Raw genomic sequence first — 71509 nt, 5'->3', positions numbered from 1 at the left:
CTCTCCTTCCCTCCTCTCTCCCTCCTCTCTCCTTCCCTCCTCTCTCCCTCCTCTCTCCTTCCCGTCTCGCTCCCTCCTCTCTCCCTCCTCTCTCCTTCCTGTCTCACTCCCTCCTCTCTCCTTCCCGTCTCGCTCCCTCCTCTCTCCCTCCTCTCTCCTTCCCGTCTCGCTCCCTCCTCTCTCCCTCCTCTCTCCTTCCTGTCTCGCTCCCTCCTCTCTCCCTCCTCTCTCCTTCCCGTCTCGCTCCCTCCTCTCTCCCTCCTCTCTCCTTCCTGTCTCGCTCTCTCTGCTCTCCCCGGTTGGCAGCTACATAGACCCCAGAGGCTTCACGTGACAGTGATGACCGTCGCTGCTCTCTTTCTGTGAAAACTTTGGAGAGGACCAAACAAACTAACGGACGACGAGAGAGCAAACGTCCGTCTCTCCTGAAGCACAAACCAAACTTCCCTGGGCGCAGCGTTCCGACGCGCCGAGAGACGAAGGAGAGAAGGACAAAAGATCACTTTATTACTTTTATAAAATATATCACCATGAGTTACGTTTTATTTTTTTGAGAACGCGATGGTGCCATCCTTAAGATATTTAATTATTGTCCAGAAGTTATATAGAGTATACCATAAATATTTATCCATTTAGAATATATCCAGATAGATTTTATTTAACTCTGCGGCGGGTTGGTCCAGACGTCGTGTTGCTGTTTTATTTTTTGTTTGTATGTATAAACTGTCTCCTTTCATTTTGGATTAGTTTGATGCACATCTCACTGAGGGGACTGAAGTCATGGTGGACGGGACGGGCGCAGCGCAGTGAGGCTGTGCAGCTGATTCTTTCATCTGCAGCTTTTAAAGGACATATTTATTGCAACTGTTACTCTTCTTTCTTTTCCTGTTTTCCACAGAGAGCCTTGGTTTTCTTCGAAATTAGCTGCACAGCTTCAAGCCGCTGAGGCCTGCGAGCCACGAGGAGAAAAAAAAAAAAAAAAAAAAGGCATGTTTACACAACGTGATGTTTCTTGAATGATCGAGCTGTTTAAACGATGAGTAGTTACTCTAAAGGGAAAGCTGTGTTCTTAAATCGAGGTGATTTTTAATTTTGCATTTCTTCCCTGACCGGATTTCAACATGCATGCCTTGTAAAGAGTGAAGAGTGACCCGAAAGAAAACGGAAAAAGATGACGGAGGGTGTTGCACCTTGATTAATGCGGACAAGCGGGAGAGTGGCGGACTGAAGGGACTCGTGTTGGGATCACACATCTGACAAATGCATCATTTAAAACAGGGGCATGTCGCGCTGCAGGCCAGTGAAACCAGACATTTCAGTGGATACGTCTGTCTTGAATTATTCAGCACACACACACACACACACACACACACACACACTGGACCTGCGTGGTGTTGTCCTGTTCCTCTGTGAGGACTCTGCAGACTGTGAAAAACAGACATAAGCACAAACTCGGCTCAAGCTCGACTGTTGTCTGTTCGTTGCAGCTGCTGGCGATCACTCGCCTGTTCTACAGTCGCACTGACGATGCTGAAATCGCACCGCCCTGCGTTTATTTTTGGTGGTTCCGATTATTTTTTTTTGTTTTTATTTTTTGCAGTGGACAGAGTCCGAAATCAGGGAGAGAGAGAGAGAGATAGTCGGGAACAACATGCAGAGAAATGGGAACATATCGGGCTTGAACCTTGAACCACCTCTGTACACGGGTTACGCATCATCCACTAGGCCACCGGTCGCCCCTCAAGTTGAAAAAAATAAAAAAGTCAACTTTTCAGAAAGGCTTCTCGAGCGCTCTTTTCCGAATTTACGTTAATCGGCTTCGCTCTGTGCCTGCCGGTAAAAAGTGAGCAGTGTTGGTCATACAGCGGCCGTTGTCATAGAAACTTGAGATGGACACAGAGCCTAAAGCACTAAAGCTACCCTCTCTCTCTCTTAGCGTGTGTACGACACACACGTGTGTCCCACCTTGCAGCCTCAGAGCACGTTTTAACTTCAACGCAGCGTTAACCGTCTGAAATCAAAACTTTTCATTTATTTTCCGATTTTCTTAAACTTGCCTTATATTAGCTTAGCTTTGTGATTTCCTTCATTTCCCACAATGCCTTTGGAAAACTCCTCAGTCCTAATAGTAAGGGTGCGTTGAAAGGAAACGTACAGAAGGAATCCTGTAAGTCAACAAGACGACTGGACTTGAAAATGCACCGCCAGCGTTTTGAGGAAATCACTTTGGCTCTGCGTTCGATTAAAAATGTTCCCCTCCTATTTATTTCACAGTTTTTAAAGAGGTGAAATATGTAGCTGCTTTGGCAATATCTAGACATGACGTGGCGTTATATAATAGTTTGTGTGGAGGATAAAGACGCTCTGCAGAGACAGATCCATCAAACTCTCGCTCACTCCTTTGACTGCAGCCTCCATAATCTCTGTGATTCTTACAGGTGATTATCCCCAGATTTAGACTCCTCTGCGGCTCAGAGGTATCCGGCACTCCATTGTGTGCGCTGAGAAGTGCGCGCCAGAACGCCGTACACCACGGCTTCCCTCGTTCGCTGAGACCCTGTGCTTCTGGAGAGGCTTAAACGTCCACCTTGAGCTTTAAGGCCGAGCCGATGTCCTGTGCTGTGCGCGGTCGCTGTGCAGAGCAGATCTAATCTCCACAGGGCTCACAGGTCAGCGCTGGGGTGACGTCTATATTTAGTGAATGCTGCACATATATCCATTCGAGGAAAAACAGGCAAATCTTAATGAGGGAACAGCATCGTAAATTAGGTTTTCTTCCTGTTGGATTCTGTTGTTATGTCTGGTTTCATTCAGGTCAGAAACACACACACACACACACACACACACACACACACACACACACACACACACACACACACAGTGCGAGGATGTAGAAGGCCATAAAAGTGTCTTCTTTGGTTTACATTCATCCAGCGTTCATTAGTGACGCACGGCTCCTGAACTTTTACAGTGCAAAGGAGAAGCAGGCCCCCAGCTCTTCTGACAGTCCACCACTCGCCCCCCCCCCCCCAACTCCTTTTTTTTTTCTATTTGTCAATGTGAAATGAATTATGCAACTTCTTCTTTTTTTTCTTTCTCATTTGCTTATCTTTTTCGACTTGTGGATTCATTTTGTTTTTGTCTGTTGCTCTTTTTGTGCAGTGACATATCAAAAAAAAAAAGTTTTTTTTTTCTATGTAAAGGAACAATTTTTTTGTAACGTGTAAAAATCAAGGGTAGAATGTCAAAATATAAGACTAGCAGAAAAAACCCACTATATTTCTTCCCTTGCCAAAGTGATATGCAAAACTTTAATTTTCAGAGACTGTTTTTTTTTTTTTTCTAATGCATGTGTAATGGCTACGACAGCATGTTTCTATGTTTTTCTTCTACAGAATCTTTTTTTTTTGTTCAATTACTGTGGAGCGAAGCTATATCGTCTTGATGCCAAGTGTGTATATTGATCACCCAGTTCTTCAGAGGATACAGATTCAGGCAGAAAACACCAACTCAGAGATGTTAACACTTCCACTTACAGGTTATCGCTGAGTGTGTTCACAGGGACTCGAGTATCCCGGTTAGGATCGGGAGTTTGTGTTTGAGCACACCTCATATCCATCAGGTCCAGATCCTGACTTTGGGATCCAACGGTATAGACGACAACTTACTGTCATTTTCGCTGGTCACCAAATAAAAAATAAACATCGCAAACGCCATGTTGTGTAAACGCCAAATCCTGAATATGATCTAAACCGGGGTTAAAACCCAGGACACTCAAGTCCGTGTAAACACACTCAGTCTCACTTCCTGTCCTCCGAAAATTTTCTGTAAACCAATCTTCTCATTTTATAAGAAATTTGCACATTAATATCGACCTTTCTAAGTTTTGGAGAAGAAGATTTCTAATTTATTAGCCGATCAGTCTGCTGTAAAACACAGGGTACGTGTAGTTAGCTTACAGGTGAAAGACTGACATGAGATGTCAGACATCCGCCACATTCCAGGGTTATTCCCCCGCACAATGTGTCCCGAACCTGCAATGACGAGCCTCAAAGATGTCAGCGTGAATCAAACCTCAGTGACGCTCCGCATGTGGGCGACTGTGACGGGGTCCGGGACTCGGACTCGGACTCAGGAGCGACGACAACGCGGACCTTTTACAACAACCTTTTCTAGCGAGAAAAAAAAAGAAGAAGCTGTTTCTACGTTAACAGGCAACAAACTTTTATAGACAGACGATCACAACGCGTCACCGTCGTAGGTTTTATATGAGAAGTGGACGGCGCCATCATGATGTCAGCATCTGGTTAGCAAACCGCCTTTCTGAAGCATCGATACTAAATATGCAACACGTGAATATCTCTTGAGGCTTAACTAAATCGAAAAGTTATTTAAAATAAACACGCCATGAACGTCACGTCTACGATTAAAAACATCTTGCAGTTTTGCAGCCAGCCCCCGGTGGACACTTGAGGAACTGCAGGTTGTTTTGTGGCTGCCCGGTCTTCATGCACGTTGACAGGCGTGCTCTGTAAGTAAACTGTCAATCAAAGGCGGCCATCGAGACGTTAAGCCGCTTAGAAAGGTTGTGATGGAGTGTCCCCCTGCTGGCCATTTGGAAGAATGCATGTTTGAGACATTTTCAAAAGTTTGAAACCAGAGGCTGAATCCACTTCTTATATAAAGGTCTACGAGCTACGATACTTTCATCTTACCTAATACTGTAGAGCCCAACCTTTGAAACCTTTGACTTTCAGCCATGTAGCAACACAGGTTTTTCTTACAAAATAAAACATGTAAAACGATGACTGTTACTGACAAAGAGGCTCAGGTGTGAACGCCTGCAGCAGGTATGGCATCTTGGGGTTTTTTATGGATCTTTCCCCCAACAAAGCAGAACCGTAGCAAACCATCTGATTCCTCAGGAATGCGGCGCGTTATCGAGCTGTTCCATTCGCTGAACATTGAACGTCACTCTTCACACCGCTGCCAAAAGAACCTTAGATTAGCCAATCCTGAAGGGCCCCTTGAGAACTTTTTAATGTGTCGCTCGTTTACATTGAAGGGCTTCTTCCTCGATACAAATTGAAAGCCATAGTTTTAAATACAGAGCTACATTTAAAAACATGACTTGGCGCTTTACTTTGATAGAGGACAATGCGCACTCACGGGCCAAGTTTAATCACGTTCACTTTTAGGTAACTAGGGAATCATTTTGAATTTAAAATGAACAATCAGACACATCTTGTATCTGATGAAAAAGGCTTTTTACGGCCGTTAATGAAAGAGAAAAGTTTTAAAGCTCCTTTTAATCCAGATGTTTAAAGTCATTTTCATTTAATTCTAAAAATAGTCCCTCGCTCCCCCCTCCCCTGCAGCCCCGTCGGATACTGGTGCTGCTTTCCTGTGGTCTGGATTATCGCCATTTGTGGGTTCAGAAAAAGGACCTCGTAACCTCCCACTAATCTGCAATAATATCAGTTGTGACTCCTTCATCTAATTACACTGAGTGGCAGACACAGGCAGGGTCCAGTTAAGCCAAATAGCCCTTGAGCATCCCTCTCTCTCTCGCTCACCAGCTCTGTGACTGCTTACTTACCGAGGGGTTTTTGGATTTGAGATTCTGACCTGAGAAAACCTCACGGTGTGTTCCCAAAAATGCCGAACTGTGCAGATGTTTGGGTTTAAAAAAAAAAAAAAAAAAGCACACAAACGTGGTGCAGAGGAAGAGCATCCCTCAGACCCACCTCTGGAGCTATGACCTGGCCTCCTGTACGCCATGATGCTTGTCTGTAAACTGTGCGAGAGGGGACATGTGACAGAAAGAGGGATGAGTAAGGGGGGGGGAGCAACGTCAAGTTTAGCCAATATTTGGCATCATACGCTGGCGATCATATATAAGAGAAAATAGTCAAATATTCCTGCTCTTCAAACATCTTCTGCATATCTTCTGCTGCGTCTGTACGGATGTAAAAGCATGGACTCAAAACAGAAACAAAGAAACACACGCTCAAACACGCTCACGCTTTGTAATCCTCATTTTTAAAAAATCTGTGGAATGCAGGTTTTACAGTGTAGCTGACGGACCTTTGTTGAAGGTTCACTGTATATTTCTGACTGGTGTACTGTATGTAAAGACTGAATAAAACCTTGAATGTTACATCAAGCCTGAACTGGCCTCGTGCCTGCTGATTTATGACCTGAAAGCAAGCGTGTGTGTGTGTGTGTGTGTGTGTCGTTTACTGTACAGAGGACTGTGTGTATAGAAAACGTGAGTGGGTGGATTTTTAGAGGATGTGTGAGTGATGGGATTTAGGACGCAAAAAAAAAAAAAAAAGAAGCTTGCTGCGGTGTTGAAGGAGAGCGAACAAAGGTGGCAACAATTCCTATTGATACTGTGCTAAAAATAGCTGCCTGAAAACAGTTTCTGCAGAGCGGTGCGTGCAGCCCAGCTGGTCGGCGTGATGACATTTCTGAACTCGATAGGTGACACTGAAACCTTTCAGCAGGATTAAAACCTTTCGACCATGCAGTGAGGAAACGTGCATGTGTGTGAGAGAGCACAATCATATTCCCCCTTAAATCCCTCGCTCAGTGGAAGTGAACGCAGCCATGTGTGTGCATGCACGCATCACGTTTCCAAACCTCTGTGTGTGTTTCATTTTGGTGTGTGTACTTGTGTGTCCAACCCCCACCCACCTTCTTCAGCAGAGGTCACATGGTGGCTACGCTGGACTGGGATTGAAGGCTTGTTGCCACGGCGATAAGCCAGCCGGTAATATCTCTAAGCACAGCCAGGATTAATCTGTCGACAGATGGCTGCATGCTCAGCGTCACTTCCTGAAACACACATTATTACAAACACACACACGCACACACACATATTCACCATCATCATCCTCGTCATTATAGTCCGACCACTACTTCGACTTTCAGTTGCGTGCAACCACACAGACACACACCCGTGCATGCACACACAACCCATCATCCTTCTCCCCGCGCCAACGCCATCATCAGAGCCATCCACCGAAACTGCGTCCGCTAAAGCGTTCTCATCGTGACAGCAGCAGCCTTCATCATCACGTGACGACGAGGACTCTTTCAACCTGCACAGTACCCAATCAGATCAGGCAGATACCATCATGCACTGTTGCATAAACATGCATTTTTACACACCCAGAGTTTATTCATTGACCTCGCTGTACTCCGATAGAGACAGAATCAGAAACAGGACCTCATGAAATCCACCAGCCAAGCGGCGCCGGTGGCCTCGAGGTTCGTTTGTGCGCCCCATGTTCACAGGCTCTCGTCCTTCAAGTGGACGTATCGAGTTCAATTCCGGCCTGCGACACTTTTTCCTGCATGTTATTCCCTATTCTCCGACACTGTCGTCACAATAAGCTGGAAAAAAAGAAAAGAAAAAGGAATTTAGCTGCCAGCTCCAGCTCCTCTATTCCTGATCAAACAAACACACGGGCGAGTTTAATGAAGAAATGCCAAAAACCTCACCGACAGTGTCATGGTTTTGTTTTATTTCTGAGTTTTGAGTTCGGTTTCCTCTCGTGTGTTTTCTTTGTTCTCTGTTTTATTTTGTAGTTCTGGTCCTCGGTGTTGTCTGGTTTCCTGCCCCTCTGTGTCTTCCTGAGTCTTGATGAGCCTGATTGTCCTCACCTGTCTCATTAGTCTCACCTGTGTGTCCTTGCCTAATCACAGGGTGAAGGAAAGGTGTTTGGAGAATTTGTAAAGGACTTAGTGAAAGGCGTTGTTTTAACAGTTCGACCTCGATGATGTCATAATAAGGTGACGGCGGCGGAGGTTAGTGACGTGTGTCTGCGGTGGTGGAACGACAGTTTAAAAAAACAAAGCTGATGTAAAGATGTTTGAGCCTCCTCACCGGTGAAATAATCCTACAAACCAGGAGGTGTGAATACAAACAAAAGGTCGGCTTTATTAGACACCAGGAAACTTCACTGTGATGATTTATAACATCGACATCACGTTCAGAGATACCTCTGGATTTAAGATGGATTAACTTCTATGATCGGCCTCCCTTTTCTTTTTTTTATTCATAACTTTTATTTTAAGAAATAAATCATGAAGAAAAAATACAAAACTTGTTAAATTATCCTCAAATTGAGTAATAATGATAAATTCAGTGGGTTATACAAATTAGCATCCGCTATAATCGCTGTGATTGGATAGCTGTTCAGTCCCGACCTTTGAACCCTATTTTATTTACATCCTCTTTTGAGGGTCAAACGGTTCATCACTGTGTGAACAGCCAGAAATGAAAACAAACTGTTATAATTAGAAATGTCAGAAGTCCGAAGTCGTCACTGTTAAGAAACGATTTTTAAGAGTTTTAGCCGAGGACGTCACACAGAAGCCTGAACCCGGCCGTGTGTGTTTTATTTTAAGTGCGGGAAACAAAGAGCTAAAAGCGACGTCTGAAAGTGGCTGGTTTCAAAACGGCGGAAAATAGCTGCATCATAAAGACTAAAATATCTGAAATCACAGACGCAAACTTCAAGAAGTGCTTTGTGTCTTTGCCTTTTGTTTAAATTAGCTTACTTTTATTCAGCCGCTGGCCCTTCCTACATGACGTGACAGGCTGTGGGCATCGAAGGCAGGAGAGTCATTACAATAATCACGAACCCATATGGGACACTGACACGATTCACGGAGTCTGAGACAATCGAGCTGAGCAAGAAGAGGAATTACTGGAGAGTTGTTTAGAGCACAGAAAGAGGAAACTGAGGAGCAATATTGTTCATGGTGAAAACAAAAACCCAGGGAGGAAAGATAGAAGCTTGGTGAAGAAGAAAATAAGAAAGGCCTCGAGCAATGTTTGGACGGGGAAGTGGGAGAGAGGAGACATGCAAAGACCGAGGACGAGGGGGGGGGCAAGAGGAGGAGACGCAATGTGAGGAAGGAAGGAGAGAGGAACTGAAGGAAAATTAGGAAATTTGGATGGCAAGAATAATTGAAAGAGCAAAAACAAAAAAGGATGCAGAGAGAGGTAGCATGTGCATGGAGAAGATGAAACACAGGAGAGAGGAGAGGGGCTGATGGAGAGAGAAAGTGAGAGGGAGGCAGCCGCAGAGCTGGAGCAAGAGAACATGGGAACATGCTGGCTGTTCTGCCTGGCTGCATCTGCTCTGTCTTCAGGGAGAGCAGCTGAGGAGGACGAGAGGAAGAGGAAGAGGGGCAGAAATGGCTGCTGTAGGTTTGAATACAGAGCAAATATGAGAAGAGAGAGAGAGGGGGCGGGCGGACGGAGAGAAGAACGAGGAAACGAGAGGAGGGGAAGTGCTTCATTGACGATGATGAAGTGGCTGTCAAGTTGTTAGAACCAAAAGTGGCCTTCTGAGAGTTAAGAGGGCAAAGACGGGGGGCTGTGAAAATGGACGTACAGTGGAGAGAGAGAGAGATCGAAAGACAAGTGGGAACGGAGGATGACGAGGGAAACGAGAGGAGGGTTGCAGGGGACAGTAAGTCACGAGAGGAGACGAAGAGAGAGAGAGTGCAGAAAAAAAATAAGGACAGGAGAGAGAATCGTGTCAGAGTGATTGTGAGACGGCGAGGCAGTAGCTCTGGGCAGGGTGAGAGGAAGTGATGCGTGCGCTAACAGGAAGGAGCAGATCTCGGCAGCACGCGCCAATCAAACACCAGTCCTCCCAGGCGCCCTCCTTGACCGCCAGCACCAACACACATAGATAATTAACACGTGCACACACACACGCGCGCACACACACACACGCACAGAGACGTTGAAATAATGAGGGGGATCCTGCTCCAGCTTTGCAGACGATGAATACACTCGCACAACAACACAGGACGAACTGGAGCACTGTGGAAGTTCACATGAACTGATCACACACACACACACACACACACACACACACACACACACACACTCACACACACACTCACACACACACACGGGACACAAAGAGGTCAGCTGGCAGGCCCTCAGTGGCTTGACACGGTGTCCCAGCGATGTCTGGATCGCATCTCAGGACCAACTCAGCCACAGTGTCTGTCGCTTCATCGTCACACACGCAGCCCGTACGACATGTAGCCGTACAGTGAGACCTAAATGTCCCCTCACAGGAGTGATACAGCAGCGTCACACGAGGGCCCCATCTACACATGTGTTTACGCTGCCGTCTTGCAAACCGACAGAACTGCAGCAGCATCTCAGCTGTGTGCCATGATTGATGACCAGCTAACGCTTAAGGTTCCAGTGGCCTCGATCGCCATCGACTATTACAACTCTCTACATGCAGGCCTTCCTACATGCACTCTCAAACCTCTCTGCAGGTGATTCGGTACGCAGCAGCGTCACTCCTCTGGCTCCCACTTACCTTACCTCTCTCATCCAGATACGCTCTGCCACTGAGAGGCATCTGATCCTACCTTCACAACAGGACTCGCTCCTCTGTCGCCCCCTGCTGGTGGAACGAACTACCAAACTCCACTCGATCTGCACCTTTTAGAAAAAGCTAAAGACCCAGCTCTTTATGGACATCGGCGACCTTCATGATGATAACGACGATTTTAAAGATGGTTTCCTCTGGTCACTTCCTGTCAGCATTAAGTCCAATCAGACTTAACAGACAGTAAGTGTCTGTCCTGAGGACATATTGGACATGTGGCTGCAGGAACTTGGGGATCAAACTACTGACCTTCCCGCTGAGAGACAACCGAGTCTCCCAACAGATCTGCAGGCGCCCCGGTCCATGGATCAGGCTCACATGCAGTCCAACTGGACCACGTCTGGATATTCTTTTAAGAGTTCAGTAAGGACTGCTTTCGCTTCAGTATTCCTTACAGAAGACGGCCCCTCCAGCACATTGTGGGCTCAGCCTGTGCTTGTTTGGGACGAAGGTGTCAAAATTCTGACGCTGCTTTTTCCCCCCACAGTTGTATGTATGTATTGAAGCTCTGTTTTCTACACGTTCACATCTTTAGGAAAGGCCCAGCTGTCGGCTTCACAGAAAACCAGCATGCAGCTTTCCAGAGATTTTACAGCAAACATCCTCAGATGTTTGTTTGATTAGTATTTCAGCCCTCGGCTGAATCAGGTCAGCTGCCTCTCTCTCTCTCTCTCCAATTCAGCTCCTTCACTAAACGGCGTTATGTATATCGCACTGTGGCGTCACGTATGAGGTTCATTCTATCTTTTCTTTTCTATTACAGAAAACCTGCTGCAGAGGCAGAGGCACGACCTCAGACTGGGGCGACAGTTCACCTTTCAGCACGACGACGACCTGAAGCAAAGAGGTCAGCTTCTCCTTGAATGGTCCAACCAAGGCAAAGCATTTCAACCAGTACGTGAAGGGACCTGCAGGCGGCTCTTCTTCCCAACCAAACTGGAACAACTCGAGAGAATTAGAAAGAAGGAGTTGGATAAAACAAACAAAGCTTGACAGGCTCGACTTGTCCAAGAAGATTCACAGCTGCGATTGCTGATACGAGCTTCTACCTTCAGAATCGAAAAGCATTTTTACTCGTCTTCTCTCGATCTCAGACTGGACAGTTTTTTGAATTTCAAATGAAGACTGGTCAAGACCACGTCATTATTGAGATCCGAAATAACTTCAATTAATTTGTAGTTTGTGATACCTATGCTAATAAAGCGGATTCTGATTCTGATCCCCCGGGTACAGACACAACCTTCCCGGCGTTATGGTCTAAGGGAGGGACTTGGTCTCATCTCAGTCTCGCCCTGCCTTGGTCTTGACTCAGTCTTGATCCTTAAATGTCTCGGTCTCGCAGGTCTCTGGTTTGTCTCGATCTTGTTGGTTAGTGAGGTCATGTGGAAGTCTTGAGTAATAATCTCGTTCATTGGATTAAGATTTTAATGGATTAAAAAAGTGTTTTTTTTAAACACAAACATCAGACATGAAAATATTCCTTTCGCACGCTGACCTTATTGAATCCTCTTATGTGACCTTTGTGGTGTTATATAGGCTTCTAACAGCGGGTAGTAATGTGCTGCGTAAATAGCAAACATTCATCCTGACGTGCCCTTTAAAGCATCCTGACTCTGAGTGTCTCCAGCCGGCACTTACACTACAAACTGTTCACGTCATGAATATGAAATATTTCCTGTGATTTATCAGCGTTTAGAGTTTTTACACTTTAAAAGGAAATCTAAAGCTTTGAGATTCGCTTTAACTCGTCCCATCCTGTTCATGCCCTAAAAGCTCCCGATCTTCAAAACATTCTTGATGAATTATTAACCGTCGCCGAGCGACTTTGTCCGTTGTTGTTGCCGTGGTGATGGTGCAATTTAGGCTTCACACCTCTCCTCTGCAGTGGGCCACACACAAAGGACCTCGTTCATAACATGTGTCAATGCATGCGTTCAGCGATCTACTGTAAAGCTCAGAGAGGATTTTAATTAAAGCCACAATTTTCCAAATCAAGAGGAGGCTTCACTGTTCTCTCTGGTTTCTCTCCCAGAGGAGGATTTCCAAGGAGCGCACATCCTGGAATATTGTTTTGGTATTTTTAGGATTAATCCAGTGTTCTTCCAAATAAAGTGATCTGTTAAAAATGAGGAACAAAGTCCAGCTTTGCCTTGGGAACAAGGCTGCAAGATCTGACATTTTTGTCTTATTTTGGTTGTCGTCCCGGTTTTGGAAATGATTGCTTGCTTGATGAAATACGGAGTAAAGTCAGAGATCATGTATTATAGATGAGGCCCTGGTGTGGCCTTACATAATTCCCTGGAAAACAGAGGGACAGTGGACATTAGACCGGAGCTCTCACAGAGAGGCAGCAGCCAGGTGATTTACACTGACGTATACACAGACACACAGCTCAGTACACAGATACACGTGCATACAGTACACACTTCTCTGCCCCCTGTGTCATTGCACTGCGTCTCCAGCCCTCGCCTCTTTGTTTAGGGCAGGATGAGCGATGTGGCACACACAAAACAAATCTTGGAAGCCAACGCTGTCGACCATGCCAGGAAGGAACAAAAAAGCTGAGAGGTAATTCCTCACAACTGGAGCTTTTAGCTAACGCTCCCCTTCAGACCAATTATGGTGAGGATCTTTGGGACCGTTTGTTCTCCCACATGTTGTTCAGAGATGTCTGCAAACGAGGAGAGATAAAATAAAGGGCAGTGATTGAAGACGTTCACCTCTGCTCCACTTCACTAGAAAACGCTGCCACGAAGCTCCATCTGAAGCCAGAGTCATGCATTCAAACCAAGCTGCAGCCTCGAGTGTGGAAAAATGAAGTTCAGCTCCAAAAGCAGAGGAATCCTCATCGATAGACCCAGTAAAAGCTTACAAAGACGTGCACGACACGAACAACCACTGCCCCGCCTCCCATACATATCAATTAACCCAAAACAAAGATTTAAAGGGGACATATTATGAAAAGTCCACCATCCAGTCCTTTGTTTGAGGTCTGCATAAAGAAAAATGATGCATTTCGAATGTGCTCTCCTTGTGATGTCACAGTGGGATTCCAGTTTTTTAAAAATCCCCTCCCCTCCCCTGGTATCACCACTCACAGACTCCACCTCCAGCCCAGAGCTAAACTTTTGTGCAGGTCCGTCATTTTTATTCTCACGAGTGAAGGAGGGATGTCAACTGGGAAAACTCAGGGGGGCGGGGCTCGTTGTATTTAAAGAGACACACACACCTAAACGGAGCGTTACATCCACCTCATGACATCAAACATTGACCTTCGTAATCGTCCTCTTCGGTTGTCTTTATTTATTTTCCTTCCGTAACAAGTCTTTGTCCTTCGATGTCCCGTCTTCAAACTAGAGCTCAGGAACGTTTATCGTGATCCGAACTTCCCTCCTATTGGACGCTCTTAAGAAAGTACAAAAATAAAATGAAAGGGTAGCAAAAAAAGGAACAACAAACACATTATTAATCTCAATTAACTTCTGAAGTTCAGCAGTTTATCTTGACAAAACATTTACTATGTTTGACATCTAGTGATAAAATAGATACAACTTGTAATACAGCAACAATGCATTCGTTCATTTAGCAAAATCTTTATTAATGTGGTCAGTCTTTTAGGACCTGTCGGTAGGTATTTTGTGTCTCCCGGGATTTTTCAAACTTCCTTCCACTTTGCCTCTCTGTATTCTCTCAGTTTGTCTGTCAGCATCAGCTGTTAGTCTTCAGACTTTGATGTAGCTACGAGCCAAAGCTCCATCAATAATTCTCGCCCTTGAGGGAGATGGCAGCGAGACCAACAGATGGACAGATGAGTCAGCTGCCTTTTCAATAGGAAAAAAAAGCTGAATATCAGGAGGAAGTGGGAGAACCATTCATGACATTTGTGCGTGGTTGACCTCAGATACGAAGGTGAAATAAGTCCATATGGATTACTCACGCACGCTCAATCGCTGCAGCGAAGGCACACTGTGAACATCTGTGAGCACAAATGGAGTCATTCCTGAATAAGACCTGAGTGCCGTTATATTTAAGATTTACATTCATCATAAATATGATTGCATGTAAAATCTGATGTGACACACAGCAGGGACAAAAAGTTGATTTTGTGAGTGCAGGCTGGTGAAGCATATGCTGGCCTTGCAGCCTCTTCTGAATCACTCCACAGGCCTACAGCAAGGACAATGCAGACCGTAGTTTGTCTGACTCTGATGTCAGTCACAGGGTACCTGCGTCTGCACATCCAGATGGTGTGTGTGTGTGTGTTAAAGTGCTGTAGATGTGGGGTTACATGCATGGATGCATTCACGAACATGTGCCGTCATCTGTCCGTCTGCGTGCTTCTATCGCCTCAGGATTAAAATATTATTTTCATCGTGTATATTTTACATGTTTCCCACCCTGTTTGTACGATTCAGCTGGCTTTTATTTTGAAGTCGCTGTATATTAAAAGCTCTCAGCAAAAGATACACAAACACGTGACAGAGTAAATCTTGTGTGGGGTCGCAGACAGCACAAAGGCTTGGATTCCTCGAACTGTTTAAACTGCATGAAAGTTGAGCAAACAAGCACAAGGGGGGAATGAATGACGCATCAGTCGGTGCTGTACATGCAATGTCCGAACGAAAGCGGGCGTTAGTGATTTACTTACTATGAGTGGACATTTAATGAAACCATGTGTATTTTATAAAATGGAGGATGTTATATGCTGCAGTAAATAAATGCTTTAATGGCCCACCCAAAAGGTCTCGACACGCCGCTGCACCTCCAACATGTGGCTGCAGGAGATGGGGATCGAACCCCTAACCGTCCGGTTCAGAGAACTCATATGCACGCTCTTCTTCTGGTCTTTCAAGCTGCAACACTTGAATTTCCCCCTTTTTTTTCTGAAAGGATGGATCTTGGATCTGGGCAATGAACAGGACTGTGTTGCTGGAATTATTATTGGTGTTGTTGTTTTTTTTTTAAATGTTTGAAAACATTAGCAGGCACCACAGATTCTGTCGAAGCAATCTGTTTCACTGTGAGTGATGGAGGAGGAGAGTCAGATGAGATAGGAATCAGTAGAAATACGATGAGGGGGAGGGCGGGGAGGGGGGGGAGCGATGCAATCATGAAATCACAGAGCAGATCAACTTTGACCTCCTGTGATCTTCACAAGGCCAGTGGCCTCTGCAGGAAGCTAGTACACATTCAAAAGATGCATGTCACCTGAGAAACACGCCCTTATGTAACATGAAGAGCAGAAAAAAGTTTTTTTTTATGGACACAAACGTGAAGTAAATCTCTTAAAACGACTCCTTTAAATGAAGTGTCCACAGATCAACCGTGCAATCTCTGAAGTCTTAGTGAACAAGAAGGACAGCTGGAGGTGACACGAGCAGCAGAGGAAGATGGAAAAGATGAGTGGAGAGGCTGACGGCTGCAGTACGTGACTCTTCCATTCTGTTGACATGAAAATCACTGCTGAGCTCATATTAAGCTTGAGCCTCGTTAATTAGCTTTCAACCTCGGTGCTTCAGCGAGATGAAGTACACTCTGATTGCACGCATGGACGGAGCGTGTACGAGGCGGAGGATGAAGAGGGATGTAGAGCGGGGAAAACTGATAAGAGATTGGATTTGCAGCCACAGGCCCTTTTTTTTTTTTTTGGCGTTATTACTTCAAGTTAAAGTCCCCCATTTGCATACAGTATGACTCTGACTTCAGTGGAATGAAAGCACAAGGCGAGGAGGATGAAGAGGAGGGTGGGACAGATGAGTGAGGTCGAGCTGGATGTATGCACGCTCGGGTGAAGGGTGAGAGAGACGTTATGGGCATGTCAGAGGGAATAAATAAGCAGAGGGACAGGACAGTGATGAAACTGTGAGGGAGGAGGATGGAGACGGATAGATGAGGATATTAAGAAATGGGAGACGACAGCGTTTGTGACGTAGACGAGGTTTGACATTTTCATGCTTTGTGTTTGCATGAAGCAGAACAGAGTTAGGACTCTTTTTTTTAATGCAGATTCACAATGTGTTAGAATGTAAGAAGCGGAGTGATAAAACAAACGTCGTGAAATATATATTAGAATCTTATCTGAATTTTTTTTACACTTAAATATTAAAAACAAATTCAGTCAACCTGTTACTGTTTGTAAATGTCTGATGTGTCCTTGGGCAAGACACCGAACCCTAAGTTGCTCCCGCTGCTTCGGTGGCCGTGCGAATGTGTGTGAATAGGATCAGGTCCTCCTCATGGTCACTGTACGCAGCAGCCTCTACCATCACTGTGTGCATGTGTGGGTGTGACCTGCCATGTAAAAGCACTTGTCCGAAGACGAGAAAAGCGCGTTCACACTTGCAGAAAAGTCCTCGAATTTATTCTGCAGAGAGTCCGAGTGGGCTGATGTGAGAACGCAGGAGGATCAGGAGAATTCACCTGTGGTCCAATGGGAGGGAGGAGTTTATATCCTGTGACTGCTGCACGGTGCATAGACTGTAAGTATGTGGCTGCTCCCTTCTCCACGCACGTTATTGAACTGCTGCGTTACGTTTTCTGTTCTCCAGCATTTTCTTCTCCACTCTTTTGTCGATGGTGTCGTTCTGTTGAATAACACGTACCGTAGCCGACGCTATTGCTTCATCCGCAAGTTCTGCATCATTTTTTTTCACGCCACGTCTTACCTCAGGAGACCCCCCCCCCCCCCCCCCCCCCCCCCCACCACCACCTCCTGTCTGACACAGATAGTCTCCCTCTGTGAGTTGCATATGTGAACAGTCTGGTTGGGAGAATCTCCAGAGCTGTCCTCCTGAATCATCTAAATATTTTCAGGAGTGTGGATGTAAAAACAGCTACACACAGCAGCTCTCGTGTGCTACAGAACACACGAGAGCCGCTCCGCATATCAAACTGGTCTGCTGAGCCAGTCGTACTTTCTTCTTTCAGTGACTCAAAAAGAGTAAAAGACCTATTTTAAGCCTAAACAGTAAGCCTCTTTACCCCCGGCTATAACTAACAGCTGTGCTTCTACACACTATGATGTGTTTCTAATCACTCACAAGTTCAGCAGGCCTACACGTTGGATCCTTTCACCAGATTCAGGGAGTTTATTCTGCATTCACACAACAGCAGCAGACATCGCTGGCATTGTTGTCAGCCCAGATAAATAGAGCTGCACCTTAAACGAGCTATTTTTATCACGTTTGACATCTCTTTAGTATATTTAGTTAAAAGAGTACCGATTTAGAATCACACTTTTATGCCATTTTTGGACTTGTGATGGATGAAAGTATCAGCATTCAGAGCAGTCCAGCAGAACCAGAGTCAGCGCCATTCTTTTTTCCTTTTTATATAATCTAACAGACTTTATACAAAACACAACAGCAGTGCACCTTCCTTATGGTCTCCTTTAAAGGTCACATATTCTCCTCCTCTTCAGTGTAAATCAGTGTCAGAGCTCCTTTTCATCATGTGTGTGAAGTGTGTTGTTGTAAATCCACTCTGATCCTGTATTTGATCATGTCTATAAACCCCTCTATTTCAGCCCTGCTCAGAACAGGCTGTTTCTGTGTCTGTAGCTTTAAATATGTAAATGAGCTATGTCTGACCACGCCCCCTCTCTGGAAGGGCTCGGGTGTACTCAGTGCTTTCTGGCTCCATGTCCTATTGTTTACGGTGAGAAGGCAGACTCAGAGGGCAGAACAAACACCTAGCTGTGGGAGTGTCACCCACCTGGGGGAGGGGCTACTGCCCTTTGTGATGTCATGAAGGGAAAGACTCCAAACGGCCTGTTTGAGCACACATTTTCTGAAAAGTGGAGCAGGCAGAAGACGGAGAGGATGGACTTTTCTCATCATTGGGGGGTTTGTAGACAGATAGAGACACAGTGTTAATATGTTATAGATGAGAACAGCACATGAAACACATGTAAATAACCCTGATGTAGAGTGTGCATTTCCTAAAGCATGATGAGGACGTTGAGTTTGAATCGTACCTCATACAACAAAAATACTGAACTATCCATTTCATATCCTGCCCCGGCGTGTTGAAGACTCCAGCAGTTCCTTTCACCGATCGTGATCCTGACATGGGCCAGATGTGTGCAGTCACAGTCTGCAGGATGTGACATGAAGGCATATTGATGAGTTAATGACCCACGGGATACAAATTTATAGCAGCATTTACATTTTCAAACACCGGCATGCATTTGAAAACGGATCAAAAGCAGCTGCTGCTATGAAACTTATCCAGTCACATCGTGTGATGCAGGTTTGTTAATGAGTCACAAATAATGGCGGTATCGTCGGTAATACTGCTAATTGCCACATCGCTCTCAAACGTACCCGTCATTGGTTTCATTAGCTGCAGCTGCTTCGCCGCCGCCGTGTGCAGAGGCTCTGTGTACGTGCAGAAGCAGAAGTGAGCTGACAAGTCACGTCAGGGTTGATTATAAAAACACAAAATCACAAGTTTGTCTCCGAGGGATTTTTATTGACGTCACTTCCAGTCAGCTCGAACAGATCTCGCTGCTTTTTACAGTCTGCTTTGGGACTTTTCTGGGGCGACGATGCTTCAGCAGTAGACGGACGGCGGTGACGGGAAACATCCAAACGGTTCGAGCTCCAGCGCTCCCCTCGGAGACGGCTCCAGATGGTGACTGTCAGACTAACATGCTTTATAGGTGCTGAGCTGGGGATAGAGGCTGGGATGGTTATATATGATATATTTATTCACCTCAGATTATGTGTTATACTCTTTATTATATACTGACGTTCTGCTCCACTCTGCCTGCCAGCCACGCTCACTTAATCAAGCTCACCTCAGCTGCTCCTCATCAGCAATCAAGCCGATATAAAAAGCTTCTGATTAAAAACTACACATTGGCAGATTGTTCTGATTCAATCCTCTTTGATTGATTTGCTGCTTTCGACTCGCTTTTGTTTTTCAGAGTTTTGATTTCCTTTCTTGTTTTAGTTCTCGTGTTGTTTCTTCCCAGTTCAGTCTTTAGTGTTTCCTGTTTTGTTCTGTACTTCTGCTCCTCAGTGTCGTCTCGATTCCTGCCTCTCTCTGTGTCTTGATCGTCCTGATTGTCCTCACCTGTGTAACTGCAGTCTCGTCTGTGTTGATTCGTTGTCATTTGTGGATGTCGGCTCATTTTTTCCGATGCCTGTTGTTTCCTTGTGACATTTTGGACTGATTTTTATTGGACACTTTTTGAAAGTAGTTGTCTTTGCCTTTTTCTGTATTTTATTTTTTTCTCTTTTTTATGAATTTGGGTCCTCCTCCCTGATTTTCAACAGACATGACAGACTCTGCCAGCCTGTGACCCGTCTTCTGTCTTTGTCCTTTTTGGATCGACGGAGTGCTCACCTCTCATCGTTCACCTTGTGAGCCTCCTGTCACGAGGTGCTGTTGTTGTGTGTCATCGTCGCCAATGGGGTGCGTCTGAAGTTAAAGGGGGTGCAGCAGCTACAGTGACCGGACCGGACCGGTCTGGATCCTGCATGTTGCACTCGCACCTGTCATGAGCGTCAGATCACAGATGTAGTAAACGTGATGAGAGTCACTGTTGTCATTTGAAAGAATTTATTAGTATTTGTATGAAATAACAAAGAAGAGTTCATCAACTGAGGGGGCAGGATTTAAAAATAATGCTGCAGTGCTGCCGATAGAACCGGGCCTGGATTGTTCTCCAGCTTCTGACTGCTTTTTATGTTTTCTGCTCCAGAAGAAACTTTAAGTGGAGACATGTTCAGTATTTTCTGTTCTGTGCTGATTCTGGGTTCAGACAGCACGTCGAGGTTTGAAAACCGTCTGGGAGAATATTTTTTTATGATCACAGAGCATTTTACTTTTTGAGATTTGGGATAATCTATGAAAGCTAAAGCTTGGACAGACAAAAAAAGAATGGCTTAAATCTGGTAATCTAAAAAAATAAAAATTGGTTTTGGTAGACGGTCGAAGCAATCTGTTTTTCAGACAGAGGTTTGGCTCGGCTTCACCAGACCTCCTACTGTGTGCCTCTCTGGACACGAGCTCGTCTTTCTAATCAGCTTATCACCTCAAAGAGCAAAGGGTCCGGACGTTTGGTTGGAGGCAGGCAACAGAAGAAGACAGACGGATAGGTTAGATTATGAAAAGGTTTCCCAAAACCAGATTTAATACTTTTAGAAACAGCAATTCAATCATTGACTTGATACCAAGTTCGGACCGGCAATTTCACAAATTCAGAATAAGCCGGTCTGCCAATTCCTCACCAGCTGTGTGGGGGGAAAAACAGTGTTGGCGAAAAAAGAAATCACCGGCTGCAGCCGGGTCGATGCGGCTCCACTGGTTCTGACGACTGATTGCTTCACTCTCGTCTTATGGAGGGATCGTTGAAGCGAGATTCAAGAGAGCTCTGTCCTATGCAAATAAGTCCAACGGGACTAGTCGAGCGTTTTATTCAATCGGGTGCATTCAATGAGGCCAAGTCGATAAAAGAGGGTGGATGGAGAGGTCCAGCCCATCAAGCGGTGAGTGGAGTGCTCCTGGGCGATCCCTCGGGTCTGAAGCAGAGCAGCCGTATGGAAACCAAAACCAAAACTATGACGTGAAACCATCTCTATTCTGTAGTGCAGCAGCTCGGCCTGCAGGGACTTGGGTTTGGAACCGGAGGGTTGCCGGTTCAAGTCCTGATGGAAGTTGGTCTGGTAGCTGGAGAGGTACCAAGGCCCTTGAGCAAGGCACTGAACCCCCAACCGCTCCGATCCAAACCAACATGTCCTGGACAAAATATCTCAGCTCCGACAGAAATGAGAAGAATCGATCAGATAAAAGATGTGAGTCTGCTCAGAGAGCTTATTTAATCAGAGTTTGAATCTGCCCTGCCCGACATGCAGCCCACAGTACATTATCGGCTTAATGAAGCGACAGCGGAGCGAAAAGACACAGTCATGATTGATGACACCGTGAACAAACAGCCAGAATATGAATATGCTGTTAGTTATTCATGATTCACAGCTCCATCCATCCCGGAGTCCTTTTGAATCAGCCGTCTCCTTTTTTTTCTTCTCGCTTGCTCTCGTTTTCTTCCGTGGCTTTAATTCGTGTGTGTGTGTGTGTGTGTGTGTGTGTGTGTGTGTGTGTTGGAGCTGTATGAGCGCTTGATTCGCACCACAGGCTCAACTCAATATTCTGCTGACAAAGACGAAGGGAGGGAGAGATTAGAGAGGAACGTGAAGGGAAATGATGGCCCGTGTGCGGCATTTAAACATGAAAAGAGCCGACCTGCATGTGCTGCTACCGGAGGAGGTTATAGAGTGCAGAAATGAGCGCGAGGAGGGGAGGAGCTGGGAGAGCTGGTAAGAGAGACAAATGGTAAAGGAAAGGAAAAAAGTGACAGGATGTGAAATGAATCAAATGTATAATATATTAACCTTAATTTAACATCTATTTATAGCCTTAATGTACATCCATTCATCTCCAGCAGCAGCAAACCAAAGGTCCACCAGAGCTGCATTAAATCTATTTTACACACTTTATTGATTGACTCAAACATTTAAATAATCCATAATAATCAACACAAGTGTCACTGTGGTGAGGAGTCAGTCAGAAGTCAGTCAGCAGACATTTTGAGGTAAGCATCAGTTTACTCCTTACATCCGATGTATCACAGCTCGCACCGCTGCAGAAGAAAAAGCCCTTTATTTCTGTTGCATTATTCATCTGCTGCTATGTAGCTGACACTTTGAAAAGTCTTTCCGATCTAACGGGAATACTCGGAACAGTTGCTGTCTTACATGGAGAGACGAGGAGGAGAGGGGGACATTTGGAGCGCTCTTTATGCGTGATGAGGACAGCTGTTTTTAAAAGTGAGTTAATGAATCCCTTTGATGCACGAGTTGAACTCGCAGGCCGGGGATGCGCTTGATTTGAAATAAGGCAGTCTGTAGGCACTTTGACATCAGCGACGCATCGGTTCATGCAAACTATAGAGACTGGTGTCGTTGCTGGAGAGGTGCAAGGTCACTTCACCAGTGCTGCCCAGATGCTTTTGAGCAAAGCACTGAACCCCCACCAGCCACTCTGACAGCTCTCCATTAATAAGGGTGTAAACCCTTCTGGGATTAATGTGTCATGTAGGAGTGGATTGATGTGTGTGACGCTGCACCGTCTGTGCATATAGGTGAAAATGTTTCAGGAGTGCATCGCAACCTAAAAAGAGCCGCCTCGTCCCAGAAGCAGAAGCCGGACTGTCGAGCAGACGGACCAACAGCGAGTGGATCTGGCACTACTACCCCCCGACGTCCCTGATCAGACTGTGTCGTCCCCGCGGCCTGCTCCGACCGCCATCTCAGCTGCAGGACAACAGGAACCCAAGAAATCCGTCCTCCATCTTATCCCATCTCCCCCGATCCCATTTTGATTAACAATGAGTAAGGTCTTTAAGCTGCTCTTTTGTAAAGGTTCTTGAGATCGGCCGCTGGTGGCGCAGTGGTTCGTGCACGCGTGCAAGGCGATAGTCCTCCATATGAACCCGGCACACGTTCAAATCTGACCTGTGGCTCTTTTCCTGCATGTCAATCCCCACTCTCTCTCTCTCTCTCTCTGGTTTCAGACTCTATCCACTGTCCTGTCTCTCCATTAGAGGCACAAAATGCACAAAAGAAATAAAAAAAAAGATTGATTGATTGAGCTGCCACCAAATTGGGACTTGAGGCTGCAATAATCACAAAAGGCCCACAGCATCCTGTTGGCACTGATTCATTTTCCAGCAGTTTACCAGATATAAAAGGTCATTTTACTCAAATTTAGGTCTTCATTCAGTCGTTGTTTCTCAGTAGGACTGCAGCCTAATGGCCCTCCTGCCAAGACTGTAGAGACGCACGGCCTCCGCTGGCCTGATGGGAACAGGTCAAAACAACCCTGACAGCCGCTAATGGTCTCAGGAAAGCTACAGCGACTTGTTCATGTGCGTATGTGAATGTGATGTGTGTTTGAAAGTGTACCTATCCCTGCAGAAAAAGGAGGAGGAGGTGGGAGCGGAGAGAGAAAGAACGAGAGAGACAGCCAGTGGCTAATGGCTTCCCCACAGGGCCGTCACTTCCAACTCAGAGTAAAACGTGGGAAGCCGCAGGGGAGCAGCTATTAGGAAACCTCAGACTTCTCCTTCTTCTAACAAGCCTGCGAGCGGTTCTGCCTTTTCCAGCTCATGAGAAATAAATAGTGATGGGCATGGCGAAATGATCTGCTCATACATGTTGAAGCCTTCTCCTCATTGTGGTCTAATGCTGCCGTGGACACACTGAACATGTAGCAAGCAAACGTGTGTGAATAATGCATCGCTATAAATGTTAGATCTGCAGATTACGATGTATTTAAAGGGGGTGGAATAGCTTGAGAAGGTATAATGAGACTAAAGCTGTTTTCTCCCCACCTGGTTGTTCATATAATGCTCGGTAGGTTGTCCCTGTCAGAGGGGGGGGAGGGGGGGGGGCTCTGCCTCTGGTCTGATCACTCTCTGATTTTTGTCGCTTTGCATAAAATATGAATTGCAGAAAGGCTTTATATTATTTGTATATAGAACAAAGATGTTTGTTTGAATAAGGATTATAAAAAGTGTTTTCAGTAAGATTAGTGCGTGTCTGTTTGTGACCTCAAACTTTAAGCTTTTGCACGGTTCACTTTTCAAAGTCCATTAATGTAAGATGAAAAATTCACGAGTATAAACAACATTTAGAGATATGAATACAGTGCATTAAAACACACTTAAATAAACATTATGAATACATCACGCAGCACGGCAAGGTGAAGTACAAAGAGCAGCGCTTTGGATTTAAATACATGAATAATCCAGCAGGGTTCATGGTGGAAATAAATCGACATCTAGGCCAAAAAAAAAAGGTTTGTTTTGAGTTTTTTTTTTTTTTTTATCCCAGCTGCATGCAGAATATGCAATTTAAAAACCAAACGGATCACAATCAATAGTCATCAATCTCAGTGTAGGATGACGCACGCACACTCCCACAGATGTACCTGTGTGGAAACACACACACACACACACACTCTGAATGGCAGCATCAGAATGATCAGCCATCTCAGTGAAAGCATTAAAATTCAGGTCAAGTAAGCAATCGATCTCTGCATCCACTCCCTAATGAATTCCCTCACTCCCTCTGACAGTCACTCTTTACTTATTGGTCCATATGTTTATCCAACCAACCCTTCAGTCATGTGACCTGCACCAGATATGAGATGTGATACTCTTCATTTGGATGGTCCTGGGAGGAAACTCGGAGCGAACAGCCAAATCCAGACATATTTTACCAGATTTGTTCCCGGAGTGCAGATGTGAAAACAGTTCAGCCCTCTCAGCCTGACTCTCCTTCAAAACACACAAAAACATTATTTAATTGTCATCGTGACAACTTCAAGCTTCGCACAGTAAACATGGCTTGACTCTTTTGTAACTGCTGACCATTTTACCTCTTACTTTCAGGCGTCAGAAAGAACAGATTTCGATCCTGAAGCTCAGCCTCTCCTTCCGTTTGCTCCCCTCGGTGAAAGCTGACGCAGGTTAAACAGAATTATTACCTGGCACACTTGCAGCCCTCTTTTTAAATACTTCACTCATTCTGCTGTCAGGCTCTCCCTCTGCAGCTTTAAAGCTGCGTCCAACACGATGCGTCTGTTGTTCAGCCCGTCTCTGCGCTCCCCTGTCATTTCATGAATTACTTTGAGTCCTAGCACTCACCTGGAAAGAGCACAAACGACGGCTGATTATCTAACCGCTGCCAGGTTGTTGTATAACAATTATTCTATTTTTGTTCTCCAGCTTTTGTTTGTCAACTCAAATAATGTGCTTTTAACTCTCGCCGTGACTTTTGACTAAATTAGACGTAGAAAGAGATCGATGGACTAATCTGACACCTCCGGACCGTTTCAGTGTCTGTAATGAAAGCAAATAATATTAGCATTTTATTTGTTGGCTGCACGGTGCTGCAGTGGTCAGCTCTGTCCCCTCACAGCGAGGAGGTTGCTGGTTTGAATCCCCGTCTGACAGGAGCCTCTGTGTGGAGTCTGCATGTTCTCCCCGTGCATGGCGTGGCTTCGCTCCGCCTTCCTCCCACAGTCCACACACACGCTGGTTAGCTTACCTGCTGACTTTTAATGGCCGCCCTAATCCGATGTCAACTCTCGCCCAATGACAGCTGAGATCCGCCCCTGGCGACCCCGGACGGGAAAAGCGGTAAATGGGTAACGGATGGATAGGTGGACGTTATTCATGAAGCAAAGATGCAGTCCAAAGTCAACGAACAAGTTACAATGAAAACGAATGAAAAGGAAGCAGGTCTCTCTCTTCCTGTTAGTTCTCAGGTGTTGAACCTGGCTGGAGGTCACCTGCAGCTCACCTGATGAGGTCCACAGAGCTTCAAAAGGTCAAATTACTGAGTGATCCTGAACCGCTTCATGTGCAGCAGGAGGAATCTGTTTGTGTCTGTGCTGTGCAATAAAACACACTTGACCTGTTTCTGGAGGAGGCCACAGAAGCAGACTGTTCTGCTTCACTCTGCTCTGACTGAAGGTCTGCAGTCCCCGTCTTGGACAGGAGGAGTCTCCTGTGATCCAGACTGGTCCCAGTTTGACGTGATGCTCAGTTTGCAGGGACTGGATCCTCCAGGACATCGTGTCCACAGAGACATGACACCTCTTCCTCCGTCTGTGAAGACAAGCCTCTAAAACTGAACTCATATTGAAAAATTATTAAGATTTTTTTTATTAATCCTGCAAGGGGAAATTCTGTTTACACTCTGAAAATCATGCTACACACACACAGGATCCTATAACCGACCATGCCTTCTTTCAGCTCAAAGTCTGTTGTGATTGTTTTGAAACCATTCTGCTCTCATAAAGACGAAACACTGCTCCCTAGAACATGAAGAATCTGTGTGCATTTAAAAATGGAATCAGTCTTCACACATCTGCAGCTTCTTCACAGTCTAAGACGTCAAACTGAGATTTTGAGTCAGAGAGTGGTGGATCAGCTTCGTAGTCATTCTCTTGGTGTACTCTGTCGCCCTCTACTGTCCAGAGAAGGTTGTGACGTGAAAGCGGTCCTGAAATTTGACTCAACCAGGGACCTGTACACACAACCCAGCCTTTCCTGACATGGTGGTTTGTGGTGGAGCGTATTGTAAAACATACACTGCTCAAAAAGAAACAAAGGGAACAGTGAAATAAAACATCCTAGAGCTGAACAAGAATTCTTAATTGTTTACATAGTTGAATGTGCTGACAACAAAAATGATCAATGGAGATCAAATTTATTAACCAATGGAGGTCTGGATTTGGAGTAACACTCAAAATTAAAGTGTAAAAACAAAACTACGTTTCCTGAGGGATCTCCTCCCAGACCTCAACTGAAGCACCCGCCTCCTCCTGGACAGTCTGTGGAGCATTGTGGCGTTGGTGGATGGAGCGAGACATGATGTCCCAGATGTGCTCAGTTGGATTCAGGTCTGGGGAACGGGCGGGCCCCGTCCATAGCATCAATGCCTTCATCGTGCAGGAACTGCTGACACACTCCAGACACATGAGGTCTAGCATTGTCTTCCATTAGGAGGAACCCAGGAACAACCGCACCAGCACATGGTCTCACAAGGGGTCTAAGGATTCATGTGAGTACTTAATGGCAGTCAGGGCTGTGCGGCCCCCCCAAAGAAATGCCACCCCACACCATTACTGACCCACCAAACCGGTCATTCTGGAGGATGTTACAGGCAGCAGAACGTTCTCCACGGCGTCTCCAGACTCTGTCACGTCTGTCACATGTGCTCAGTGTGAATCGGATTTCATCTGTGAAGAGCGCAGGGCGCCAGTGGCCATTTTGCCAATCTTGGTGTTCTCTGGCAAACGCCAAACATCTTGCACAGTGTTGGGATGTAAGCACAACCCCCACCTGTGGACGTTGGGCCCTCATACCACCCTCATGGAGTCTGTTTCTGACCGTTTGAGCAGACATGTGTGACCTGCTGGAGGTCATTTTGGGCTCTGGCAGTGCTCCTCCTGTTCCTCCTTGCTCAAAGGCAGAGGTAGCGGTCCTGTTGCTGCGTTGTTGCCCTCCTACGACCTCCTCCATGTCTCCTGATGTACTGGCCTGTCTCCTGGTAGCGTCTCCATGCTCTGGACACTACGCTGACAGACACAGCAAACCTTCCTGCCACAGCTCACATTGATGTGCCATCCTGGATGAGCTACCTGAGCCACATGTGTCGGTTGTAGACTCCGTCTCATGCTACCACGAGAGTGAAAGCACCGCTAGCATTCAAAAGTGACCAAAACATCAGACAGAAAGCATCAGAACTGAGAAGTGGTCTGGGGTGACCACCTGCAGAACCTCTCCCTTATTGGGGGTGTCTTGCTAATTGCTGATAATTTCCACCTGTTGTCTGTTCCATTTGCACAACAGCGTGTGAAATTGATTGTCAATCAGTGTGGCTTCCTAAGTGGACAGCTTGATTTCACAGAAGTGTGGTTGACTCGGATTTACATTGTGCTGTTTAAGCGTTCCCTTTATGTTTTGCTGCTGCTACAAAACCTGTCTCTCAGAGTATCGACTATCGATGGTGCAAACCGTCCCAGACGCCGTCAGCGGCCCATGAAGGAAGAAAAAAAAAGTGCCGTGACTGGAATAGTTTGGGGCGGGTCAGTAAGGTAGGCTAACGCTGAGTGTTTGGTATGGGAGGAGAAAATGATTTGTCCAATCACCTTGATAGCTGTCAATCATGATGAGGCACGATGAGTTGTTTCTTCTTTCAGCGGAAAAAGTGGACGAAAGTTGAACTCAGAAAAGTTGTGAAGTTGGCAAGCCTGAATAAAAAAGCCTCGGTGGACTCGGCTGTGCCTACGAGACGACCTGCGGACCGGAGCAGAATGACTTCGCTGAGCGCATAGCCCGTGAGATGAGCTTGGATTGAGTGAGTATATCACTTCTCAATTATTATTATTAAGTGGAATTTGTGTATTTTTGTTAGTGTCGGCTACATTTGAATGTTTGATAGTTTGAGATCATCAGGCTGTGGTTGTTTGGTCGGTGCAGGCTGTTAGATAAGTGTTGCTGCTGTCTGTGGTGCTGAAATGCTGGTTTACAGGATGAGTGTGACCAGTCACCTGTAACATTACAGGCTGCATGCTGACAATCACAGTTCTCTCGAGCAGCCGTGTCCAAGCGCTCGTGTTTGCGTGCAGTTGTGTTTAGGCAAGGGGGCAAAAAGAGATTTGCACCGGGGCCTCTCACCATGATTTTACCCCACTGCAAAAAAACAATACAAACCTGGCGGGATTCAGTAAGCTTCATCAGAGTGAATATAAATGAGTCTGTGTCAGTAGATTTGAATAGACGTTTCATGTTTAAAAAGAACTTGCACTTCCACCTGAGATGCTTCTATCGAGTTTGAATGCCATTACTGTCTACGATTACACGCTTGATTCAATCACCTGCTTCCTGCACTGCAATCGAAAGGTGCGAGATGAAAGCAGCTATACTCAGAAGCTGGATGGATGTTTACTCCATGTGACTGCCTGTCAGAGGGTTGGCTTTAGAGATAAATGAAATTACATCCACACACAGACTACATGATGGAATAAAGAGCAATGAACGCTGTTACGTCCCCACTCTTACTCCTCAATCTCCTTTTTTTCTCCTCTATCTTTGTTTGTTTGTATAAGTTTGTGAGGCCTCAGGGGCCCTCAGGTCTGGGGTCTGCCTTGCCGGGTGACAAACAGCACCTCTGGTTGTCTATAAATATCCGAGTTCATTTGATTTGTCCGGAGTCATTCGCCACACGAACGCACCACGAGATATAACTTCAGTTACACTTCAAAACTAACAAACATCAAATGTGAGTGAAAACGTGCGTCATAAGATGTGAAGTGGATGCGAAACAGAAAGAGCCTTGTATAGAAGAGCATTAATACAGGAAGTAGAAAAATAGATCTTTTTTTTATTTGCAGTTACTTGAGATTATAATCTTTGCGATCGTAGTTTAAAAAAGATTTAACGTGCACTTTGTTCTGCGGTCACACAGATGTTGAAAACGAGACGATCTCGGATAAAAGACGAGACGCATCAATCATTGTTAAATACACATCGCTGAAAGCTGCCTGCGATCTATCAGTCACCACACAGACCACATAGTGATTCAGATTTCCAGTTTTAATCATCACTTCTGTTTTTATTTAAGCAGATATTTCCCATTAGCATTGTACATGTCTGGGACCTACAGAGATCTCCCAAAACTACCCAACCATCATCCCACCTCCATGCAGAGTTTCATCATTCATCGTGTGAGTTCTTTAATGTCCAGTCTGTCAGATTGCGGGGGGGGGGGGGGGGGGGGAAGGGGAGGGAGGGGGGGCAGCAGGGAGAGAATAGCGGAGAGGAGGTTTTTCCAAGAGTGAAGGGTCAGAGTCGTCACCAGGCACTGTTCATCTTACGCTCCCACAAAAAGAGTTCTGGGTGGATCCAGTAGAGCTGGATGGACTCAGTCAAGCCTCGTACAGGGTCCTGTGCAACTCCCATTACTCTTCATCATCTGTGAGGTATCTGACGCCTCAATCTCCTGCAGGGCGGGTAAGAGGTAGGGGGCTTTTAAGGCTGGAAGCTGGTGTAGAGAGTTTCTGTGGTCTGCGGTTTCATCCACTTTGAAGCATGAATGACGTTTTTTGGCAAACACTGCCCTCTGCTGGGTCGGAGGACGGAGGAAGAGGAGGAGGAGGAGGAGGAAAGGAAGAAAGCTGGGTGTTTAGAACAAAGATGGAGTATTTAAAAAAATACATCTCTGCAGGTGTAGTAGGGTGACAGACTGATAACGGGGAGAACGCAGTCCTCAAGAATAAAAGCAAAATGTAACAGCAAACATTCTCTGACACACACCCCAATAAAACTGTCAAACAAAAAACAAAACAAAAACGGCAAACGAGAAAGTCAATCAAACCATACAAAGTGACATCAGGCCTTTCCAAAGTGACATCAAGTTTCTCTTTTTCATCCCATTCAATCTCACTGTTCTTCATCATTTCAATCCATCTCCCATAATTCTGTGCAAACCAGACAGTACATGTTGGCTCCTCTTTATGGCTGGTCCGCAAGGTTAGGGTCCACTCTGAAAAAATGGAGAAAAAAAAGAAACAAAAAAGAAAAGAGAACAGGTCCCAGGGGCCAGTGTTTCTGGCTAGAACTATGAGACGGCGTCCATCATAAATGAATGGTATTCCTATTTCCGGGTCGACTGTGTCACGTGACACAGGCGATGGATTCAGCAGCATTATCAGGGGACTGATGGGCATAGCACAATGTTACAGCACATTCAGAGAAATGGAGACGCATGACGCGGGACAGGTACAAATGTTATTCTGGTACAATGGAAAAAAAATAATCAAGTTTGCTTTATACAATCACATTTCTATAGCAGTGCTGAAAACATTCTGCCACTGACGACGTTTACATCTGTTGGGATTCAGTACAGCTCATTCCTCGAAGCACCATTGTACAGCTAACGTGGAAGTTTGTGAAACAGCACAAAACACAGGACGTGTAGGGGGAACAGTAAGCAGGCTCTCAGGCATTACATTTCTATGCGTCACTTTATGAATGCTAATCTCAATCATACACACTGCAAGTATTCACGTGAATTATCAAACAGCCATGTACTGAGTGAGGCAGAAAGAGGGCTGACTTGACAGAGCAGCAGGAGGGGACCCGAACCCTGGTATGCAAACTTTTTAAAAAAAAGGTGCCACTCTGGAGCACAGTGGGAGGACAGAGGGATTCTGGAGGGCTTGAAAAAAAACAAACAAAAAGGCAAGGAGAGTGACGCACCTCTCTTCCTTCTTTACCTCTAACCTTCCTCCAACGAGGGAAGGAATGAGAAGGGAGTGCTGGAACAAAGACAGGCAAAAAAAAAGAAAAAAAAAGCGGTCCTGGAGTGCTGATCCCTCCCTCAACTCCCTGCTCATCGTTTGAACAGAGGCGAGAGGGAGAGAGAGAGGAGACGAGAGTGGTGTGAGGTGTACTCTGTTCTCTCTACCTCGCCTCCTCCCTCCTGTCCTCTCTCTTGCTGCGAATGGGCTGAGAGCCGTCAGCAGGCTGCTGGACCCAGTTGTTATCGTGGAGACCGACACGGCAGCCAGGTGTGTCCTTGTCTGTGCGCCGGCAACACATCCAGTAGGAACGTCCGTAAGGCAGGTCGTGGTGGTAAGGTTTGGGGTGCCAACGGCACAGGGAAACATCCCCGCGCTCGTATTGCCGCTTGCACTGCTTGCAGGGGTCATCCCGATAAAGAGGGTCTTGGTTCCAGCGTGAATCTACAGCCCGCACCCCGTAAGTCTCGATCAACACCTTGAAGTAGTGGCAGGTGCACTTGAGGGCAGCCAGCGAGCGCGTGGGCAGGTAGCTGAAGATGTTGACCATGATGTGGTCGGGCAGCAGCAGCATGTACTGACGCGGTTCGAGGAGGCGCTGAATCTGAAACCGGATTTCAAGGAAATCGTGAGACACGTGGCGGTAGAGGCGACACAGGGAAGGGTCTGAACAGTCCTCTCCGACACTAGGAGAATCCGGTCTAGTTGCCCGCTCCCCCGAGCCCACTGCCACGCCCGCCCCGGGGCCGTTGTTATTGGCACAGTCCAAGGAACACATCCCTGACCCATTTCCAGCAACAGTTCCTTTAACGTCCTCCTCTTGGCCCCGAGAGGGCTGGAGGAAGAAGAGCTGACCAGGCGGGGGATCGTCCGATGTGGGGTCAGAGGAATTACCGACGCCCCCACTTCCCCCGCTCGGCATAGCAAAGCACACGGTCTCTTCCTGCACATTCTCTGTACTGTCCTTACCATAGAACACACATTGGTCAACAGCACCCGTCACCACCACCTCCACGTGGAAGCCAGTCACGCGCTCCCTCCCCACACCCACAGCTTTCTTCTCCCCAGAGGAAAGCTCCTGGGTTGGATCTGGACTGCCACAGGCTGGCCTGTCGGGATGGTGGAGGTCTCCATCTGGTTTGGGGGCAGCAGTTGTGGCAGCAAGCAGCAGACTACTGGGGTCTCTAGATGAGGGACTGACAAGCTGGTAGAGGTCACAGGTGATTTTCTCTTTGGCCCTGGCCGCTGCCTGGTTCCCCCCACCGCCACAGCTCATAAACATACAGCGGGACCTGCCAGCTGGCTCCAACTGAGAGCGCGGATCCAGATTTGACACTCGGAAAGCTATCCTAACCTCACCATGACTGTGACTGGGGGGCGGAGGAGGGGTTACCGCGGTGGACTCCCCTCCTCTTCTACGCTCGCTGTCTCTTTCTTGATTCGAAGAGTCTGTTCCCGGACCAGCCCCCAGACTGGACAGGTTCTGGGACTCAAAGTGTGCGATGGCCTGGGCTACCCTGCATGACTCCTGCTGCTGCTGCTCCTCCAGCTCCTGGTCTGTCTGGATGGGAGACGATGACTCCTGGACCTCGTTGGAGGGCTGGCCACTTGAACTGTCCGACACAAAAACTACAGGGGTGGGGTCTGACACTGTTCCTCGCAGTAGGGTGTGCTGGTTGGGGGTGAGGGCCTGACTGTGAGTTGAAGTGGGGGCCTGCTGGTTGTGTTGGTTCCCATGAACAGCCACAATTCCCTGGAGGGCCATAGCAGTCCTCTGTTCAACCAAGGCCACCATCTCTGCCACTGACAGCAGGTCCGTCTCATTAACCCCTCCTAAAAGCTGCTCGTCGGGGCTGGAAGGGGCAGGGGAAGAGTCATGACTGAGGTGTGGGTCCGAAGCTTGGGAGCGAGTTGGAGGGTCGTAGGATGAGCATCGTCTCCGTCTTTTGGCTTTACTGCAGTCAGTGGCCCAGTTACCTTTAACCTGTTGGGGACAGTACATCATATTAAGATTACAAATAAGCAGGTTGCACAGAAATGTTTTTGCACCTTTGGCCTGAGTTTTTTTTACCTTCATGGCGCTGGGTCTGGGCTGGCCAGCTCCACTGAACTGGTGTGCAACAAAGAAGGCTATCTTCTCCTTGGTGTTTCCGGGCTTTATGACATACCAGGTGTCTAACAGCACGCGGCCATCTTCCATCTGGGAGCCAGAAGAGGGTGGAGAAGGAGGGGCTGAGGAGGGAGCAGGGCCCTGGCTCTGTGTTAGGGAGCTGGGGACCAGGTCCGGTTCAGGCGGGGTGTTCTCCAAGCCCACGTCTTCCACTTCTCCATTCTCTTCCTGAACCCCGACTATCATCCCCCCATCTTCACCTCCATCCACCGTCCTTCTGGCACCCGAGGAGGGCTCAGCCTTGCAAAGGGGGGGGGACCCTGTCCCACCACTGCCTCCACCACTGCCCCCCGAGCCTGGACTCCTGGCTTTGTTCTGGGAGTAGGTGCCAAAGGGGCGTGGGCACCACAGGCGGATGTGGGAGAACGTGTCTCGGTCCATCAGGATGAGGACCACAGGGGCATATCGGCATCTATGCTGGCCAGCGAACACCCAGAGCCAGAGCTCTCATTGTTGGCTCCCTGTCCCAGTGCCAGTGACGGGCACTGTCTGTAGACAAGTCCTCCAGCAACACCGTGCATGCAACCTGCATCGACAATAAAAAGAAGAAAAAGACGTCAGTACAGATGAGATTTAAGGACGAGGGAAGGAGATAAAACAACATTGATTTAACCCAGCAACTGATAACTGAGCTTGAGTCTCTCGAGCAGCATTGATCGTCAGGGCCAGGATCATAGAGACAATCAATGACCAATCCAGGCTTTATTGAACAGATGCCGAGCGGTACAGTTCAAAGAGGGTGTTAGCATTGTACACCCGGAGCCGGCTGCTAGACTGGAGAGAAAAGAACAATCATCATACTTCTCATCAGCTTATCTCAACTTGCCTGCCTCCTACTTTGACCAAACCCAATTAGCAATTACATTTGCTACTGTGTGCCTGGATCGTCTTCCAGCTTTGGAGCCTGTAAATTAAATTAAAGGGATTCTATGTCAGGTTTGGTGTCTGCGGCCTGCAGATGAAAGGGGTGAGAGATGAAATACAAAAGCTACAAATGCACTTTTCTCTCTCTCTCTCTCTGCTCCTCTCCTGCATCTCAGTGCTTCAAAGAGGACTTGCTTAATAGAAGGCAACACAGGGAGGAGCACGCAGGCATATGCTGGACCTATTTTTAGCGAACAGCAGGAGGGGGTGGGGTAGTACTGAAACTGCTGTAGCTGTCCTCACCCCTTTCTCCCAGTCAAAAAGCCTACGCTAAAGGCTGAGGGGGGCAGGCTTAACTCCATGCAGCGTGCCTCGCGTCTGCAGCGATGCCAGCCGTAGGGTCTGCCAGGAACGTGCCGGCATGCTTAGGCAGAGAAACAAGTGGCCATGAATCAACATGATGAGCTCGCGGCTGATTTGAGGGACAGCTTGGAACCCAAAAATCAAACCTCGTGGTCAGTCCCAAGCAGAGTCCCTTCAAGGTTTAAAATATTTGTATGAAGTTGGATTGACAACACTTCCGTAAGGTTCAACTTTAGGTGACTCATCCCATTTATGTGAAAGTGTGAAACATCGGATATGTGGCTGCAGGAGCTCAAACCCTCGACTTTCCCGTTCGGAGATGACCGACTCGACCGACTGAGCCACGGCCGCCCACAATCAAAGTTTTGATTTTAATGAATGCATCACCATCTTGCTTTTGATTTGACTTCTTTTCAAAGTGTTCACAACGTTAAAGTGTGAAGAGTGTTCAGGCTTCATTAAATTAAATTGAGTGTGATCAATATTAAAATAACCACGATTATTTTGGAACAAATCGAGCAGCCCTGTATGTTTAAAAACGGACGAACACAATTCATAAAATTGTACATCACTGGCCACAAGAAATGTACTTTAGCTTAAAAGAACTAAAACCCACCCCCACCATTCTTTCTGTGCAGCGAAGCTCTGAACCTCTACTCTTAAACGTACAGATATAAACTCTTCTTCTTAGGATGTGGCAGCAACTTTAACAGTAAAAACAAAAACATTTAAGCTGCATTTGATGTATTTAGCGTTTATACACAAAATCCCTTCCCCCCTCAAAAACTTAGACCAGCCCCGGCACAACAAAGTCTCTCTGCAGGCCTCAACTTGAAGGAGCCTCAGTAACTCACACAGTTTAATGTTTAACCATTTTAAAAAGTACTCACACTAATAGTTACATCCCGAACACTTCCAGCTTGGAATAATGGTAATATAATGTCAAACAGGGCGCGTCTCAGTGGACAAAACGAACCAGCATTCACATAGCTTTCCCATGAAGTCACACCCACCTGTCAGGCAAGAAAGGCTTCTTACTGCTGCACGCTACGGAGGAGGTATCAGGTGTGTGTCTCAACTAGTTTTATTTTCTATTCTCTAAACGACAGACAGCAGGGTGGTTCAACTGGGTGCGCTAACCGGCGAGGTGACAAGCCTGCATCACGCTGCAGAGAGTCGTCGTGCTTCTGCAGAATTTAATCAGAGACATAAAACCCGGAGGAGGAAGAGGAGGAGGAGGAAGAGGAGGAGATAGGGGAGCGCTGCTGTCGGACGCTCCGCTGTCAGACTAGGAAACAAAAGAAGAAACTTCACCTCATTCAGACGTTAAATATTGTGCTCACTTCATCAAAATCTTTCTGCCTTCAGCTCACATTAATGCTCCAGAACTCGGACACAGTGATTCTGTAAACTAGCCAAAGTTAGCTAATTAGCGCTCACTGAGGCTTAGATGATGAATTTTAAAAATCGCCCTTCACTTCCCCAAACTGATCGATCCATATGAAATATACACTAAAGCCGCCTGTACGTTTGTAGGCGTACGTCCTGCAGCAGAGGAAGAGAAAAGGACTTTCCAAAGAACAACAGTGAACGTCACCAAATTCAACTTCATGTCAGGACTTTTCGGGTTTTAGCCCGGTGTGCCGTCGAGTTTTGAATGCAGCCGTCAGGTGTATAACCACGTGGCGTTTTACAGGGTTGACAGAATATTTCAACCGTCATCTGACACCTTCTGTCTGACATGATGCAAGGAGTGAAATGCCACAGAAGAGGTCATCTAGGAGGCCCCTAACACAGCTAGCAGGTCTCCAACAATCGTGCACGTGTCACAGATGCCAATCATGACAAAGATCTTAATTCCTGCCAGCAGGTTTGTAGAGTTTAATAATGAATGAAAATTAATTTAGCTAATTAATTGTTTGGTTTGTTTTCACCAAACTCCTCATCAGTATTCAGGCATCATGCTTTGAGTATATGGATATCAATGTTCAAAGACAATCTAAAAAAAAACGTGAAGCCATGTTGGCTTTTTGCATCCTCCTTTAGACGGTTGTTGACTTCCTGCTTACCTAAATTCATTATTTGTTTACTCACTGTGTACACACACACACACACACACACACACACACACACACACACACACACACACACACACACACACACACACACACACACACACACACACACACACACACACACACACACACACACACACACACACACACACACACACACACACACACACACACACACACACACACACACACACACACACACACACACACTCACTCACTAACAGCAGCAAAAAGAGAGAAAGCTCTGCACTCTGTTCAGCATCCCAACGAGGGACGTTTAGATCCAAAAGTGTTGCCTGAGGAAGATCTTTGATCGAACGTTGCCCCGTTTAAAATAAAGTAGCTGAACAGCATGCAGACCTCCACGAGCAATACAGCATCCTTTTCAGGTGTTGTAGCTACAAATATTTCAAGTATAAGTAAAAAGGAATCAGGAACGTATCACTTAAAAGGAAATGCTCTTCATGATGAACTCGGAGCTCTTCCTATCACACAAAAAGTTGACACGTTTCTCGCCGATTGGTTTTCTTTAATTCATAAAGACAAGCTATTGTTCTTCTTCTCCGGCTGACACACTGAACGGGAGGAGCTTCATACATTTGGACAAACGTTAAGGCTCATAGGAGGAGGTGCTAAAAGCACACACACACACACCACCCACACGGTGTTTGGAACAACTCAAATGCTTTCTCCATAATCACACAGCAACAACACAGCTAAGAGCAGGCAGATTATACCGTTGAGAAAAAAAGCTGGTAAACCCTTTTTACTGCGCTCTCTCTCTCTCTGTGAACCCGAATGACTTTCTCTCTTCAACCACTTTTACTCTCTGCTTTCTTCCCAGCGACTCGTCTTTTCACCTCCCTCTCAGCGCATCATAGAGTCCTTCTCTCTCGTAACAGACGCGATGGTCTTAAAACGACGGGGGCCAGAGAGACAGTCCACCCACCGTCACACACTGGGCGCCGGCCACTTTCACAAACCACAGATCCGAATTATGAGCCCTCACTGACTGGAGAGAATTTAGGATAGTCGGGATGCTTTGCATAGTGCTTGATCTACACTGGAATTAAAAATAAACAAAATAAAAACCGCTCTGCTCCTCTGTTATCTGGCAAACAAGATAATTGTGCAGCCAACATTTTGCGAGGAGTGGGAAATCCAGTCAGGTTATTCCTGTTCTGCAGGATAAACCTCATTCTGTCACCTCCTTTACATTTCATTCAGAAGAATACACACCTTAATATCTCTTCTTTCAAATGATTCAAATGTGTAAACTCCATGTCACACCTGAGGTATAACAGAAAATTCTTCTCTTTAGTTTTTAGGAATGTGCTGAATGTCGACTAACAACACAAACAAAGTGATCTAAACGAGCTGCGTTCGATACTACAGGTATGACTTTGGAAGAATGTTTTTCTTACTGACCATTTGTCCTCTTATCCGCTCTTCATTATGGCTGAAAGATATTGGAACAAAACTGACATTGTGATATTTTTTTCAATATTGCGTTTTTTTTTGTGTTACTGACATTACAAAGGTGGGGAATTGTGGCGTTACAGCAGCAGGACAATCAAACACACAATGTTAGAAACAAAAAACAATGTAACATGGAATACAAATTAGAAAAACGAAAATTAATAAATAAGTAATAAAAAAAAAAGTAACGTTAGACGACGTGTACGACGGGAGCTGCTGCAGCAGGCGGCCACTTCGGAGAGCGCCGGAAGCAGAACGACAATGAAAGGTCGGGACTTTCATAAGTGAATGTAACTTCAGTGCAAACTAAAGCCATTATTAAACCATTGATATGAAGACATATCAGTTTCCTCCCCCCCCCCCCCCCCCAAATACCACCATCTCACATGCACACACGGTCGGAGAGTCACTCTACACTTTCAGTACTTCATGGGGAGCACTGGGATCGGTGCACGACCTTAGACTGTCTGCACATGACCGCTACGCTCTCGTGCAAGTAATTAAGTTGCTGCATTATGTTTTCTGTTCTCGCCCGCTCTGAAGTTGATACTGCGATTGTGAACTACACATAGCACTGATGCAAAGACAAATACTCTCATCATAGTGTTGCATTACTCCCAGATGGTTATTTAAAGATAGAGCTGAAACTACATTCACTTGCTTCTCTTCGTTTGAAACAGCCCCTGCAATTGAAGGCTTGGGTTTGGTTTTAAGCTTTCTGCATCAACCTAATCCTTCAAATCCTTTCCAAGCACAGTGGCAGCAACACTGCAGCAACACAGTAGTGCCAGGGTTTGCAACATTAGGTATTAAGTTGTCTGACAAACACACAACCGGAGGAGACATTTCTGAATCTATTATCACGTAAATATCTCCACTTGTGCGATACTTCAAAAAAATCAAGCCAGCAGGAAAGACACGTTCAACCTTGGTGACACTAGCAGCAGTGTGAAGTGATGGTCCTACTAAAGCCTTTACAAAAAACGCAAACAGCCATGTGCATTATATTAGCAACTGTGTGCATCATTACTACACTAGAAAAATTCACTTTTCTATTATTGCAGAAAAAAACAAATCCAAAAATGCCTTTCACATTGTTCTTTCTTGCCGTTTTCACGTATGCAATCCTAATCATGTCTAGAGACTTTCTCAAGCACTGCTCTGAAATCCTGCTGATCTGGTCGTCAGAAAACATGATGCAGCAGTTTAATGACATGCACGGAGATCTCACCGGACACATTCAGGGAGTCCATAGTTGCGTACTGATCACATGGAGTAAGAGTCACCACGTCCTCTCTCTCTCTTTCTCTCGAGGTGAACTAACACCCTGCTCAGTTCTCACATCAGGAGTTTTTGAGGACTAAACAAGGCTGAGGAGACAAATGCTAGTGGATTGCTGTGATCGGAGAGGGGAAATCTCCACACTTTCACAAACTATTTGCGCACACAACAAATCTACAAGACAGAGATGTCCCAGCTCAAATACAAATATCACAGCTGCAAAATATCGACTGATTTTTCCCAACATATGAAAACTTATTTTCTGCTAGACTGAATGATTTCCCTACACAACCCAAAAGTAGTTTGAAATATTTAATTTAACTGGTCCACCACTTTACCAAAGTAAACACAAAATAATGCCAGTCCAAATCAACATCACTGAAACTGTCCCATCACAATTTTCACAGCATTTTTTAGCCAGATGGCCCGAAGCTGACGAATGATAAAACCCAAGCATGCCAAAACGTCTTAGCTCAATCTCCCTCGCTGCATGCGCGCCTGTGGAGACAATGCAACAGAAGCGCAGCCAGCAGGCCAGCTTTGCAGCAAACTGTCAACAGAACAATGGAGCCGAGTGCATCACTCCAGCAGTCTGCTCAGAAACATTATTACATTGAGAGCCGCCTTTCTGTCGGGACACCTAGGAGGAGAGGCTGTCTGACTGTGAGGGACTGTCTGTGTGTTTGTGGGAGTGTCTGCGGCAACATTTGGTCCTGCAATCACAAAGGCCACTGTCTCAACCTACTTCAACACCAGAAAGCTTTCATTTAAAAAATCCAACACGTCAGTTCAACGCACTGTAATGAACGGAGCAATAAAAGACGTCCCTCCCTTTTTCTATCATACAACACAACATTAGTAGTAGTTTCAAAAACTTACTTAAAGATCATTATTTAAAGATAAGTTTCATTAATTGGTAGTTTGGGTCACATAGGTCAGAGCAGTTTTATTTTCATCTGTGTGGGTGAGTGGTATGGAGCGTGTGGGTTGAATAGTCTTCATATAGACTTTTATTTTGATGTGTGTATCGTGCTTTCATTACACTGCTGCACTGTTGTTGGTTGTACTGTCATGTTGTGCAAATTTTGGAAATCGGGAAGAATAGAGCTGTTGTCATGCAAAAAGCTAACGGTGATGTAAATAAAAACAAACAGTCCTCTGGGTGCGTGGGCTATTTCATCAAAACTCATCACATTAAAACACTGACAACATGTTGATCAAGTCTGCTGCTGTTTCAGTCCGGACTTGTACACGTTAGCCTCTCCACCTGATAGCGAGGCTGTGTTGAACAAAAATTTAAATCCTCACCACATTATCGAAAGGTTCCTTATTTTGGAAAGACAGTTGTTATGTTGGCCTTAGTGTTTGTTAATTTCAGATGAAAATGCACTTCTCCTGGTTTTGTTGGAGGTGGGGATGTTAATCGTGATAAATCGATTCAAAGGTTCACATCGGTACTGAGCGTCAACAGCTTTAGAGTCAAGTCAACTTTATTTATATTGCACATTTATAACAGCTAAGACGGACCAAAGGGCTGTACATTAAGTTTAGTAAAATACACGTCATCCATAAGTCATAAAAACAAATTAAAAAAGTTACAACGCTAAACAACAGTAATAGATCGAGTGGACTCTGCTTAATTACATGTGTGCTCTGTAGAGAAGTGTTTTGTTTTTCACTTAAGAGACCTCGGTTTGTATTTACAACATGACAAGAAGCAGTCTTTTCAAATCGGACGTGTGGAAGCATTTTGACTTCAAGACAAAATGAAAAGAGAGAAGTAAACAGATGAGACAAACACTGTGTGAAGATAACACAAGAAGACAGAAACCAACATGATGCAGTGTTAACAGACCAAAGACCACAGAGACAAGCAGGTCAGCGGCTCCTACATGAATCTGTTTCACTCTTCATCTGTCTTCAGTCTCATTTAGTCAAATAAATCGTGAATCGTGTAGTGAATCGTTGTAATCTTTTAACCCTACTATACTTCATGAGATAATACCAACTTCTCTACCTAAAGAAAAAAAAATAGAGTCCCAAACATCCAGAAGATCAACAGATCTCTCTGATATTTAATCAACACTACACGACTTTAGACCAACTAGCAGCTTGTTAGCAAACGTCGTAGTAAAATGTTAACCGCATTCATGTCTAAGCAGCACCTTAGCCAGCTGATATTTAGCATTAATTATACCCTTAAAATCAACAATCATAGAAGGATAATAGCTTAATTCGGTTGCTGATATTATAAATTAGCCCCGTCGTTGGTTAACAAGTTTGCTAACTGGATAGCATAATAACATGACAGCGCTAACTAGCGAGCTAACAAGGTAAAAAAAAGGAAAGAAAGCGCTTAAACGTTTCATTACTCACCTTAGCAAGGTTAATCCCCACGGGGAAATCTTCTTGTCTTGTAAACTGTCGATGACAAGTGTATCCTTGTTGTGCTTTTTTTTGTTGTTTTGGTTGAATGCAGGTGACACGAGTTAACTATTCGTGTCCACGTAGCTAAGCTAGCTCAGCAGCTAGCTCGGCTAACGTCGACTTTCTTGTTATCTTGTGTGGTGATGATGGCCGCTGTCGAGGCTTTGTGTGCCTGTCAGCTGTCTGGACAAAGTCCGGCTGACTGTGAGCCTTGTTGTGACTCCGGACAGTCGCTCTCCCGATATCTATTTAGAAGTGGCACAAGCTTTTTACGGTATGTTCTCCTCGGGTATACCAAAATAATCAGTGTCAAAACGGCAGGAGGAGGAAGGCCATCTTGTTGACAAGCAGCTGCATAAGGCCAACAACCAATAGGAGAACAGAGTCGGTGGTGTGCCCATATATGGCAGCTGCTCAGCTCCCTCCCTCTACTGCCCCCCTCCCGCTGTCACTGTAGTGGACAACCCATAAAACCACTAAAGGTCACTGTGTCGACAAGACAAGGTATAATAAATAACATAATTAAATGTAGTTTCAATTCTACGGAAGCTGGTTAGGGCCAAGCAGCAGTGAGTGGAGAAGGATTTTATTCGTCTTTTTGCAAAGGAGAATATGTTCAGATTTCAAAAAATGGAATTTCAATTTCGTTCTCTGCATGGTGTAAATAAATCTTACTCCTATAACTATTTATTTCTCATTTCTGGCCTAAATCCTCTTTATTGGGAAGCATGTGACATACAATAACAAAGATAATTAAATAATACAAGTATTTCAAAGTTTTAATGAAAGGCATTATAATCTATATTCAAGGATAAAAGGGTTGGGAAACCACTTCTTTGATGTCTCATGATTGCTTTGACTTCTAAATAAACAGCTCAGATTTCTTAAATGTAAGTGCAAGAATATAAAATGGTTCATTTTCCTGAATGATCATCAACATAAAGTGTATTTTTAAACAAAATACAACAGTAAACTTAGTTTTCTTGTACGACATATCATGATAATAATACTTTTATTTGTAGAGCACTTTTCAAGACAGGAGTACAAAGTGTTAATGTTACAGACGCCACTGAAAAGAGACAATCAGACCAATAATTTGGACCTACGATTAAAACAGAATCAAGATAAAAGAGCCAGTGTCAAATGTAGGTTGATACGCCCCACCATGTGGCAGCCCTATGGGGCTAACAACAAACCACACACTGACCCTTTTAAAACCCTTCACACATTAACAAAGTCAAACCAATTTATTACTATTGAACAAACATAATGATATCAAAGATCAACTTAAAACTAATGGAATCAAACACACTGACACACACAATCCCTGGTTGCGAGGAGTCCCAGCTCCAAACGCCTCCCCTCTGCTGAAGCCAGCTCCGGCATTTAAGCATTAAGGCCAAGTGTGCCCTGTTGTTCAATGTTGTTCAGTGACTTCATGTTGACTTCTGTTCCCAAACAGTTCGGGGGAAACATACAGCCTTAACAAAGTTAAAACAAAACGAAACAGTGAAGACAAGATAAGCACACAGGAGCTCTGATAAAATAATCTGTCAGTCAAAAAGGTGGGTCTGTAAAAATGAGTCTTAAAGCAGAAACAGATCGATAAACATTATGGGTATAGGTGGTGGAGAAATGCAGCGTTTGTGCCACAGTTGTTTCGTGTAGTGAAAAGAAAAAACTTTCAGCACCTTCTTTGTCCAGTAGAGGGCCAGACAATTGATCCATCCATCTGCAAACATTATTTCTGTGAAGAAGACCTTAATGTCACCTTTTACTCAAAACTGATATGACTATTCTTTACCATTGGACTCTCATTTGGTGATGGTACAGTCCCTCTATGTATGCTGCATTCATTACACCTGTACATTCAAGCATTAGACCATATAGCATGAAAATTCAAATTATCCTTTCTTGTGATCAATCTTTTATTTATAAATACACAAAGAAATTACATTATACACTGTATTGTATCTGAATATTACTCTTATGATAAATCATTATCAATTTGCATAGGCTTTTATCACATTCACACCAATTAAGTTTACTGAACTGAATTAAAGTTTGGATTCTCCCTTTAAAATTTTTTTATTAATCCTAAAACCTATTTTCATAACTTTCACTCATGTTTTTTTTTCTCAATAAACTTTATTTTAAAGTAAACGTTTTTACTACGAAAAGTAGGGATTAGTTTGGTAAATTTACATTATGAAAGTAAAAAAATGTTGTTCGAAATATAAAAATACTTTAAGACTTTATTAAAATAATAATTAATATGCGTTACTTCCGCTTTCTCGTTCGGTAACTGTTGCGAACCGATGCACGTGCACGAAAGGATTCGCCACAACGTCACAACGCTAATTTTCATTTGACACCGTTCAATTCTAATCCCGCCTTTAGAGGACTGTGATTGGACAATCAGTCCCACTCGACACGCCCTCCATCTGGGTGCTCTGTAACTTCCATTGGTGTAGTCAGTTATATCCGCGTTCGCTTGTCATATTGGCCCCGCCCACTTATCGAAGGTCGGACTGTGGTTGGAGGCCGGTGATGTCTGTTAAATCTCAACTTCCGGGATTTGACTCGTTGCAAAACAACGCTGCTGGACAGTGGTGTGGTGTGTTGGAGGAGGACATTCACCGAGAACATCCTGGAAACACTTAACTGAAGAAAAAGTGAGTGTTTTTATTTACAGACCGTGTGCCGTCTTCAAGTGGATTATTTACCCCTCGTGCGAAGGTGTTTTCGATGTTTGCCCACTTTGTGATGTCGAGCTGTTGTCTGCAGATGATGGCCTTACACAATGTGTTTAACACCAACAATAAATTGGATTTTATTTAACTGAAGGTGGCTGAGAGTGTGTGTCACAGTTAGTGTAAATGTGGTGTTATTTATATTTAATGCACCGTTAGTATGAGACACACGTGATCACAGCATGACATACATGCAGCCTGACACAGCCAAGGTTAAACTGCCTGACATGATGAGTACGTTCAACATTTTCCCCTTTGTATTCTTGTATTATACTTCTCGTTAAGACATATCAGACCTGATGTATTATGCATGTTCAAATATGTGCTTACTCGGGTTCAACATGTTGGTGGGCGTGTCTTGTTAATCAATATTCCCTTAATTCTGACCCTCGTCATTTACACAATGCAGTCTGACCCTCTCCTCTCTCCATGTGCAGTGATGCTTTCAGAAGTGATGCAGGTGCTGCGTGGGGCTGGTAAAGTGGGCTCTGCCATGGTCAACACTCAGGGAGAACAGCTTCGGTTGATGGCCTGCAACTCCACCGTGGGAGCAGGGGTCAAAGCCGCGCAGGATGTGGTGGAAGGTCTGGTTGGCACTTTCATGGGCGGAAACGCGGTATGAACTCTCACCTGTGATGACCCCCCCCCCCCATTATCTGCATGTCAAATGATTCATGAAACGACATCAGTAACGATGTCAAGATGAATTAACGCTTGAAGTACAAAGTTACATTTACTTACGAGTGCATTTTTGGTTAAACTATGACACTAATTCTGCTGTATCTCCATAGCAACAGTCAGTGAAGGAGGACGTGTTTCCGGACGCTGAAGGTTGGGAGAACGTGGATCCTGATGAGGCCGCCAAATGGGCCATGGGCTCAGAGTTCCCGGCTGATGCTGGAGCTGCAGCAGAGATGCCAACAGGTACCACAGACTGAGTCTGGTACACATACTTTATTGTGAAATGAGAAAATAGGAAGAATGTTTCAAGACCCTGGAGAGGTCCTTTCCTCCGCACCGTCACCTGAAGCGACGCCCATTTGGGATAATGACATCAGCTGTCAGGCGGCTTTAACATCTGTTTGTGTTTGCACAGGTGTGCACTTATTAATTCTTGTAAAATACTCTTGATAACGGTGATCCGTCTCTGTGTGTCGCCTGGTAACAGTCTGTTTATTCTGTTCACGCTGTTCTGCTTGAACGACTGTTTTAAGACTCGGCTGATGTCGGGAGGTTTTCATTAAAGCCTGATCTGCTGCAGCGTCCAATCATAAAGTGATATCCAATCATCGCTTAAAAGGTTTCCTGTAAGTCTGCGTGTATCCTCGCTCAACGCTCCTTCAGTCGAGACTTGAGATGCAGTTATACTCTTCTGTTTTTTGTCTTATATTGTTTTTCTTCAGACACACACCCCAACGATAATACAGTATATGAAAATACTTAACAGTACTGGGTTGGGTCTCTTATGTTAATGCCCAGTCACACATGAATGTTCCTCTTCCATGTCAGGTCCTCCTCCCCCAGGCGCGGGTTCTTCAGCGACAGGATGGCCGGGACAGAGCGCTCGCTTCCTCCACACATCGCCTGGTCTCCACAGGTATTACCACCAGAGGCGGTCTGTGCACGACACGGTGATCACCAGACTCACCCCAGAGGACATCAAGAAAGCCCGAGAGGCGAAGCAGTCTCTGGTCAAACCGGTCAGACAGAAGGTGGGAGTCAACACTTAACGTTTTAGTCCACCCTGCCTTCAAGAGAACCTGTTTGCTGTTCAGCAGCGCTCCTGACCATCAGTGCTTCAGATGAATGAATGTGTTCATTATTTTACAACCACGATCCGTCTTCCCTCAGCTGAGCGACCGTGCCAGAGAGAGGAAGGTGCCCGCCACAAGAATCAGCAGGCTGGTGAATTTTGGGGGTAAGAACATTTCACTCATTCAGAATAAAAACCTATTTATCTATTTTTGTTTGTTTCATAAAAATATAAAGATTAAAAAAAAAAAAAAATTAGAAAGTGAAGGACAGATCGAGGGCCTCGGAAAGGTGGAATCAGCATGTGTTTCATGGCCCTAAATGTAAAATCAGCTGTCTGTCCATGTCGCTGCTGCAGGGCTGGCTGTAGGACTCGGGATCGGTGCCATCGCAGAAGTGGCAAAACAGTCGCTGGGAGGCAAACAGAAAGGTAAAGATGTCCTCTTCTTGATTCTCTTCTCTTGTCCTTCCATTCCATTTAAAAGCTGCAGCCAGTTTAAAGGGTCAGCACATTAAACATCTGCCCCTCTTGCTCATTGTGCAGATCTACAAGTTGGTTATCTTCTGTGTTTCAGAGTCTAACATTCAACAGAAATGCTCATCAGCCTAAATGTCGTTGAGATATTTGACCTGCTGTAAGACGAGCCGCGATTTGTTTTGTCACAGGGCGAGCTCAGACGTGTAAACCAGAACATACAGTCAGACTTTAGAATATGTTCAGTGAAGAGTGTTTAATGATGGAGCCCTGTTTGGACACGTTGTGCTTTTCTTGTGTGTGTGTTTTGTAGACGTGAATGCGCTGTTGGACTCCCCGCTCCTGTCAGAGGCCAACGCTGAGAGAATAGTCAACACGCTGTGTAAGGTCCGTGGAGCCGCGCTCAAGATAGGACAGATGCTCAGCATTCAAGGTAAACGCCGTCATGGACCTGCATGAGCCTTTTCCTTTCATATGTTTCCACTTTTCAACATGTGCTGTTTTCCATTACATTAGCTTTTTTGTTTTTATTAAATCCTGTTCAGTTGATTAAATGAGCTTTAAGTGTTTTTTTTTATCTGTGCCTAAAATGTTGCAGCTTTGAATCTTTAGATTTCACTTTCCACCAAGTGCTCTCGTTCACTTTACTTCTTTACACATTTATCCGTGTTTCCACCTGAGCGTTCGATCCGACCCTAAAAGGTGGAGTCAGACACACTGCAGGCTGTTGATTGGTTGAAATCCCTTCTGACACTTGCAACAGGACTGATAAAGGAACGACGCGTCACGTTCAACAATCAGAGTCATTTCAAGGTTGTTTTTGTTTTCTGCGACGAGCGTTGATGTTGACCTCCGCCCTGTGGACGACCTCGAAGGTGCAGCGCTCTCGCCCTGTGTTTACTTCTTCATCCTCTAACAGAGTCCTTTCCAGCTCACGCTCGGGTTCCATTGACTTTGGGAACAAAAGCAACATGAGGGGTGACCGTAGCAAACCTTCCCACAACCTTTTCTTTTTTTCTCCTCCAGACAACTCCTTCATCAACCCCCAGCTGCAGAGGATCTTCGAGAGGGTCCGGCAGAGCGCAGACTTCATGCCGACCTGGCAGATGAATGTAAGCACGACAAGAGGGACGAGCAACATGGACGCCTCCAGGAGTACCTTTGTTTTGTTAGCTGATAACAATATAGCGATAGTTTGACCCGGTCTCTTTTTAGGAGTCGCTCATTGATGCCTTAGAAAATGAAAATGTTCCCTTCTGTTCTGAATGTGTAGAAAGTTCTAGAGGAGGAACTGGGAGCGGGCTGGCGTGACAGACTTTCCTCCTTTGAAGACAAACCGTTCGCTGCGGCTTCCATCGGCCAGGTGCATCATGGGACTTTAAAAGACGGGCGAGAAATCGCCATGAAGATCCAGGTAATAAAAGCCGCTCTGCATCCATCTCTGCTGATACGCTCCGTCTCTCCCTGCCTGCACTGACTTCCTGTCTGCGATCCCCTCAGTACCCTGGAGTTGCAGAGAGCATCAGCAGCGACATAAATAACCTGATGTCGGTCCTGAAAATGAGCGTGGTCCTTCCAGAAGGTAACGACATCTTTCTGCTTCCAGACTTGTGTTCACACAAACCATAATGACCGAATGCAGCTGCTTCAGTCGGGGGAAGGCAGCTGTCACGTCGTGTTGTCGCAACTTAAAAGTCGATTGATGACTTCTTTGTGTTTAATAATAGAGCCGCTCACGTCACAGTCACAAAGATTCATTTCTTCAGATTCAAAACGTCCAATAATAGATTTTTCTAAACATACTTTCTTACATCTTAAAACTAAATTTGGCTTTTGGCCGTACGACCCTGAACACGCCCGATCTCGGGAAGCTAAGCAGGGTCGGGCCTGGTGAGTACTTGGATGGGAGATTTGTCTTTGGGGGTGGCAGGAGCTCAGTCTGTAGGGACCCGGGTTGGGAACCAGAGGGTTGCCGGTTCAAGACCCCGTGCGGACAAAAAAATGGAAATTTGTCTGAGCTTCGTTACTCTTGACGTTTCTCCGTTAGTGCAGGTCCATAGGATCCTGTTGGTGCATGAGTATGCCTGTGTGTGCAGCAGGGTAAAATAAAAAATGTACCCACTAGCCAGTTTGAGCACGTGCCTTGTCCTTTTTTAAATGCCTCATTGGATCCGTTATTTGAGACATGTTCAAGTGCCCTGACATGTCTTTGGGCCACAGGTGCTCCCTGGGGAAAAAAAGTTGGCGTCGATCCTCGTCCCTTTGAACGCCCATGTCCACATGAGCCTCCTCTCTGTCCCTCTCATTAAAGCATTTTCACATCTTCAGTTCAGACCAGAAGGTGGCGCTGTAGTTCCAGCTCGTCAGAAGAGGAGGTGATCTGCATCCTTCGTGGCCCTGTTCCTCGTTCCCCCGTTCAGCCAAATCTCCGACACTAATGCTCTAAACAAACCTGTCTCTGCTGTGTTTGGTGTCTCACTTTGCTCACATGACTGTGCTGTTTATTTTTCACCACAGGTCTGTTTGCCGACAGCAGCTTGGAGGTTCTTCAGAGGGAGCTCGCATGGGAGTGTGACTACAAGAGGGAAGCAGAGAGTGCCAAGAAGTTCAGGTAGGTGTCTGCTGTAGTCAGGAGGCTTCATGGTGAAGTAGGAGGCAGACTCTTGATGCTGCGTTTAGGGTCCCAACAGTGGACGTTAAATTTACCACCAGGAAAGAAAAAATATAGACAAAAATTCAGACGGAGAATCAGTAAATAAGCAGAGATGGAGCCGCAGAGATTTTTAATGTTGGAAAGGGGGGAGTGGGCGGTGACGTGCAGCAAAGGGCCGAGGTGGGATTTGAGGACGCGGGGTGCACCCTCTGACCACTGAGCTGAACTCTCTGATCCAACATCCACGTCTGTCCTCCAGGTCGCTGCTGCAGGGAGATGACTTTTTGCAAGTCCCCGAGGTGTTCGAAGAGCTGTCGGGACGCAGGGTGCTGGCGATGGAGCTGGTACAGGGAGTCCCACTGGACCAATGTGTTGACCTAGACCAAGAGACCAGGAACCAGGTGGGGTTAATTTTATTAATCGGGAGCACCTGGATCACATTAATGGATAGATTTTCTTAATATTCTTGCAATGGGAAGGATTCATTGGGAGGCGTTGTGGTTTTATGAAGGACAAAAATAATTCATAATACAGTATATTCATAGTTAGGGGTGTGGCTGATGTTACGACCGTCATCAGCGGCTTTTAAAAGTCCTCTTCAGAAACTGATGACAGGTGACATCACTGAGTCGACGTCCATGTTTGATGCAGCTTGTGATGCCAGCACGACATGCTAGAGCAGAGTGCAGGTTTAAACAACATGCTCTCTTCTGGCCTGCAGATCTGTTTCAGCATCCTCCAGCTGTGTCTCAGAGAGCTGTTCGAGTTCAGGTTCATGCAGACGGATCCCAACTGGTCTAACTTCTTCTACAACTCGGACACCAACAAGGTGAGAGGAGGCTGGCTGTGAATGAATCGTCACGTAACAACGTGTGTGTGCACAAACTTTCCATCCTGCAGATAAACATTTGTGTTTTGTCTTTAGGTTATTCTGTTGGACTTCGGTGCGTGCAGAAGCTACCCAGAGTCGTTCACCGATGACTACATACAGGTACGATGAGTCTGAACGTCACCAGCCACAACAGGATCTCGACATGATTTCTGTGAATAATTAAGCACCAGTAAAAACAGTGCAGTGCTCAAAATGGAGCTTTTTAACGGGATCATAATCATCACTTTCTCGTCTGCTGTGTGTTCAGGTGGTGCACGCCGCGTCCGTGGGCGATCGAGCCACTGTCCTCTCCAAATCCAAGGACCTGAAGTTTCTGACAGGCTTCGAGGCCAAGGTGAGGTATTTTCGTCTCTGCCGCTGTGCTCATTTATTTTTGATACCCTTTGTCCTCCTCCGTCTCTTTTGTCTTCTTCAAAGGAATGTCTCCTCAAACATCATCAGCTTGTTGTCAGTTTGTGTTGTGTGTCATCGTTTGCTCTCCGTTCTCTCCACCAGGCCTTCGCAGACGCCCACGTAGAGGCGGTGATGATCCTCGGGGAAGCCTTCATGTCCTCTGAGCCCTTCGACTTCGGCACCCAAAATACCACCCAGCGGATCCAGAGCCTGGTCCCTGTCATGCTGCGCCACCGTCTCACCCCGCCGCCAGAGGAGACGTATTCCCTCCACCGCAAGATGGCCGGCTCCTTCCTCATCTGCTCCAAACTCAAAGCTCGCATAGCGTGCAGGGACATGTTCCTGGATGTGTACAACGCCTACAACCAGAGGAAGCAGGTGGAGCAGGCGGCGCAGGCCGCTGCGTAGACCCTCGGGGACCAGGTCGCTGCTACGAGACTCCTCAGAGCGGACCGCTCAGAAAAGGGAGAAAAAACATGGAGGCCTTGATCTGCAAGTGGAGAGAAGGGATCATGGACCATGCTCAACACTACGCCTGTCTCCCCTCTGTGCTCCAAACACACACACACACACACACACACACACACACACACACACACACACACACACACACACACACACACACACACTCCCGAAATAATGTCTTTACCTACTCATAAACACAAGAACTCAACGACCACATGGCATTCGAGTCTTTTGTAACTACTGGTGACACGTGTGCCATACCAGAGACATGCTGCAGCTCAAACACTTCTATTATATAAATGAATCTGAAGAGAGAATTATTTCATTGATTATGAGTGTTGTTGGGTGTTTGATTAGGTTCCCATCGGTTCCACGTCCTGGAACCTTTGTGATCTGTTTGTCTGAAGACTCCATGTACTGTAAAGTTACTATTAACTTCTTGCTCATTAGCATGCATGTTTTTAGCATATTGTCTCCTCATTAGCTAGCTTAAAGGAGCAGTCCGTAATTCTGCACCCTAGCGTTTAAAATGGGTACTGCAGTCTAAATTTTAATCATTACAGAGTGCCGTCTCCCCCCCTCCTCTCACACAGGTCACCATGTGGTGGACACTGTAGCTTCAGTGTTTAGCCAGCTCTGCATGTAGTGGACACTGTAGCTTCAGTGTTTAGCCAGCTCTGCATGTGGTGGACACTGTAGCTTCAGTGTTTAGCCAGCTCTGCATGGGTCTGTAAAGCTTTCTGCGTTCTAACCTCTCTCCATGTTTCATCTCCAACATTGATCCTAGTTTGAGCAGCTTTCTGCTGCTGGAGCTTATTAGAAACATGCAGAGGCTTTTTAGCTCGGGTACAATCACTTCTATCTGAAGCAGTTCCACTGCCCGCTTCCATCGCTGCAACACCTGTTCACCTGATAACTGCTCTCATATCTGGCAAACCCAGGGGCGTCCAAAACGGCCTTCAAAGCCCCGCCTACCTTCTCTGGTCCAAACAAATCCAGAGCATTCAGGAGCAGAATCTAAAGTTAGAAGGAGGACATACTGGCTGCTGCATTGTTGTCAGAGAAGAAAGCACGAGAAGTCTGATCACAGAGGAAGAGAACATCATCCGCTCACTCTGTACAACATCTGCATCATGCTTTGTTATTCTGTAACACACAATAACTGAGTGAAGCATTTCATAACGGTGAACTAAGTCTTTTTTTTTTACTGTAAAATATTTGCAGGGTGCTTTAAGAGAGAAGTCTTAAGTCGCTCTTTGCAGTCATAGAATGTAGCTGATCATAAAATAATATGGAAGAAATGCGATCTTTGAAAGAGCCCATGAGCTATTAATATGAATGTAAATGAGCAGCTGGTTAATGTGGAGCGTGTGCATCTTGGACTCACCGCACGGTCCTCCACCTCCCAAACAGAGCGGCTGTTTTCGGCCTTAAGGACACGTTCAAGAGTCCCGCGTCGCCTGTCTGATGCTGCCGTGTGCTTCCTTCTCTCAGGATGGATCTGTGTCTTACTTCTGCGTTCTTCTGAATGGGTGAAGCTGCAGACACATCAGTGCTCGCTCTATAGTGGGATTGTTCAACAACAAAAAAAACTCCATAATGTGAAAATCGTGTTTTATTTTTGGACGTGTGGTGTGCTTTGCTTTTGTTTCCATGAAATAAAATACGTGTGATTAGTTCCTGTCTCTAATCCCCTTTTTACTGGCAGGTGTCAAAAAGAAGCTGCGAGCCAGTCAGGACTCCTTTCACTCTGTATTGATCCTTCCCTTTCAGTCTCAGACCTCTTAGGACGATGTCATTGACTGGATGCCATGTTTGACCTCGCCGTCCGCCCACACTGTTCTTGTATTGACCCTTTGAACATCACGTTGCAATGCTTTTAGCTCGCACATTGTACGAGCTGATCTAATGCTTGGCACCGATGTGTCTTTTCTCAGGAAACTATTTTGGTTTCAAGGCAGCGCCGTCTTGTTTTTGTCCACAATCAAGCCATCACAGCAGAGCTGAGTGCGGGCGGCTCACACCGCAGGAGGAGAGAGAGGCACTCTCTTAATGCATCTCCATTAGCACTTGATGTTTGTGTCTCTGAGCTCGCCGTGGTTTTATCGTGCATGTGCTGGTTGGCTCTGCTTCACTACATCAAAATCACAGTCTTACTTATCCCTCTCTGTTTTGGACTCGGCCTCACTTAATAAGAGCAGCACATGTGGAGGGAAGAAAGAGCACATTCTTCTCTTGAAGTTTCACGCAATGGAAAGTTTGCAGTGTTTTCTCTGCGTGTAAGAAGCAGCTGGATTCGGTTCTCCAGCTCGTCTTTGCCCCCAGGTTTTTCTTTTCATTTGGACGAACGCCGCACTGGGGAGGGACGATTCTTCCCCTGGTCCACTTTGTTTACAAAGTTCAATCTGCGTGGATGTTTCAGCAGAGACAATATAGAGTACAGTTTACATGGTTAAATTAAAATGACGTTATTTTAGAGAAATGGTCGAGCAGGGATCACAGTGAACACATGAAGGTTCAGTGGGCCGTCTCTCTGCCCGGCGTGCTGTCACTGTTTCTGAGCAGGACTGGCTTCATTTTAGAGAAGCTTCATCTTTTAGTTTTTATGACCATGAGGATTCAATTGTGACGTTTGCACTGGATATGGTTATCTTTTGTGTTTTTACCGTGAAACAGACTGTGGAGAAGCTCTTATATCTGTTGCACAATTCATCAACCAGGAAGCAGCGTCCATTTCAGAACAGCGTGCAGCCTTGTGGTTGTGATGCCCAGCCCATGTTGAGAAGCTTTAGTCCGACCTCTGACCTCCGCTGCCTCTCCTCCGTACAGTTCCTGTCTCTCTTCAGCTGTCCGGTCTAAGAACAAACAAACAAAATGAGTAGATGCATATTTATAAAGGCAGATTAGTATATTATAAGATTATCTTTAAACATCATTTCAACATGTTTTATAGCAAATGAAAATGCTGTTACGAGACAAGTGAAACATTTTTTTTTACCACAAACACGTTAAGTTCTTTACACATATACAGTAACTACTACATTTGCATTTAAAAAAATGTTATATGTAGAGAGAGATTTTAAGATTTTTCATTCGGGACGATGATTAGTGATTGATCCTAAAATGATCAACCTCTGCTGGTGCACACACAGATCAAACTGAGATTACAGCCATGAGGAGACGGACGCTTTATTTTTTTTAGCAGGTAATTCGTCTTCTGACAGAAGAAACTCTGCAGGAGAACAGCGTGCACGATGAAAGCACCTGAGAGGAAGTCTTAGTTTATGTTGATTTGACCTGTCATCTTTTGTCAACATGATTCATTCATTTAGCAAATGATTTCCACATGATGACTCCTCGATACTTGATTGAGAATCAGCGAAGGGATGTTTTACACTAGAGGATGAAGATTTTTTTTAGCTTGAACTAAATTAGTCTTGTTTTTACTTGATCTTTTATGCTTTATTAATCCTTGACAGTTCATTCTGGTTTACACTCCTTTATTGGGAGACACACACAGGCCTGAAACGCACACATGCACACATACAATTATAATAAATGTGTATCATTTAAAGTAATATAATTTAGTTAAAAATCTCTTCTCTGTGCTGGCTACTCTGTAAAACTTGGTAGTGAAGGTCTAATTGCATTGTCACAGTAGCCTAACTAAGTGGCCACATGGTGGCGCAGTGGAGCGACTGAAAACTATCCTTGCTTTTTTTTTTTTACCCCTTTTTTTTCTTTTCTGGAAAACATCAATGGGGAGAGTAGATTTGCATGTCCGGCCGTCTGTGCCAATGGGCGCACTGGGAAGGCTGGGTTAGCGGGTGGAGCCGGGGGAAGTGCACAGTCAACAACCAAAGCATCCGAGATTACTACACATACGACTGTTTCCCCCGAAACACCACTTCAAGCGTTGTTGCAACCCTTTTTTTTATTATTGTATTTTATGTGTGTATGTGTGTGTGTGTGTGTGTGTTTGTGTGTGTGTGCTGCGACCAGGCTGATTTGCGGCTCCACATCGGCTCCCTCACATCGCTCTCTCAGTGCGGATCAGAAGGATTCTGTGAAATTACCCATCGCAGATTATTCTGGTGAATAGGCTATTTGACTTGTCCGGGGTCCTGGATTTACACCGAGGGGGATCATCCGTCGTTCTCTTGGGTGAGTTGACTGGTTTTCCGTCCAATCTGGCATCCCGGACTCTTCCAGGATTAGACCGTTTGGAGACCCGGTTATAAAAAACCCTCTTTTTTGATTCATAAATCCACCATGGAGACATGCAGATCATCCGCCTAAACTGCTTGGTAATTATTGATGTTTTAGTCTTACTGTTTGGACACAACTACACACCGCTTTAATCTGGATCAGGATCCAATGGGCCCATATGTGTGTGAGATGAATGAAATGTGGCAGCTCCAGCTTTTTGATCGCGGTGTACATGACTAATGCATCAGCAAGGAGACGCAAGTAATTAAGAGAAAGATCTGATTGGCTTTTATAAGCATGCTGGGAAGTGAGCTCGCGAAGCCAGGTTGGGATAAAACGTGCAACTTTTCTACAATTAAAAAAATGTAACACCTCTACATCCTTAATACTTGGACCATTAGTGTATGGAATTGACGTAATTGCGTCATTATTGGCATGAGAATAAGAGCGTGTGGATAAATCTGTAAAGTCACGTTGATTGTTGGGCAATCATTGGCTCTGGGTTTGCGGTGTTTTCTGCGGGACAGCGTGGCCACTGTAGCACGCGCCCTCAGTTTGAATATATTTATAATCATGACTCTGTGCAGGATCATCTCTGTCTCGCTCCATGGCATCAGAAGACCTTTTGCACAGCTCTGTGTTGTGCGTCGTGTTTTTAAACTTCCACAGAGCACTCCCTCCTCATGTTGTTTGGTGTGCTCGTGCTGTGTGCTCGAGCTCCCTGTTCCCGGAGAGAAAACGGGAGAGTCAGTGCGCATGAGATAAAAAAAAAAAAACGACTTCAATGACTTCGAGACTGTGACAGTGATACACACACACACACACACACATACACTCCCTTGCACTCTTGGCACATGCCTGGGTATAAAGGGCCAGTGAATGCATGAGGCTCTATTGTCTGAGGAGCTCCATCTGTTCCATGACATGGCATTCCTCACCCAGCCTGTCATGGTGTGAGGGGGTGGTCTACCCTCACCAACTGCCTTCGGAAAAAAGAGACCGATAGATAGAGTCACATGGGGTGTGTTCAGACGGTAACTACGACCAACTGCACATCTTCAGTGCTGGAGGGCTACACATGTTGGACCCAGAACTAGGTTTTGAAATGACCTCATTTTGGGCCCTAACATTAGAAAGGAGGAATGCTAGGTTCGGTCTAGATCTCAGGTGAGAGGCGGGCCAGATTTGGGTCAAAGAAAAGCCAAATTTGGGCTTAAAGTATAGCAGCACAGGTCGAAGAAATTGGGCTCATGAATTTCGAATGCTTGAGTAAGAAGTTTGATGAGAAGCTTTTCTGAGATGGCCAGGTGTGGGCTGGAGTTGGAAAGAGGAACGCTAGCTTTGGTCCGCAGATGCATGAGGCTAGTGAAAGGCAGTGTTTGGTCTATAGGCACCTTTACATGCACAGTTAAACTGAGCCACAGGGAAAGATTGATCAGGCCACTAAACTGGACTTCCTGTTGACTTTACAAACAAGTTAGCCAGCAGCAAACAGTTTAAATGTTGAACAGTGAAGCATACATGTCCAGCCCTGTACAGATTCCTACATATCGTTTTGCTATCCATCTAGCTTCAGGCGTTAACCGAGGAAGACAACTCTTCTACGAAGCGACAGTACAAACTATCACATTTGACTTCTGAGTCAAACCGGTGCAGGACGTGCAGAGAATGCACACAACATCCAGGCCAAGAACAAATCGATCCCCAGCAGCATTAGCCATGTGAGTCTAACCTCAACAAGTTCCACTTAGTATGTATTTTAAAAGTCGAGCTTGAGTAGAACTTTCTCTACATGTCAACTTACTGCTTAAGTGGGAGTCAAAAAGGGACGATGTTTGGTCTCAATCTAGGGCTAGAAGAAGAATGGACGTGGTCTTGGACTGGGACTAAAGACAGACTCTGACATGGTTTTTGATATGGCTCGAAGAAGACTAAGTTTGATCAAAGTTTGGGGCTCAAAGAAGCAAAAGATTGGTCTCAATCTGGAAGACAGCTTGGTCCTGGCTCGAGCTCGAGGGTTGACAATGAGGAAGCCAGAAGAAGCCTCGCTTTGGTCTTGGACTGGGAGTAAATGGTGAGAATGAAATGTCTGATTTCAGGGCTGGAGGTACCACTGGGCTAAAGAATGATGTACATTTAATTTGATTTGGTGGGAAGAAGCCAGAAGAGGACGACACTGACCAGTCGGCTGGCTGTAAGACGAGAAACGCTCCGTTTGAGATGGAGAGGTGATGTCATGTGACGTCCATACGGGGGGCTGCTGGATATAAATGGGCTGTTACGTAGCTAATCACTGTTGCAGGTCAAGCTCAACGAGATGATAATTACAGCACATCCATCTCGCCAGCATTACACACACAAGTGCACACAAACACACACATACACACTCCATTTCCCCTCTGACCACTTCCCCTTTTCCACGAGCTCTGATTGCTGCATTAGGCTTTCCTTTGTTGTCCGCACACACACACACAGACCCACACACACACACACACACACACTGGCAGAAATGCTCGCACCCAAAGGGGGAGGTTTGGTGCAGCTGAGACCACAATGCAGCAGCGATCAAAGGTCATCCAGCTGGCCAATCAGGGTGCTGTCTGGGTTGGCTGGACATGGAGGATGATGTAGGTGTAGCCCCCCCCCCCCCCCCTTTGTGCTGGTCAGGGTGGGTCTGCTAAACAAGCAGCTTCACTTCCAGGCCCGGCCCTGCTTCTGCCGACAACCCCGCCGGGCTCCTCCAGAGTCCCGTCAGCCTCTGGACTCTTTGTTCGACTGCAGGTCAGGGGCTCGTCCGGTTTAAGGGGAACAAGGATATTTAATCTGCTGAGTCTCCTCTCGCTGGAGGAGAACAAAAAGATTAGATTTAAACTTCAGTGAGCATGTGCGATAAATGGACCAAACTTTGCAACTCAAAGCGTCCTCAGAGTTCCTGACACTTTCCCCGTTTCTCTCTTCAAGGAGCTTTGAGGTCACATTTTCCAGTCACGAAAACAGAAGGCCCAATTCCTGTGGAGGGATTAATTAGAGGAATAAAATATGATAATGGGATCTGGGGGCACTCGGAGGGGAGTGATGCAGAGGAGATGAGGGGAAGAAAGGAGGAAGTGCTGTTTCAGACGGAGCGAGGTGACGGAGGAGGAAAGAGGGAGAAGAGCTATTTAAAAAGATAAAAAGATGGAGGCTGTGGAAGAAGAGAGATAAACAGAGAGATTGTAACGGAACAAGAGGGAGATGGATGAACAGAAGGGAGAGCACAAAGTGTGAACAGGAATTCTGGGAACCGTTTGTTCTTTATTTATTTTGGCTGAAGCTCACATTGGACGTGATGAAGTCAGTCTGCACAGAACCTGCAACACTGAACATGTACCTGTCCTCGAGACACACACACACACAGATACACACACACACACACACACACACACACACACACACAGATACACACACACACACACTCCCTCTGTCTGATGCCTAAGTGCCTTCAATATGTGCTGAGTGGAGTTATCTGATTTCTGCAGGCTAGTTAAATGCAACCACTCTTTTCCCTCATCTGCCTCCATTACTGCGCATGCTAATGGCGTGCTCACAGCGCAAAGAAAGGCGTGCTGTTTCATCTGTGTGTCTGTCTGTTCTTCATGTTGATCTGGATTGATAAATGATGGGAACAATGGATTAGAATGCCCTTCAAGTGGACACTGGTGTGAAGGCAGCGATGTGTGTGTGTGTGTGTGTGTGTGTGTGTGTGTTTCCCTGTTTCCCTGGCGATCAGCAGTTTATTTCTTTGCTTCACTGGCGTTTTTCTCTGCCGATAACAAGGAAAGTGGAAATGTTTTTTTTTTGGCAGCCACAGCTCCGTCGCTCATTGCAACTAATAACTGTCACTTTGAGTTGCCAGGGTCGCGTTCTGTTCGCCTCATCTCTTGATTTATCGTCCTGTGATGACCTATTTCAGCCTGTTCAGATGCTGAAGCTGTGATGCAACACTTCAGTGAGACTTGTGTGTCTGTAAAAAAAAAAACAACTGAAAATGCTGAAAAATAAACAAGCTTCTGAACAGCAGATCCCTCGGGGTCTGGTTTGATCGGTACCCCTCTACATGCTTTTAGCCGCTGCTTGCTCGCTGTGTTGACTTTCTAATATTGTGCTTTTAATTAACTATATGTAACTTTTCCAGCTGAAATTTGCAGTTTTAAAGTCGATCTACAACAACTTTCAAAAAGTGGCAGATAAGTGTCTCTCACATGTTCACAGATCGGCCCATCTCATGGGACGTGCATCAGGCTTCATGGTACTGACCAGGTCGCTTGTCCCTGCCTGAGACCACGGCTGAGGAAGGGGACGAAGCGAGATGCAGATCCCTGCAGATGTTATTATGTAAGAGTGTGAACTGAGATCGCATTGTTGCACGCTTGTTGCAGAATACAAACGCCATCACCCCCTCTTCTTGATCGCGGCGAATTTTCCGGAATATTTCCTGCTGCGTTCTTATAGAGAAATTTACAAAGAGGCCGGAAGGGCAAAATCTGGTTGAGGTCAGAGTGATGTTTGTCAAAATGGGCTTCCTGTTTGGAACATATTATATGCATATTCACGTTTCTCTTTTCGATCTGTGTGTGGAGGTAAATTTGCCCCGATTGCCCTTTTTGCACATCAATACATCAGAGGGTAACGTTGTTAGCGTCTGATCTTGTGTCATTTACAGTGCCTGCAGCCCACGCACAATAACTTTCCCACCACACTCTTGTGTTATAATTCAAAGCCAGTCGCCTACAGTGAGTGTGCAGCTGAGCTTTGGATCTCGCTTTGCAAAAAAAAAATCACCAGTAGTTAATATGACGCTTGAGCCTCTGCTGCTGCACTATTTCAGAGTGACGCAGAGGGAAAGAGATTGTTACCGACAGATAGGATCCTTGTTAACCTTCCAAAGCACAGAGGGGCCCATTCACCGGGCACACAGAGAGAGAGAGAGAGAGAGAGAGAGAGAGAGAGAGAGAGAAGGCCAGAGTGGAGTCACAACTGGATGTGAAGGAATCAGAGACACGGAGATGGAGTGAAGGATGGAGGACAGCTGAGTCTGCTGCTGATAGAGGACCCATATAGGAAACATGCAAAGGAGTCAAGGTGTGTGTGTACGACGGAGTCAATAAAGAAAATAGGATAGATAGATACTTTATTGATCCCGAGGGAAATTGAAGAAATTCACGTGTGCTGCAGAAACTGTTTTGGTGTGCATGCATGTTCACGTGTGGAGTTGTAACATGTGCTGATCTATACTCTAATCGGAGCGTGAAGATCGGAATCGTTTATTACGACTATTAGTATAATGAGCAGTGCATGACAGTCAATTCTATGACTGCTACATCCTGTTTGGTATCAAAAAACAAAAACAACCGTGTCGAGGGAGGAACCTCCGCTCTAACCACTGCACCACTGAGCTTAAAGAGGAGATTGGACTGGTAACACAGTCATCATCTCCGTCAGTGCTGAAGTAAGACATGAAATTACAAAACTGTTTCTGGCACGTTGATGTTTAAACAGTATTTTAGCCGATGTGAAAAAGGGTTGAAAGGACGTTCAGACCTGATTTCATTCTGTTTACGTCATTGAATTCCCACTCTCAGCTCAGCAAGAAAATCACAAGGAATCCTGTGGTTTTAGTTTCCCAGACTCCCACAGGTTCCTTGTAAAGTTGACGTAATCGCCGTTATAAATGAAGGGAGAAAATCCGTCTTGTGTTGTTTTCTGTGCTGACCAGTTTGTGGCTCACCTCCTGCTGCAGTCTGCCTGTAAATGTGTAAATGTGCCAGCCAGGCTTTTTGGTTTACACAAACGTTCCCTGTGTTTACCGCTGCGATGACTCATAGGTTGCTATGGCGGGGAGCTCCGACTCCACACCGCTGTACTCTCATCCTCACCCTCTCTGTCCGTCATTATTGCCGTCTTGTTCGTCTTGTGTTTTCATCTTTTAGATCTGCAGGTGTTGTGACCTTCACTTCACTCCTCATGTTTTGTTTTTTCCCACTTTTGTCCCTCCTGCTTCTCCTCCCCTCCTTCGCTTTTCTTCTGCGCCACTCAACAACCTCATATAGATTTTCTTATCACACTGTCGCCCTTCCCTATACTCCTTGTCTCTGCTCTTTTCTCCTCTCTGCCTGTCTCTCTTTCTGTGGTGTCCAGCTGTGCTCCAGATGCGGCCCGCTCTCCCAGCTGTTGGCATCGTGATCACAAAGGGGAAAAAAAAAGAGTACGAGACGGAGTATAAAAATCCACACGTAGTGAAGCTCCTCAAACACGTGAGGATGGTAAAAAAAAATCAGGAAGAAGGAAAGAAGAATGCTAAAAACAACACGAGACGTCTCAGGACTGTCTCAGAGATGCTCTGAAGTTGATGGACGCAACAGCTGTGACATCACAACGAGCAGGAGAAGAAACCTCACCTGGAGGCCGAGGGAGCGCTAAGCTATCAAAGCTTCAACCGACTCCACAGCCTGTGTAGAAAGAAGGACAAAACATCCGCCTGGAAGTGAAGCCAGAAGACTTAACCTACTTATTGTTAGGATAAATGGAATAGGGGGAAATGGGATAAGCTGCCGGAAGGATTCCTGTATTCCTCACGTTCCTGTTGTCCTTGTGGAGGTCGGAGCAGGCCGTGCATGAAGGAGGACCACGGCGGTTGTGGGTGTGGGCGGCGCTATTGAGGGGCTTTAGCTACCTCGCCCTAACACCCCGAGAAATGTCTGTGGTTTATTTAGACACTTCAACGTGTGATACTTTAATTTATGAATAAATGCAAAAATAAAACAAAGATATTGTAAACTAAAAACACAAAAGCAGCACAGTCGATTTGGCCAATGGGCGCAGCTTTGCTCCAGTTCCTCCGCCGTTAGCAAAGGGGAAGAAGTCAGAATTTTCTCGGCCCTAAACATCCACATGTGGACTCAGAGACTCGATCCAAACCTGGGAACGAGTGTGATGAACCTAACGGGGCTGATACAGGTGATGATGACACCGAGGTGTGTCTAGGTAGGTTGGCTTGTTGGCTTGTCAACATATCCCATGAGCTGAATATGTAGCCTAGAATTCTGCAGAGCGGGAACCTACATGTGTGTGTGTGTGTGTGTGTGTGTGGACCTCACAGATGTTCCTGTGGAAACGTATCTGCTGACTGGCCTGGGGAACCCTCTCAGAGGACACTCGCTAGTTAAGCGACCCCAAAACACCAACAGTAAACTAATTTCTGGCCTCTCCTCTCTTTCAAAAACCTTTAAATTAAAGGCAAGTCGATGTTTGTGTGACATGTTTTATGAGAAGTTAAGTCGCAGGCTAGTTAAATGCAGCCACTCCGTAACGTTGTGATTGGTATCTGAGCTGACAAATGTTCTTAATAAGATCATCAACGTTAGAGGAAGAACGACAAGAAGAAACACGGACACATTGTGTCTGTGTCCGTTTACAATGAAAAAGTCTCATCATCATCTCGAAGCTGACTTTTTTACATTGACATGTAAAAAAGAGAAGGAAAAAAAACGCACAAAAGCTTCAACAAGAAAAAAACAAATCTAGTGAAGAAGTCCCGGGGAATCCAAAGCGCCCAGACCGCTTTTCACACGACAGCAGCTATTTGCCGGAGCAGATGGATGAGGCTGCAGGCCAAGAGGAAAAGAGGTGACGAGCCGTTGCAGGTGCTGGAGGGATGGACAGAGCTGACAGCGAGATGAAAGAAGGGAAAATGGAGGAGGGCGAGGTGTCTTGTTTCGCAGACGAGCTGCAGTGATGCAAAAAAAAAAAAAAAAAAAATCCAGAGTAAAGCATTTAGAGTGGATTGTTCCTGTCGGGACTGCTCGGATGCTGCGAGGCCATTACTTTGTGAAAAGGGCAACAGAAAGCAGCATTTTGATAGATTGTAGGTCATGACACCATATTGGATGATATACAGCTATAAAGTTCCCTAATTCCCAGCTCGCTCTCCGGCGTTAAAAAGCTCCCTCTGTTTTTTTTGTACTCTGCTCCTTATCTTTCTTTGTCCTCTCCCTTTTCTTTTCCAAACATCAATTCCTCCATCCATCTCTCTTTCCCCCACACTCGCTCCCGGTCAAGGGGAAGTGGCAGCCGCTGCCTGCCGGCTCCCAGAGGAACAGACCTGCCTTTGTCTGTCTGCACTGTAGGAAGATGAGCAGCCAGTCCTCCCAGTAAGCCCAGCGTGCCCAGCGGGGACTCAGGGTTTGTTTGCTGCGAGGCCAGCCACCCAGAACGCCTGTAAATCAGCCAGCCCCTTAAGTCAGGGCCTTCCTGCTCTGTAAATGGAGCCAGTCAGTCAGGTATTAGGCTCGGCGCTCATGGCTGTGAGGAAGAGCAGAGCGCAGACGGAGGCTGACAGACTGCAGACCTCGCTTTGAATGCTTTGCAAGCACGACCAAGATGTGCAATGACTTTGAGATTCATGCAATTCAAAAAGTGAGAAACACATGTGCAGGGAGGAATCTGCAGTGAAAGACGACGTACTGCTGTCTCCAGAGCTAATGTGCACGATGGAATTAAGACTCAGAAGCTTTCTGTGCCCATTGGAGATATAATGAGGTTAATGTTATTTACTGAGCCCTAATGAAATAATACTTCTGCTTCTCCCTCGGCAAGAATCCAGTGACCTCCCAAATAAACTCAATATATTTATTTGATTAGAGAGAGGGAGGGAGGGAGAGAGAGAGAGAGGATACAAAATAAGGCTCAAAGCGAAGTCGTCAAAGTAAAAGCATCAAACTCTTTTCTCGTAAAAAAAAAAAATAATAAAAATAAAATGTTCCCGTGTCTTTTGACATCGGAGCCTTTTTTGGGACGGGAAACCTAAAAAAACATCCATCCACATTGATTTTCTATTACGTTTCAAAGCTGAAAGTACTTTTCATTGTTTTCACCCCGGCACTCTGAGATCCCTCTCCAAGCATGATGAAACTGAGGATAAAGTGCTCTCTCTCTTTTTTTGGGTTATGTTTTAATGGATGAGGCTCCAGGCTTCGACAAGCCCTAACAAGGAGATCAATAGAAAGTATAAAGACTGTCCTCCCACAGGCCGCGTCTGCTCTCGCCACGGATCACAGATGAATGCTGTGGAGATGCCATGGCGACACCCCGCCAGTGCGGAAATGATTTGATGTAATCAGAACGCTGCGGTGTGATTAGAGGAGCCACGTCTCACCCTGTTAGACCCCCACACCCTCTGTGAAGTCGCTATGTCAGGGGAGGTGAGCGTGCATCTACCATTCCCTTTAAACCGCCCGCCATCCCTCCTCACTTGACATCCTCCACCTCGTTCAAGTGATGGCGCTCACATTCAAGACGACGAGAGGAAGACGAAACAAACGGCTGCAGGCCGGACAACAGTCTGACACAGTTATGTCCAGATGGCTGCGTGATATGTTCAGAGACAGGCTCCCCGTTAGTGTGTGTGTGTGTGTGTGTGTGTGTGTGTGTGCTATCTGTCCTTCCTTGCTCACTTTGCTCCACATAGGGAATACGTTACTACTCTTGCTCTGCATTCCTCCAGAGTCAGAGGAAAATCTCAACCCCTTTTAACCCCCCCCCCCCCCCCCCCCTCACTCAGCTGTGGAGCAGCTTTGAAGTATTTTTTTATTTCTCTGTCACATCCACAGACCGACGACTCAGAGCTCTTCTCCCTCACATGGATTTTGTTTACGTCCTGCAGCCAAACTCCCACAGTCCGTGTCGCAGTCAGAGGCAGAGAAGATAAACCGTGCAGGCATTTTATTCTGCTGAGGTGTTCTTTAGTCCCGCCGCGCTCGAGGACATGATTTTACCACCAGAGTTCTGACCCTTTTAATTCCACTGAACGTGACGGACCCTCAAATGCCCGTTCACACACACGCACACCGAGGAAATGAAACGCCCTTCCTAAACAGTTTGGGCACGAATAAGGTGTCTTTTCAAAGGTTGGAATAACGCAGAAGATCGCACTCTGCTTGCCGTTAGTTCTTCCTGCTTTCGGGAGACGATTCAATGAAGCAGCATGTCAACGTGTTCAGAGTTTCATTGGCTAAAAGGAATGTCAGTCATGGACACCATTGCGTGCGACTGGCTGGGCGTAAAGATGTCTGAACCGGGGCAGGAACTTCCTTTCAACTCAGGCTCTCATCGGCTGTTAAAGGCCGGCAGACGCAATGTGGATTATCTTGTTGTTCTGATCGTGGAGAAGAAAAAAAAAATTAACTGAAATTCAAACTTGATTAATTGTCCTCGTGGTCGAGACTCTGAGGTTTTCTGTCACTCACAATCAATCACACAGAATCCCTCGGCGAACATCTTTTAAACCTCGCCTGAATGGCGAAGAAAATCTTCAAAACTTACAAAGATAGGAGAGATTTGGTTTGGTGTGTCGGTCGACTTCTTACTGTTCACTGACCAGACAGGAAACAGAAATAATCGTTATTATCAGGCATGTTCAATGAGGATCAAACTGTGCAGACATAGAGTGTGTGTGAATCTCTGAAGCATGGCTTTATGTAGGTCTGTGTTATCTAATACAATCTGTCACCATCTAATATTCACACTGATGATCCTTGAGGGTAAAGAGACTGAGGAGAGGAGGACGGGGAGGGAATAAATAAACAATAAACACAACTCTTCCTGGAAGTCTCCTGACTTTAAATCCTGCAAAAAACTTCAAATGTACCCGCGCTGATAAGATGCACATGCTCACTCTGAGTTAGTCTCTGATGATTTCATTTATTCTTCACTTACTGTCATGTTCCCACACACAGACTGAACGCAGGCGTTTGGGTTGAAGCGTTAAAAGGGAAGGCAGTAGAATTGTTTGATGCTTCAAACGAGGCCCCTCCTCCTGGACCCCCCCAGAAGCTCATCCTCACTGCAGGGCGCACTGTGTGCCTTTACTGCTCGTACCTACACTGCAAGCTACCGCACGCTAGCACGGGTTAGGGTTAGCGCCCAACAGTCTAACAGACAGCAGACCAACTCCACGTCTGAAAGCTAACAGGATTTCTTTGTTTCCTTTCTCTGTGATTATGTTTTCTTTTCTTTGCGGCTCCGTCCACATCCGTCATTGGTCGGTTTGAATTGCATCCACTCCTAAACTCACCTGAGGTGCACTGTCATTGGCTGGAGGAAACAAACCAGCTCTCCTGTCGCGTCTGGAAAACTTAGCATATGCTAACACGTCGCTCCTCTCCAGCTTTATCATCTCGTCCGTGATGCAAAGTTTGATGACGAGGTTTTCTGTGAGGCAAATTAGTGAAAGACATTTGGTTTTTCTTTCTGTTTTTGGTGCTGCAGTGATCAGTGCTGTCGCCTCTCAGCGAAGAGGTTGCTAGTTTGAATCCCTGTCGGACAGGAGCATCTCTGTGTGGAGTCTGCATGTTCTTCCTCCCGCAGTCCAAACACACGCTGGTTACCTGCTGACTCCGAACTGTCCGGAGGTGTGAGTGTGAGTGTGGCTGGTTGTCGGCGCTGTGATTGACAGGTGAAAGGTCCTCGGTGTACCTCGCCTCTCGCCCAATGACAGCTGGGATTGGCTCAACCCCGAATGGAAAAAGCGGTGCAGAATAAAGAAGGATGTTTGTGGTTTATCTTAGAATAAAAAGCAGGTATTATAAAAAAGCAAACCATGCTCTCGCTTTGTTCTCTCTCTCTCTCTCCCTCTGTCTCTGTTTTTTTTTTCCGACACAGCAGATTCACCCCAGCAGCTACACATGACGGAGTGAATACAAGAACACAGCTTGAATCAATTACTCCGTGGATGCACTTGATTTAGTGTTGCTCTGAATAAGCACTTCTGAGTGGATGCTGGCTGCGTCACGCCAGGCAACTTTTTCTCTGCCGCGTAAATCAGAGCCGATGAGCGCTGATCTGCTGTCAGACTGGGTGCGGATTATAATGAAGGAGGCAGCAAACAGGGAGGTGGGGAGATCCATGAGTCGGCCTCTCTCTTTCAGGTGTGTCGACTTGTGAAATGTGAGCGCTGCTGTGAAAATCACCGGGTGTTTTTTATCCGAGATTCACCGTCGTAAAAGATAAGTCTGCCGCTGAATCGTTGCGTCTCCAACAGGTTTATTATGAAAGGAAGGAACTTTCTTAATGATGCATAACTATTAAATCCTGAAATGTCAGGTAACAATAAGCCTCTGTTGGTCTTCTTTTGCTCTTCTGTTTTGCAGATTCACGGCTCTCTTGTTTGTCTCGCAGTGACGTCTGAGTCACGGTGATCTATCCAGGGAATCTGTTTCTGGGTTTGCAGCATCAGAGGAGGCTTGTTGGAAGATGTCTGGTTCAGAATAGTTCCATCTCTCTGGGGAGGAGGGGGAGGAGGGGGGGGGGGGTGTCGGGGCGTGGTGCTGTGTTTTTAACTCAGTGTGTCTCAATGCTGTTATGGAGCAATCATGTCTCTCCTCTGACTCACAGATGGCTGTGAGAGGTTTCTACATGTGTGCATTGCTGGCTACATTAGTGGGCGAGGATTGTGGTCGGTGGGGGGAGGGGATGTCGAGTTTGGGGAGGTGGAGAAGTGTGGGGAGAGGTCAGCGAAGGCACAGCTGGTGAGACCCCCACTCCAACCAGCTGCTGCCTTAAAAGAGTCCGTCAGCAGCCCTGCACCCCCCCCCCCCCCCCCCCCCCCCCCCAGCGCTCCCTCGGCCCTTTACCCCCCTGCAGACTCAGCCCAGCTGTTCCAAGCTTTCTACTCTTCTCCCTGCCACTATGCACTTTGACCCCAGAGGATAAAAACACAAAAAATCCCTTTTGCATTTACAAACAAGTGTGCATGCACCTGACTGTGCACACATGCACGTTACCAGCATATATTAAACCCAGGCGGGTCAGTAATCCAATAAGTCACACGGGAGGTATCTCAGGAGCGCCGATGGATCTGTTAGGACTCTGATGGAGCAGCGAGCTCACGCCTGAGGCTGGAGTAAATCCACCAGCTGGGTCTTGGCCCTTCAGGGGGGGGACTTAGACTCTTCTGCTGAATGCCTGGTAAAGAGCATCAGCTATGCTGTGAGGGGAAGTCAGACTGAATATTTACCAGCCCTTCTCAAAGTTTCCCTTTTATGAAATTTCACTGTGGAAGACTCGAAACGAGCTCGAGCTGGGCGGCTGATTCTTTAAACGTGCGTCCGCTTTGTGGAAAACTTCGATAAAGTAATCAGAAGTGGAGACGTGGTCTTAAAGTACGAGACAGAGTCAAATAAGACAAAGCGAGGAACACGCCATTCTGTGAACTGAGATATGGACGCCGTGTTTGCAGCTCTTCACTTTGCACAAACCCTAAACCAAAAACACCTCAGCATTGACAGAACAGCAAAAAGACCGTCATCGTGTCAGACGCCGACGATAATAAGTCTTTACGCGGACTTGTGTCTAAAAGAAAAAAAAAATCCTTATCTTTTAAATTGCGTCCTGTCTGTGTTGTGTTTTGTTTTTCCTCCATCTGCAGAATCGAACCCTACAAGTTCAAATTTGAACTCAGGCCACCCGGTCTGCTCCTCACCAGGCCAGTGAGGTGCAGACTGGGTGCATGGATGCCACACCCTCTCTCTCTCCCCCCGCTCCCCTCCTGCTATTGTTCCCTCGATGACAAGGCCCACGTGCCCCCCTATTCAGCCTCCTGGTGGGGGGTAGGCGGGCTCTTTGTCTGGCTGCCATTGTCCCAGACACACGCTTCCATTTGACGGACACACGTGCTGTCAAAGGAGAAAGGGAGCGGAGGAGGAGGAGGGGCCACCGCTGGCCATTATTCTCGGCGGCGGTGGTGGCGGTGAAAAGACGAGACGCGCTGGCCATCTGTGGTGTTTGTCTGTAATCTGTAGTGACTGCACACAGACACACAAACAGACACGCGCACACACTTCTCCGTTTCTGAAAGAATCCCTCGCCTTTGTCACGCCACGCTGTTCAGGGGGGGGATGAAGCCTATTGAGGTGTTCTGTTTCGTTTTCAAGTGGAGTGTGTATCGAGTGTGTGTGTGTGTGTGTGTGTGTGTGTGTGTGTGTGTGTGTGTGGTTAGGAGTGTAAGATGTAAAGCTGATATCTTTGAGACTACAAGAATGTTCTGTTTCCTCTCCCCGGGACGTCAAAGTGACCATTGTTGGCTGTTTTCTAGCGACAGGCCTAAACACCAGTCCACTTGTCTCTCTTTCTCGCTCTCTGGCCTTCGGTGACCCGGTCTTCCTGAGGGTCTCCACCTCTTCAGCTCCGCCCCTTCCCTCTGGAAGGTGCAACATGGGAGAGTTTGCTGCACAGTCTTCTTCTTGCTTTGATCTTTCATTTCTGCATGCATCACTCATACGCTCTTCTCCTAAATTTGAATATTCAGTCGGATCCTGTAATTGATCTTTTTTAATATTAATCTTATCGGTGTAATTGTTCCTTTGCTGTTTTTATCTTTTGCTTTGTCAGGTGACCTTGAGAGTTTTGAAAGGCGGATTTAAACTGAACTGGAAGGGAACGCTGTTATGAGAATTTTGTGCCTTTATATCAATGTCATGCATGGACCCGCTCATTCACAAGGAGAACAAGCAGTCGAGAGTGGTGGACATCGACATGAGGAAGTAGTTTTGTGGCATTGATGCACTCTGTCGTCGTGCACCGGGCGCATCACGGGGGGCGGCGGGTGGAACTCTGGGTAAAGTCAGTGTGGCTGTTTGTGTTCACACATACAAGCTCAAGTTTCATCCACGTGTGAAAGCACCATAACACAGGAGGATAAGTTGTTATTTGATCATGTACGAGACACAAAACGTTCTGAAGAGCCTCCAGAAACCTTCCTGAGCTCCGTTAGTCCGCCTGAACTTCTGAACCGACTTCCTCTGTCCGTGTTTCTGCCTGACGAGCTGAAGCTTTTAGTGCCGCTCCGTGAGACACGACCACCCCATGAAGGTCACGCAGTCCTGCAGCTCCACAACGCCCCAAACTCCCAAAGTGCTGCACACCCAGCCTGTGGCATTGTTGTTTACCAGCGCAGTGATGACACAGATTGACTGCAGTGCTCTGTGCTGCAGAGATCAAAACAACGCTGCCTCGGAGACGTGAGCTGTGTTTTGCTCGGCAGCTTCCTGTGTCACCAAATGTTTCTGAGAGGACGCTTTGACGGTGATGAAAGTAGGTGACTGCTTCCTTGTGACATGGAAACTCTGCAGGACTCTCAGATTTGAGGGCAGGCGGACAGATGGTGCATCTCTCATAGAAACAGATAGATTGACAGACAGATGGATAATAAATGCACACATGCAGAGCAGGCTTCATTTGAACTTTTAGAGATCGTCAGTTTGAAATAAAAACTCTTTTTCCTCCGTAGTATGACCATGTGTTTATTCTAACGGCTATCTGAAGTGAGCAGTGGTTTATTTAATTGCACATTTAATGTCAACAGATTTGCTTTTTTAAATACAGAACACAAACTCACTCAGTCATCTTTCCAGTGTTCCCTGTTTCGACAAACGGGAGCTCCTCAGACGTGCAGTCAGACACCGAGCGAGGATGTTAAAAGCTTTAAAAGCTTTATTGATTTCCGCCCTTGTCTCTAGTTGCTTTACATGCATAAACATGCATTATGTATGCCTGCTTTGTATTTCTAGTGAATCCCCAGAAATCTGCAAAAACTGGATTTGACATGGTGTGTGTGTGTGTGTGTGTGTGTGTGTGTGTGTGTGTGTGTGTGTGTGTGTGTGTGTGTGTGTGTGTGTGTGTGTGTGTGTGTGTGTGTGTGTGTGTGTGTGTGTGTGTGTGTGTGTGTGTGTGTGTGTGTGTGTGTGTGTGTGTGTGTGTGTGTGTGTGTGTGTGTGTGTGTGTGTGTGTGCAGGGAGACAGCTGTGTGATCTGCATTCAGAGCACACATTGGAGTATGTGTCAGCAAAAAACACAGAGAGGAAAAACTCTCTCTGTCTGGACGGAGCTGACAGGAGGTCAGAG

General features: G+C 46.0%; 4 protein-coding genes across 4 annotated transcripts in view; 3 read left to right on the top strand and 1 right to left on the bottom strand.

The window, feature by feature from the left end:
- gjd1b (gap junction protein delta 1b) overlaps nt 1–1630 on the top strand; it is a 33210-nt gene extending 31580 nt beyond the window's left edge. The window contains exon 2 of the mRNA XM_079353737.1: nt 1–1630. This exon is cut by the window's left edge and continues 2144 nt beyond it. The gene's annotated coding sequence lies outside the window, so the exon portion shown is untranslated.
- A 27971-nt stretch (nt 1631–29601) lies between these two features.
- fbxo46 (F-box protein 46) lies at nt 29602–42366 on the bottom strand. Its single transcript, XM_079354003.1, has 3 exons — nt 41931–42366; nt 33394–34018; nt 29602–33306 (listed from the first exon to the last, which is right to left on the bottom strand). Exons 2-3 carry the CDS (start codon nt 33871–33873, stop codon nt 31486–31488), a joined length of 2301 nt encoding a protein of 766 aa, XP_079210129.1. The 5' UTR covers nt 33874–34018; nt 41931–42366; the 3' UTR covers nt 29602–31485.
- Nucleotides 42367–44509: 2143 nt separating this feature from the next.
- Nucleotides 44510–51674, top strand: coq8b (coenzyme Q8B). Its single transcript, XM_079353817.1, has 16 exons — nt 44510–44656; nt 45172–45350; nt 45526–45658; nt 46244–46446; nt 46586–46652; nt 46845–46916; nt 47275–47394; nt 47988–48073; nt 48235–48375; nt 48462–48543; nt 49479–49572; nt 49874–50015; nt 50336–50443; nt 50540–50605; nt 50754–50840; nt 51002–51674. Coding segments are annotated over exons 1-16 (1887 nt in total). The 5' UTR covers nt 44510–44655; the 3' UTR covers nt 51308–51674.
- Nucleotides 51675–61443: 9769 nt separating this feature from the next.
- Nucleotides 61444–71509, top strand: part of numbl (NUMB like endocytic adaptor protein) — a gene marked incomplete at its 5' end in the record, with an annotated part of 24484 nt that continues 14418 nt past the window's right edge. The window contains 2 exons of the mRNA XM_079353270.1: nt 61444–61495; nt 61751–61875. Coding sequence (XP_079209396.1) covers nt 61444–61495; nt 61751–61875 — 177 coding nt within the window. The remainder of the gene's footprint in view (nt 61496–61750; nt 61876–71509) is intronic.

This window comes from Symphodus melops (assembly GCF_947650265.1).
Source record: "Symphodus melops genome assembly, chromosome: 10".
Taxonomy (NCBI): domain Eukaryota; kingdom Metazoa; phylum Chordata; class Actinopteri; order Labriformes; family Labridae; genus Symphodus; species Symphodus melops.
The sequence above is the reverse complement of the archived record's forward strand: the minus strand, read 5'-3'. Positions and strand labels throughout refer to the sequence as shown.

Excerpts from the sequence above, each read along its gene's own strand:
- coq8b (XM_079353817.1), top strand. Across the intron at positions 48,074-48,234 it reads TGCCGACCTGGCAGATGAAT|AAAGTTCTAGAGGAGGAACT; the intron begins GTAAGCACGACA and ends CTGAATGTGTAG. Across the intron at positions 50,841-51,001 it reads TGACAGGCTTCGAGGCCAAG|GCCTTCGCAGACGCCCACGT; the intron begins GTGAGGTATTTT and ends TCTCTCCACCAG.
- fbxo46 (XM_079354003.1), bottom strand. The coding sequence starts at position 33,873 with ATGGACCGAGACACGTTCTCCCACATCCGCCTGTGGTGCCCACGCCCC. Across the intron at positions 33,307-33,393 it reads CCAGACCCAGCGCCATGAAG|GTTAAAGGTAACTGGGCCAC; the intron begins GTAAAAAAAACT and ends TGTCCCCAACAG.